The sequence below is a fragment of the Salvelinus namaycush genome, chromosome 2 (genome assembly GCF_016432855.1).
Source record: "Salvelinus namaycush isolate Seneca chromosome 2, SaNama_1.0, whole genome shotgun sequence".
Classification (NCBI taxonomy): domain Eukaryota; kingdom Metazoa; phylum Chordata; class Actinopteri; order Salmoniformes; family Salmonidae; genus Salvelinus; species Salvelinus namaycush.
The window spans coordinates 43120438-43192526 of record NC_052308.1 but is presented as its reverse complement, the minus strand read 5'-3'; the positions used below and the strand labels follow the sequence as shown (position 1 = coordinate 43192526).

Sequence of the window (72089 nt, the reverse complement as noted above, 5' to 3'; positions counted from 1 at the left end):
TACTGCCCCTAAATATTGTCACGTGTAAGTAGTGTCCCTAAATATTGTCACGTGTAAGTACTCTCCCTAAATATTGTCACGTGTAAGTACTCTCCCTAAATATTGTCACGTGTAAGTACTGTCCCTAAATATTGTCACGTGTAAGTACTGTCCCTAAATATTGTCACGTGTAAGTACTGTCCCTAAATATTGTCACGTGTAAGTACTCTCCCTAAATATTGTCACGTGTAAGTACTGTCCCTAAATATTGTCACGTGTAAGTACTCTCCCTAAATATTGTCACGTGTAAGTACTGTCCCTAAATATTGTCACATGTAAGTACTGCCCCTAAATATTATCACGTGTAAGTACTGCCCCTAAATATTATCACGTGTAAGTACTGCCCCTAAATATTATCATGTGTAAGTACTGCCCCTAAATATTATCACGTGTAAGTACTGCCCCTAAATATTGTCACGTGTAAGTACTGCCCCTAAATATTGTCACGTGTAAGTACTGCCCCTAAATATTGTCACGTGTAAGTACTGCCCCTAAATATTATCACGTGTAAGTACTGCCCCTAAATATTGTCACGTGTAAGTACTGCCCCTAAATATTGTCACGTGTAAGTACTGCCCCTAAATATTGTCACGTGTAAGTACTGCCCCTAAATATTGTCACGTGTAAGTAGTGTCGCTAAATATTGTCACGTGTAAGTACTCTCCCTAAATATTGTCACGTGTAAGTACTCTCCCTAACTATTGTCACATGTAAGTACTGCCCCTAAATATTGTCACATGTAAGTACTGCCCCTAACTATTGTCACATGTAAGTACTGTCCCTAACTATTGTGACATGTAAGTACTGTCCCTAAATATTATCACATGTAAGTACTCTCCCTAAATATTATCACATGTAAGTACTGTCCCTAAATATTATCACATGTAAGTACTGCCCCTAAATATTATCACATGTAAGTACTGCCCCTAAATATTATCACGTGTAAGTACTGCCCCTAAATATTGTCATGTGTAAGTACTGTCCCTAAATATTGTCACGTGTAAGTACTGCCCCTAAATATTGTCACGTGTAAGTAGTGTCCCTAAATATTGTCACGTGTAAGTACTCTCCCTAAATATTGTCACGTGTAAGTACTCTCCCTAAATATTGTCACGTGTAAGTACTGTCCCTAAATATTGTCACGTGTAAGTACTGTCCCTAAATATTATCACGTGTAAGTACTGCCCCTAAATATTATCACGTGTAAGTACTGCCCCTAAATATTATCACGTGTAAGTACTGCCCCTAAATATTATCACGTGTAAGTACTGCCCCTAAATATTGTCACGTGTAAGTACTGCCCCTAAATATTGTCACGTGTAAGTACTGCCCCTAAATATTATCACGTGTAAGTACTGCCCCTAAATATTGTCACGTGTAAGTACTGCCCCTAAATATTGTCACGTGTAAGTACTGCCCCTAAATATTGTCACGTGTAAGTACTGCCCCTAAATATTGTCACGTGTAAGTAGTGTCCCTAAATATTGTCACGTGTAAGTACTCTCCCTAAATATTGTCACGTGTAAGTACTCTCCCTAAATATTGTCACGTGTAAGTACTGTCCCTAAATATTGTCACGTGTAAGTACTGTCCCTAAATATTGTCACGTGTAAGTACTGTCCCTAAATATTGTCACGTGTAAGTACTCTCCCTAAATATTGTCACGTGTAAGTACTGTCCCTAAATATTGTCACGTGTAAGTACTCTCCCTAAATATTGTCACGTGTAAGTACTGTCCCTAAATATTGTCACATGTAAGTACTGCCCCTAAATATTATCACGTGTAAGTACTGCCCCTAAATATTATCACGTGTAAGTACTGCCCCTAAATATTATCATGTGTAAGTACTGCCCCTAAATATTATCACGTGTAAGTACTGCCCCTAAATATTGTCACGTGTAAGTACTGCCCCTAAATATTGTCACGTGTAAGTACTGCCCCTAAATATTGTCACGTGTAAGTACTGCCCCTAAATATTATCACGTGTAAGTACTGCCCCTAAATATTGTCACGTGTAAGTACTGCCCCTAAATATTGTCACGTGTAAGTACTGCCCCTAAATATTGTCACGTGTAAGTACTGCCCCTAAATATTGTCACGTGTAAGTAGTGTCGCTAAATATTGTCACGTGTAAGTACTCTCCCTAAATATTGTCACGTGTAAGTACTCTCCCTAAATATTGTCACGTGTAAGTACTGTCCCTAAATATTGTCACGTGTAAGTACTGTCCCTAAATATTGTCACGTGTAAGTACTGTCCCTAAATATTGTCACGTGTAAGTACTCTCCCTAAATATTGTCACGTGTAAGTACTGTCCCTAAATATTGTCACGTGTAAGTACTCTCCCTAAATATTGTCACGTGTAAGTACTGTCCCTAAATATTATCACATGTAAGTACTGCCCCTAAATATTATCACATGTAAGTACTGCCCCTAAATATTATCACATGTAAGTACTGCCCCTAAATATTATCACATGTAAGTACTGCCCCTAAATATTATCACATGTAAGTACTCACCCTAAATATTGTCACATGTAAGTACTGCCCCTAACTATTGTCACATGTAAGTACTGCCCTTAAATATTGTCACGTGTAAGTAGTGTCCCTAAATATTGTCACGTGTAAGTACTGTCCCTAAATATTGTCACGTGTAAGTACTGTCCCTAAATATTGTCACGTGTAAGTACTCTCCCTAAATATTGTCACGTGTAAGTAGTGTCCCTAAATATTGTCACGTGTAAGTAGTGTCCCTAAATATTGTCACGTGTAAGTACTCTCCCTAAATATTGTCACGTGTAAGTACTGTCCCTAAATATTGTCACGTGTAAGTACTGCCCCTAAATATTATCACGTGTAAGTACTGTCCCTAAATATTATCACGTGTAAGTACTGCCCCTAAATATTATCACATGTAAGTACTGCCCCTAAATATTATCACATGTAAGTACTCCCCCTAAATATTATCACGTGTAAGTACTCACCCTAAATATTGTCACGTGTAAGTACTGCCCCTAAATATTGTCACGTGTAAGTACTGCCCCTAACTATTGTCACGTGTAAGTACTGCCCCTAACTATTGTCACGTGTAAGTACTGTCCCTAAATATTATCACATGTAAGTACTGTCCCTAAATATTATCACATGTAAGTACTGCCCCTAAATATTATCACATGTAAGTACTGCCCCTTAGTATTATCACATGTAAGTACTGCCCCTAAATATTGTCACATGTAAGTACTGTCCCTAAATATTGTCACATGTAAGTACTGTCCCTAAATATTGTCACTTGTAGTACCGTCCCTAAATATTATCACATGTACATACTGTCCCTAAACTACTCATCAGACTTACATACATCCAGTCAATGCTAATTATTTAATTTCTTCTCTCCCAGCCCTTCTCCATCGTGAAATGGCTCCTGACCAAACTTGTCATGTGAGAACAATAAAATAATCACCTTGATACGATAAAATAATGAGATGCATTGATTATCAACCACAGTACATATTATTGTATTATTATATCAATGTATGTTTGTTTTCCTCATCAGTTTCCTGCTGGAGTTCAACCTTTACAGCTGGTGGCATGTTGATCTCTCAGTCAAAGGTCAGTGTGTGTAAGAATATACCTTGAGGTGTGTGTGTGTGTAAGGGTGCTTGCACACATGAGTGTGTGTGAGTCTTTCGTGTTTTTATTATGTTAAGATTTACATGTCCCATTTCCAGCCCAAAGGTCGAGGGGAAAGACCATGATGGTGCCATGTGACACGGAGTACCCTGCCTTCGTTTTTGAGCGTACCATCAAAGAGACCATGGGAAACATCGACTGTGAGGGGTGTGTCAGGTACTTGTAACACAATTACCTCACCTGTGTATTAGGCACCGATAAACTCACTTAACCTTTGTGTTGATGGTGTTTACACAATACAGGGTAATTTCATGCGTTAGTTCTGGGAAAGGCGTCCCGCTAGCGGGACAACTTCCGGTGAAACTGGAGGACTCGCAATTCAAGTAAATAATCATAAAAATTATGGATATTAAACATTTAGGTACATACAAGCGTCTTATATCGGTTGAAAGGTTAAATACTTGTTAATCTAACTGCAGTGTTTGATTTACAGTAGGCTTTTCAGCGAAGCATGCCATATGATTGTTTGAGGACGGCGCCCCACATCAAAATATTTCTCCACCGGCACAGGTTTCACAAATAGCGATTAAATAATCACGTGCTTTTTGAAAATCTTCCTCTAATTTGTCATCCAAAAGGTCCCAGCTATAACATGTAGTGTCGTTTTGTTAGATTAAAATCCTTCTTTATATCCCAAAAAGTATTTTGTTGGCGCCATCGATTTGAGTAATCCACTCGTTCAACATGCCAAGATAAGAATCCGAAAATCTACCCCTAAACTTTGTTTCATCAAGTCAAAATATGTTTCTTAATAATCCTAAGATACCGTAAAATGTAATTAAACTATAATATTTAACCTGTTGAGGATGGGGGCGCTGTTGAGACTATTTATGCTAATCGTGTAATTTTTGAAACGGCTTCCCACAAAATCCTTGATCGTACAATATGCATATTATTATTATTATTGGATAGAAAACAGTCTATAGTTTCTATAGGAGTTGAAATTTTGTCTCTAAGTGGAACAGAGCCCATTCTACAGCAATTTCCCTGACATGGAGTCAGATTTCAGAAATTTTGGCCACTGTTCTGGAGTCAGTTAAAAGGGCACTGTTATTGCTATGACTATACGGACACTGCTTACGTCTTCCCCTGGATGCCTTTACGTGATGACGATTTGAATGGGGTCGATTGCGCGTTCACAGGCCCTATAAATAAAAAAACCCTGTAGGTAGGAGCTCCTTTCCAGCTGCGTCATGCGCGTGGAGGACATCGACCTGCTATTTTTCCAAGCGTTAGTTTAGCCTGTTATATTTCTCCGGTCATGTTTTTACTCGTTATAGGAGTTAAAAACATCATAAGGTAGTTAATTTAAAGCGTTTTATAGCAATTTATATCCGTTTAGTGCGATTTTGGGACATTTATTTCTTTAACGCTGTGAATAGCTGGGCACGCTTTCAGTTCATCCCGAACGCAGTTGGCATTTCCACATGGCAAGAGGACAGCTTTCCACCAAAAGACGATTACTCCCAAGAAAGGATCCTTTGCCCAAGATACTGATGGAAGAACAGCTCAAAGTAGGACATTTTTATTATGATAAATCGTGTTTCTGTCGAAACATTTTAGTGGCTTAGGACGCCATGTTTTTTGACGTAGCTTCGCTTGGCGCAAACTGTATTGAAAAGTAAGGATAAATTAAAAAATGTAATTCCGCAATTGTATTAAGAATTAAATTGTCTATCAATCCCTGTCCACCCTATATTTTTTAGTCACGTTTATGAGTATTTATGTATAAGAGTAGATCACTGTCTAAGTGGCGCAAGGACATTTTCTGACCAGCTGAGCTACATTTCACATTGTCTAACCATGATTTTGGTGGCTAAATATAAACATTTTCGATCAAACTCTATATGGATTGTGTAATATGATGTTACAGGAGTGTCATCTGAAGAATTCTGAGAAGGTTAGTGAAAAAATTAATATATTTTGGCGATGTTGACTTTTATCGCTCACTTTGGCTAGAATCAATGCTGGGCTGCTATGTGCTATGTGCTATGCTAATATAACGATTTATTGTGTTTTCGCTGTAAGACACTTAGAAAATCTGAAATATTGTCTGTATTCACAGGATCTGTGTCTTTCGATTCGTGTATGCTGTGTATTTTTACGAAATGTTTGATGATTAGTAAGTAGGTAAACACGTTGCTCTAAGTAGTTTTTCTATTCCATTTGTGACGGTGGGTGCAATTGTAACCTATGCCATCTACCTGAAAAATGCACTTTTTTCTAACAAAACCTATCCCATACCATAAATATGTTATCAGACTGTCATCTAATGAGTTTTTTTCTTGGTTAGGGGCTATAAATATCTTAGTTTAGCCGAATTGGTGATGGCTACTGGTGTTGGTGGACAAATAAAAGATGGTGGATTATGCTAATGTGTTTTTAGGTAATAGATGTACATCTTTACATATTGTGTCTTCCCTGTAAAACATTTTAAAAATCGGACATGTTGACTGGATTCACAAGATCTGTGTCTTTCATTAGCTGTATTGGACTTTAATGTGTGAAAGTTAAATATTTAAAAAATATATTTTTTTTGAATTTCGCGGCACTGGTTTTTCAGTGGGGGTGGGGGGGGAGTGCCGCTAGCGGCACACTCATCCTAGACAGGTTAATACGGAAAGAATTATGTTCAATAGGAAAACGATATTAGCAGGTGCATGTCCTCGTCATCGCGCACATACACAAATCTGTGTCCCTGTAGTAAAACAAATTTTTCTTACTCGTTTTGGAAGAAACAAGCCTGAAACCTTGAACAAAGACTACTGACACCCAGTGGAAGCCATAGGAATTGCATACTGGGAGCTAGATTTAATTATTTCTCTATACGTTCCATTGTAAATAGCATGTGCTCTCCCCAAAAAAACATTTCCGGTTGGTTTTACTTTGGATTTTCTCTGACCATGTCTATTGTGTTATAGTCTCCTACATTATTTTAACATTTCTACAAACTTCAAAGTGTCTTCTTTCCAATGGTACAATTATATGCATATTCTGGCTTCAGGGCCTGAACAACAGGCAGTTTACTTTGGGCACGTCAATCAGACAGGAAGTGGAGAAAATAGGGACCTAGCCTTATGTTAAAAGCATCAACTGAATCACCTCAACTCGCTTTCTCATTCTCTCTTTCTCTCTCTCTCTCCCTCCTCAGATCTTTTGTAATTCAGCAGATTCCCAGCAGTAATCTCTTCATGGTTGTCGTGGACAACAAGTGTGACTGCAGCTCTGCCCCCCTGGTTTCCATGGATCCCATCGAGATTATGTATATCCTTTACTAACCCTCAATAAGTTTGAGGTGTTTGAGTGTATTGTTAGTACAAAGCTTTTGAATGTTTTTTAGTATAAATGTTTTGTAAGTAGATGGGTTTTGTAAGTTAACTGTAAGTGAACTCTGAACTTAGACTTTAGTCTTCTGTGAATGTGAATAGCTTCTTCATTGTCAGAGGTATTAATCCATATCTCATACATGTAGCTATTTATGAAGCATGCATTACGGTTTGGTTTTCTCATCATGCTAGAATGATGTTGCAGAAACGGTCACCACAGTATCAGTTAAAGGTATCTGAGGTGTGGTTCATCAGTATTTCTATCCTTAACCCCTCTGCACACAATGAGTCTCTGAAATGTGATAGGCTGAAGTTTCAGAAAGACAGAAAGCGGCCAGAATCGTGTCATCCTTTTCACCCCGAGGTACGCAGTATGTAGATATGTGTGTGCGTCTCCGTCACCATTCTGTGATTACACAGAAAGTACATGAACGTCTGTTTATGAGTGTTTAATAACATGACATTAATCATATATGTGACCATCTGTATATTGTCTTAACCATATAGATATATAGTGTATGTATTAATTCATTTCTATGGTCTGAAACTCCTGTGATGCCCCCTGTGTCTGATGCAGGAGAATGCCATGGAGTGTGGAGGAGCAGCAGGCCTCTCTGCCCCCCTTACAGCAGCACTGCTCCCCCTACTGGCCACTCTCATTAGCAGGTGACCACACCGCCCTCGAGGCCCACCGTCCTGGACCCAACACTGGACCTAACACTGGAGGGATTGATAGACTGGCGCACCATCAAATGCTGACAACGCACAGGGAGCCTCGCCAACAAGAAGAACTTGCTCATAACTAACTGAGTTGCGTATTACCAACAGAGAGACGGACCAATTGTAAAGCATCTCCCTGACCAGCAGAGAAATAACAAATTAGACGACATTGTTCAAGAGAAACAGAACAATATTCCAAGGGGAAAACGATATGGACATTAGACAGAAAAAATACACCTGGGAGCAGCAATGAACGGGTTTCACAGGATGACAGAAAGGACACAAGATCAATTGGATAACAAAGCCAGCACTCTGTGATGTAGGAACTATCTTCCTTTATGTGCAGTCAGTGAAAGCATTACCATGTTGATTTAAATCTCAGTTGGTTCACTCCACATTAGCGTTCCAAAATACTTCAATACACTCTCACAGCTGTAATACGCTGACTGTGCAAGCGGCAGGACAGGATTTTACAGAATAAAAGATCCACTTTTCCCTACGTTCAGACAACATAACACAGGCAACGATATATGATTATACAGATATACAAATCACAATATTTGACATAATTTATTTGCATGAGACAAAGTCCACTTGATCGATAGTTATTGCTCTGGTATCATATGGTGGCACTGGTGATGATGAGATCTATAGTGCCACCACTTGGTCTGGTGCAGCCATCTAAGGTTGCAGTGACTTTATATTCACACAGCTTCTAAGGACATACATAAGGTTTACATACCACATTTCATTGCCCCTTGTCCATCGGCTCAGTTCTTGTAGCCAGTTGCCCATGGTGGAATTATCTGCAGGGCTTGACATTAACTTTTTCTGCCACTTGTCCTTCAGACAAGTAAGACAGATTTTTTACTTGTCTGAGCGGTTAAGGAGAACTGGCCAAAACCTCCCTCTGTTAAGGTGAGTGCAATGCAGATACTTGCAAAGGCTATAAGCCCAGCGTTCATCAAAGCACAGCTCCTCTGCCAAGATCTGCCTGCAATCTCGGCTCTGCCTTATATCAGTTTCTCAGAATTTTGGTCAGAGTCTTGTAAGTAGGCACAGATGTGAGCAATTAGTTCATGATTTAGTAATATCTTCCCTTACAGGCTGTCCAGCTTCACCACACTATCCCCATCCTAGGTGGAAAAGACCGTCCCTGAGTTGTTCCAAAGCCATGTGGTAACTTTGGACTACGCTGGTGGCTGCCAGACTTGCACTGGTCATGCTCCCCGAGACCGTTGGGCTCCCGTTGACCTTCCTCCCACTGAAAGAGATGCTGCTTCCCGTTGCTGAAGAATGCCGGAAGTACCCTCTCGTAGAAGCTGGAGGTCAGATGACCACTCTCGTGTGCTATATGCAGCTGGCAACAACAGCCCTGGATGCAGAACAGCCTCTCTCCGGGAAAATCCACAGCAGACTGGAACCCCGGTCGGTGATAACCCAACTGGGTTGACCTCCAGTCGGCGGGAAGGCCTGCGAGGTTGGGCAGGAAATCTCTCTCTCTCTCCCACCCAGCCGGGTCGTACCGGAGTCTCTGCAAATAAACAAGGAACAAAGGGTTTGAGTTGTTTGAAATGCACCACAGTTTCAGGACCTCTCTCCGCCAGTTCTATGCGGCACAGGACCTCTAAAACCTGCTCTAGCACTTGGAAAGGGTGTTTGTAGCACCTCTGTAACTTAGGACATAATCCCCGCTTCTTAGCCTTATTTCGAACCCAAACCAATTCACCCACAGATTAATATAGAAAATTGGCCCGAAAATCAAAGTTAGCTTTCTGCTGACTGGAGGCACTAGCTTGGTGTCTTTTCACTGACCACTAATGTAGACAAAGTGTCATCCAGCCACAATACATATTCACTGACAGATGTAATTTTTTCCCTGTGATCTATGTCAAGCATCACATCGACTAGAAGAACAATTTCTTAACCAAACAGCACTTTGTATGGGTTGAACCCGGTACATGCATGAACACTACTACGATAGACCATCATGACATACGGTAGAAGAACATCCCAGTTCAACACACTGTCCCCCATCCTGGATGGAAAAGACCGTCCCTGAGTCACTCCGAAGCCATGTGGTCTCTTTGGACCACGCTAGTTGCTTCTGGTCTCGCACTGCTCATGCTCCCCGAGAAAGTTGGGCTCCCGTTGACCTCCCTCCCATTGAAGGAGACGCTGCTGGCGCCTCCCATTGCTGAACAAGACCGGAAGACCCCTCTCGTGGATGCTGAAGGTCAGATGACCTCTCTCGTGTGCTAGATGCGCGCGAGCAACCCATCTGACTGGGGATGATAAGCAGAGGTTCGAGATTTGTGGAAGAGATGTTCTTGAACGGTAGGACCGGACACAATAATGTCATCCAAATCAACTAAATGGGTGGTCTACTGTGAATCTGCTAGGACTACATCCATCAACCTCTAGAAGGTACTTGGTGCGTTGCATAAACCAAAACGTAAAACGTTGAATTCAAACAAGCCCCGTCTGGTAGAAAACACCGTTTTTGATCTGTCTTTGGGGTCCAACCCGACTGTCTCAAGGGTGGAGAACCAGCGAGCCTTGTTCAAACTGTGAAGAGCATCGTCAATTCTCCGGAGCAGGTAAGCATCTTTCTCAGTGACATCATCGAGTCTCTTTTTTTTACCAGAACGACAGGGGCTGTCCAGGGGCTACATGAGGGGCGGATGATGCCATGCTTTAGCATTTGCTAAATGTGGTCTACGGCTTCCTGTTGCAGTTGGAGGGGGATCCTGCGCGGGGCCATTTTAATGGGTTTTGCATTACCGGTATCTATCTGATGCATCGTAAGGTGAGTTTGCCCTAGATCCGTATCTCCTGTACTAAAAACAGAAGTGTGCCGATGGAGCAGTTCACGAATGGAATGAAGTTCGGCGCGTTCAAAACCTCTCTTTTCCAAACCAAATTGCGCCACAATGGTGTTTACAGACCAGGAAGGGGTGATGCCCTCTTCACTCCGCTTTTTGAATTCCACTGTTTCACTATCTACCTCCACCTCGGTGAATAGAGTGGCAATTTCCATGCCCCGTTTTAGAATCTGGTTCTCATCAGTCATATTAATTACACATACTGGCATAACCCCCTGGTCAACTGTACACACGACATGAGCCACCAGGACATCACAATGGTTGAGCAGAGAGGAAGAGAGTTCCAGCATACCTTTGGTGTACTTGTTGGGAAGACCTTCAACTGCCCAACTGGGTTAATTACTTTGCAGTGGGGTGAGACTACTGTATCATAGTGAACAGTAACAGGTTTGGGTTGGTTAGCATCATACAACAGCAAGAGAGGTAGCTTCTTTCCCATTAGTCGGTATCATCTTCCCCCATATCAATCACATCACCAAATGTAGCTAGATTGTCAGTGCCAAGCTAAATGTCTTCGGGCAGGATATCCACCATAAGAATTCAGTAACTACGACTAAAGACTCAAATTGACAACTGGTCTGCCAACGGTCCAGGATCTACATTTCCCGCCCATTCGCTACAGCTACTTAGCCCTGGTAACCCATCAACTCAATGTCTCCATTAGTTATTTTTAGCTATGGAAACAACTGAAGCTTGAGCACCGGTATCAACTGGACGATAGTCCCACCCACTTAGTTTAGCATTGAGGTACACCCCGGAAGTGTTCTTGTCACATGGAGAGGCCAGTCTACAAGGAGGAGGAAGGGGGGGGCGAGCATTTGGCCTGCCGTACACACCCCCTCTAGTTTCCCGGCAGGTAGGGGCAGTTTCTTCTCGTATGACGGTTACATCCACATTCCTAGCAGAATTCGCTTCGGCCTCTGTTCCCTCAGTCATAAGCAAACCCGCTTTGTTCCTTAGTAGCGGGCCTAGCAGACCGAAGACTGACTCGCCAGTCCCCACTACATACATAATCAATAAAATGATCACGTGTAAACATATCCAGAGTAGTGGCATCTGCAGTTGGGTACTCTTTCTCCATTAACCGACGTAGAGCATTACCAAATTCACGGGCTATTTCATTATGCAGCCTCCTCCTAGCCAGGAAGTTAGCACAGTTCCCATTGTGACTGTCACAAGGGTCTAAACATTTCCCCATAGCATTTTTCAACTGTGTGTAGTCACTTCTATGTTCAACGGAAAGACCGCTATAAATGTCTCGAGCCCGCCCCGATAGAAACAAAGACATATATTTTAACTTGAGCCCAACATTCTAATTGTTTACCTTGGCAGCCATTTCCAACTGTCCAGCCCAAACAGACCATTCCAGCCCCATACCGGTAAATGTTTCTGGCATAAAGACAGGGCGCACCGACTGCATGTTGCGGGGAAGTGGCTGACCATTATGTGGGACGGGGGCTGCCATCTGGGCCGCACCTGACCCTAAGTTTGGTGTGTCCTCATGGTCTGACATATATATCCCACTGGTGCCACCAGTGTAATAAAGCTTGCTAGACCACCTGATAGGTGGGGCAAGTACTGGATTGAGCAGAGCAGTGTGATGCAGCCACCATCTTTGTTTGACCGGTATGGTCCAGCGAGGATTGGACACGAAAACTCAACACAGATATAGAAAACAATGATCTTTATTAACAACACCATTTCATAAGACAGGGTGCCTGTAATGCTAGGTGACCTTCTAAATTCATAGAACCCACTACTTTGAACTACGCAGTCTGGAATCCCCTTTCTGTTCGCCCCACATACCCCATGTTATATTTAAAAAATATTTAACCAGACTAGGCCAACGAAAGAGGACATCTGACATGATATTGAACGTTTAAATGTAATATTTATACTCAGCGAAAGCTGAGACTCCCCTCTCTTTAAAAACAGTAACAGTAGTTGTTTTAAAATTGTGTTTTAGCTGCGATTACATTTTGAAATCTTGCTCAACTGTCATGTGCTTTCACATTCAGAATGAGTTTTTCCCTTCACTCCGCGCACAAAGTAGGGAGAGAGAGTGAGAGCATACAGCGAAACAGGGACAGAACATAGGACATGACAATAACACATGCTGCTAACGGCTAAATATACTGAACAAAAATGAACGCAACATGCAACAATTTCAAAGATTTTACTGAGTTACAGTTCATATAAAGAAATCAATCAATCATTGCTATGCAGACGACACACAATTAATCTTCTCCTTTCCCCCTTCTGATGACCAGGTGGCGAATCGCATCTCTGCATGTCTGGCAGACATATCAGTGTGGATGACGGATCACCACCTCAAGCTGAACCTCGGCAAGACGGAGCTGCTCTTCCTCCCGGGGAAGGACTGCCCGTTCCATGATCTCGCCATCACGGTTGACAACTCCATTGTGTCCTCCTCCCAGAGCGCTAAGAACCTTGGCGTGATCCTGGACAACACCCTGTCGTTCTCAACTAACATCAAGGCGGTGGCCCGTTCCTTTAGGTTCATGCTCTACAACATCCGCAGAGTACGACCCTGCCTCACACAGGAAGCGGCGCAGGTCCTAATCCAGGCACTTGTCATCTCCCGTCTGGATTACTGCAACTCGCTGTTGGCTGGGCTCCCTGCCTGTGCCATTAAACCCCTACAACTCATCCAGAACGCCGCAGCCCGTCTGGTGTTCAACCTTCCCAAGTTCTCTCACGTCACCCCTCTCCTCCGCTCTCTCCACTGGCTTCCAGTTGAAGCTCGCATCCGCTACAAGACCATGGTGCTTGCCTACGGAGCTGTGAGGGGAACGGCACCTCAGTACCTTCAGGCTCTGATCAGGCCCTACACCCAAACAAGGGCACTGCGTTCATCCACCTCTGGCCTGCTCGCCTCCCTACCACTGAGGAAGTACAGTTCCCGCTCAGCCCAGTCAAAACTGTTCGCTGCTCTGGCACCCCAATGGTGGAACAAACTCCCTCACGACGCCAGGACAGCGGAGTCAATCACCACCTTCCGGAGACACCTGAAACCCCACCTCTTTAAGGAATACCTAGGATAGGATAAAGTAATCCTTCTGACCCCCCCCCCCCCCCCCTTAAAAGATTTAGATGCACTATTGTAAAGTGGCTGTTCCACTGGATGTCATAAGGTGAATGCACCAATTTGTAAGTCGCTCTGGATAAGAGCGTCTGCTAAATGACTTAAATGTAAATGTAAATCAATCAACTGAAATATATTCATTAAGCCCGAATCTATGGATTTCACATGACTGGGAATACAGATATGCATATGTTGGTCACAGATACCTTAAAAAAGGTAGTGGCATGGATCAGAAAACCCGTCACTATGTGGTGCAACCACAATTTCCCTCATGCAGCGCAACACATCTCCTTCGCATAGAGGTGATCAGGCTGTTGATTGTGGCCTGTGGAATATTGTCCCAGTCCTCTTCAATGGCTGTGCGAAGTTGCTGGATATTGGTGGGAACTGGAACACGCTGTCGTACACATTGATCCAGAGCATCCCAAACATGCTCAGTGGGTGACATGTCTGATGAGTATGCAGGCCATGGAAGAACAGGGACATTTTCAGCTTCAAGGAATTGTGTACAGATCCTTGCGACAAGTGGCCGTGCATTATGATGCTGAAACATGAAGGCGGCGTATGAATGGGTATGACAATGGGCCTCAGGATCTCGCCATAGTATCTCTGTGCATTCAAATTGCCATCGATAAAAATGCAATTGTGTTCGTTGTCCGTAGCTTATGCCTGCCCATACCATAACCCCAGCACCACCATGGTCACTCTGTTCACAACGCTGACATCAGCAGACCGCTCGCCCACACAATGCAATACATGTGGTCTGTGTTGTTAAAGGCCGGTTGGACATACTGCTAAATTCTCTAAAACAGAGAAATTAACATTCAATTCTCTGTAAACAGCTTGGGTGGACAGACCATCTTGCAGGCAGCCTGTCAATTGCACACTCCTTCAAAACTTTAGACATCTGTGGCATTGTGTTGTGTGACAAAACTGCCCATTTTAGAGTGACCTTTTATTGCCCCAGCACAAGGTGCATCTCTGTAATGATCATACTGTTTAATCAACTTCTTGATACACCACACCTGTCAGGTGTATGGATTATATTGTCAAAGAAGAAATGCTCACTAACAGGGATTTAAACCAATTTGTGCACAAAAATTGAGAGAAATAAGCTTTTTGTGTGTATGGATCATAGGATTTTTTTTATTTCAGCTCAAGAAGCATGGGACCAACACTTTACATGCTGCCTTTATGTTTTTGTTCAGTGTAGTTAAACACTGACGTAAGTAGCCAGACTAGGCTACATGATATGTTTTGAATTGGCTATCTATTATTATTTATTCTATAGGCTAGCCTACCTGCTGCTGCAATGTCTCTCTCTCCTTGAGCAACAGCCCCCTCGACCTTTCCTGACCAAACAAACCCTGTTAGATGACCAACAATCTGCTATAACTGGGCAAATAACTGACTAACTAGCAAGGAATAGCAACAAATGTGCACAGGTGTCTAAACACGGCTCTAGTTTAAAATTCAAACCTGCTGGCTCCTGAAGCCCCCATGAGATCCCAAATCTAGAAGCAGTTTAGCTAATGCATTAGCTAGCAAGCAAAATGCTAATTCTGTTTTACAAGAAAACGGCTGAGATTACGCAAACACTGTAGCTAGCTAGCTAGGCCTCCTCAGCAGCAATGTTATTTAAATGTCATTGAAGTTGGTGGTCACTAGTGGTTTCAGATGACGAGTAAAACTCTCCGCCATGTTTGGTGTTTTGGTAAGGGCTCAGAGTGATGTCACGCACCGAAGGAGCCTCAAAACCAATCACGACAGATAAGGAACAGGGAATTGTTAATTGTTTCCTTGTTTTTTATTTTTTTTTATTTTACCACGTTTTCTCCCCAATTTCGTGCTATCCAATTGCTAGTAATTACTATCTTGTCTCATCGCTACAACTCCCGTACGGGCTCGGGAGAGACGAAGGTCGAAAGCCATGCGTCCTCCGAAACACAACCCAACCAAGCCGCACTGATGCAGTGCCCTAAACCACTGCACCACCCGGGAGGCCTCTTGTTTTTTTAATCAAATGAATACATTTTCTGATGCTCCTGGACACATAATTTGTGATGTAACCTGGAGTCATAGGGTGTTTCGGGTCAACATCACACACCCTCGCACAGGCGACCCAACCAAGGTTGATCAGATCCTGACATGTCTCTAGGTAGCATTACGCTGCTCCCAATGGATTTCCTCTCTTGATCCAGAGACATTGTGCTGCTTATGGCTCTTCTCCTCTTCACTCCCTTGATGCCAAGTGCGCTGCAGGCTCTGTAGAGGGATTGCCCAGCAAGACCCTTGGAGCCTACCTCGATAGGCATGCACCTAGCCTTCCAACCCTGCTTCTGACAGTTGATGACCTGTCCCTCATACTTTGCCCTCTTCCTCTTGTATGCCTCCTGAAGACGATCTTCCCAAGGGACTGACAGCTCAAAAAGAATGATGGTCTTTGTGGACTCTGAGACCAGGGTTATGTCTGGTCTCATGGTTGTCTTGACAATGTGCTACAGGAACTTAACATGGCTCATCACAGTAATGTCTTTGATGACCCTAAAACGTTTGACGTTGATCGGCCATTGTGAAGTGAATTTACAAAGGATTTAAATGGACACGTACAATCTGATTTCAAGATTTATCAGTAACCCTAAATTTAACAATGTTCCATGGGCCTACACACTGAATTTGGTTTTATTTGGACCTATGGTTCATGAGAATACCTTTTTCAAAGATTTTCCAAATGTCCAAGATGGAGGAAAATCTATCCTAACAGACCTTATGAGTCCTTGAGGAAAATGTGTGCAGCATGAGGAAAGACACCTACATACAAAGTTTCCTGTCTCTAGGTGAAACGGGGCAGCAGATATGAAGGTTTAAGTTAGACTGCTTTTAACAGCGCCACCTATAGGCCAATCAGTGGCATTCTTTTTTACCAAGTTACTCTAGTTTCTGTGTGCAAAATTAGAAAAAAGTTATCAATCTATGCTTGAGTTATTTGACCATGTCAAGGTGTAAAACATGTAAGAATAACAAAAGGTTTCACAGCTTCGCTCTGGATCACTAATAAAGGATGAGAAAGCACTGTGACAGCAATGATGAGATCCTGAGCGCATTACAGACCCCTCTGTGGATGCCAGAGCAAAGAAACCAATATCCCTGTGTACTGTACATGCACTGTAGAAAATAACAAGAGTTATGTAAAGGTAGTCATATGAATTAAAAGAACAAAAATAATCCACCTTTTAATAAAAGAGTACTATACAATTGAAAAGAAACTGTAAAAAAGATGGTATAGAGACGCGATTGTACGATTTTAGAGGTAAATATTTGTAGCTTTATTTTGAAGAATATAATTCTGTCTTTTGGGATATGGAAGGGATCATGTAAAATAACAGTGACGAGAGGATGGTTGAAGTCAATGTATTCTGCCTGCTTTAAATTTTACAGCTGAGAACATCTTCACCAGATTAAAAAGATGCATGTGAAGGATAAAAAAAATACATTTAAGTTACGGGAAAGGAATAAAGTTGAGAGCTCTGGCTGTAAACTGGAAATATGAACATTTGCATGTTTACATTTTTTATTGTAACCTATAACCTTTAATGCTTACCCCGATCCCAAACCCCTTCGTTTGAGGACGCTGCTACTATCTAAATAAACACAAATCAATATTTTCTATCTGTCTTTCAGCTCCAAATCTTTACTTAACTTCAACAGTTGCATTTATGTGGGTGTTGATTTACACTTACCCTAATGGAATTAGCTAAACAAATGAATAAAAAGCTACTGTATTTAGCCCGTACGGTTTATCATAATGATCTTACACAAAAACATGACAACTAGTAAAACATAAGATAAGTACAAATACAATCACTGAGCCAGGTGATAATAGAGAGCAGTGATAATACTGTAGCCATTCTCTACATACAACATCCTGTAAGAGGCTCAAAGGGTGTAGTGCAGACATAGGACATTTTGCGATCAGTAGCTACAGTGCTGTGAAAAAGTATTTGCCCCTTTCAAATGTTCTCTACTTTTGCATATTTTTGATACTGAATGTTATCGGATCTTCAACAAAAACCTCATAGTAGATAAAGGGGACCTGAGTGAACAAATAACACAACAATTACATACTGATTTAATTTATTTCAGAAACAAAGTTATGTAGCACCCAATGCCCCTGTGGGAAAAAGTAATTGCCCCCTTTCACTCAATAACTGGTTGTGCCACCTTTAGCTGCAATGACTGCAACCAAATGCTTCCTGTAGTTGTTGTCTCTCACGTCGCTGTGGAGGAATTTTGGCCCACTCTTCCATGCAGAACTGCTTTAACACAGTGACATTTGTGGGTTTTCAAGCATGAACTGATCGTTTCAAGTCCTGCTACAACATCTCAATTGGAATTAGGTCTGGACTTTGACTAGGCCATTCCAAAACTTCCCATTTGTGGCTTTTTAGCCATTTTCACTTGATTGTGTGTTTTGGATCATTGTCTTGCTGCATGACCCAGCTGCGCTTTAGCTTCAGCTCACAGACATATGAGCTGACGTTTTCCTGTAGAATTCTCTGACACAGAGCAGAATTCATGGTTCCTTCTATTAAGGCAAGTCGTCCAGGTCCTGAGGCAGCAAAGCATTCCAAACCATCACACTACCACCACCATGCTTGACCGTTGTTATAAGGTTCTTACTGTGGAATGCAGTGTTTGGTTTTCACCAGGCATAATGGGACCCATGTCATCCAAAACGTTATACTTAAACTTGTCTGTCCATAGAACATTCTTCCAAGAGTCTTGATGATCATCCAGGTACTTCCAGGTGCTTTTTGGCAAACTTGAGTCAAACCAAGGAAGCGTTTGGTTGCAGGCATTGCAGTTTAAGGTGGCACAACCAGTTATTGAGTGTAAGGGGGCAATATTTTTCACACAGGGAATTGGGTGTTGCATAACTTTGTTTAATGAAATAAATATATAAGTATATTTATTTTTTTGTTATTTGTAAACTCAGGTTCCCTTTATCTAATATTAGGTTTTGGTTGAAGATCTGATAACATTCAGTATCAACAATATACAAAAATAGAGAGAATCCGAAAGGGGGCAAATACTTTTCACGGCAGTGTAGAGGAAGTCAGTAGGCTGTCCTGCTGGGCTGAGGTTGCTGGTGTGTCGGGGATTGAGCTGTATACGTGGTACATATCAGACTAGATAAAAGAAACAGACCGTTTCACTTGAGACATTTGAAAATACACATTGTACATACTGTATTTAGACACGAAGCGCGAAAAATGCTAAAGTTTGTATCATTGATTTGCATTGGATTTGTACTACAAATTGTAAAAAGTTAGCATTTGGAAACAGTGGCCAGGTAAATAAAAGCAAAGCATGGATTGTTGTCATACCTTGTCAAAAGGATGCTTACAGGGTAAGGAAACCAGTGTGTAAATGTGTAATTATGTTTAACTATCCCTCTAACTGAAGTTCCTACAATGCATTTGATGTGATATCAATATACTTTTTATTTGAAAGAAAACTATGATTTTGTCATCTCTTAATATGTCTGGGGGCAGTATTGAGTAGCTTGGATGAATAAGGTGCCCAGAGGTGCCCGGAGTAAACGGCCTGCTCCTCAGTCCCAGTTGCGAATATATGCATATTATTAGTATATTTGGATAGAAAACACTCTGACGTTTCTAAAACTGTTTGAATTATGTCTGTGAGTATAACAGAACTCATATGGCAGGCAAAAACCTGAGAAAAAATCCAACCAGGAAGTGGGAAATCTGAGGTTGGTCGATTTTCAACTCAGCCCCTATTGAGGATACAGTGGGATATTGGTCATGTTGCACTTCCTAAGGCTTCCACTAGATGTCAACCGTCTTTAGAAACTTGTTTGAGGCTTCTACTGTGAAGTGGGGCCGAATGAGAGGGGAATGAGTCAGAGGTCTGGCAGAATGCTTTGAGCTCGTGACGCTCGTTCATGTGAGAGCGAGCTCTGTTCCATTTGCTTTTCTGAAGACAAAGGAATTCTCCGGTTGGAACATTATTGAAGAGATATGTTTAAAACATCCTAAAGATGGATTCTTTACATCGTTTGACATGTTTCTACGGACTTTAAGGGAACTTTTTGACATTTCGTCTGCTCCTAGGGAACGGGCTTCGTGACTTTGGATTTGATTACAACAAAAGCTAACAAAAGTAGCTATTTGGACATAAATGATGGACATCATCGAACAAAACAAACATTTATTGTGGAACTGCGATTCCTGGGAGTGCATTCTGATGAAGATCATCAAAGGTAAGTGAATGTTTATAATGTTATTTCTTACTTCTGTTGACTGCACAATATGGCGGATATCTTTTTGTTTTGATTGGGCTCTGAGCGCCGTACTCAGATTATTGCATGGTTTGCTTTTTCCATAAAGTTTTTTATTTTTTAATCTGACACAGTGGTTGCATTAAGGAGAAGTGGATCTAGAATTCCATGTATAACACTTGTATCTTTGATCAACATTTATTATGAGTATTTCTGGAAATTGATGTGGCTCTCTGCAAAATCACCGGATGTTTTTGGAACTACTGAACACAACGCGCCAATGTATACTGAGATTTTTTGATATAAATATGACTTTTACCGAACAAAACATACATGTATTGTGTAACATAAAGTCCTATGAGTGTCATCTGATGAAGATCATCAAAGGTTAGTGATTCATTTTATCTCTATTTCTGCTTTTTGTGACTCCTGTCTATGGCTGGAAAAATGGCTGTGTTTTTCTGTGACTTGGCGGTGACCTAACATAATCGTTTGTGGTGCTTTCGTTGTAAAGCCTTTTTGAAATCGGACACTGTGGTGGGATTAACAACAAGATAACCTTTTAAAATGGTATAAGATACCAAGGAATTTTAATTATGAGATTTCTGTTGTTTGAATTGGGCGCCCTGCACTTTCACTGGCTGTTGTCATATCGATCCCGTTAACGGGATCGCAGCCATAAGAAGTTATTAAGAAACAGCTTGGGCAGCAACATCTGGGGCCTGCTTGAAGACTGAGATTTAAACCAGTTTGGTCCCAGGTGGACAGCCCATTTGAAACCAACATTTACAGCCTACTTATTGCCCTAGTGGGAAAATTGAGGACTTGGGTCCCAGGTTTTACCAAAACGGGTTACATCTGGGTAACACCTGGGACCCATGCAGGTAAGTCCTCAATTTGCCCGTTAGGAGAACTTATGAAGCCCAACATGGCAACCACATGTGGGGGCCAACGTGGTTATTGAGGACAAAACTTTGTGGGCCCCTTGTGGTTATTCTTTATGAAGGATCAAGTGTTAACCCTTCCTTAACCCACTTGGGTTCAAATCTGGGGCCCACATGGGTTATCATACATTTGCCCACTGGGGTCCCTCAATAAGACCAACATGAACCGACATAAAGACCAACATGGCAACCACATGTGGGGCCAACGTGGATACTGAGGACAAAACTTAGTGGGCCCACTGTTGGGTTTCTCTAATGGGGCCCGTGGAACAGCCCTTCATTAACCGATTTGGGTCCCACATGGAAATGTTGACTGAAAAGGTGAAGTGAGATGGATTTTTGTCCGTTATTCTACAAATCTCTACCATCGATAAAACATTTGATCTCAAATACAGTTTTGTGTTCCCAAAACGAAAATCTGTTACAAACAGAGTGGACTAAGTTTTGCAGACTACCCTTTGGCAAAGGTGTTGTTCAGAAGGAGTGCAAGGGCAAATTGAGTTATTGCACACGTGCACTTCACAGAGTAGGTGTTCCCTAACAGAAATATGCAAATCCATGCTAGAAAGTGCCAATAGGATCTCGCTAGTTTGTGCTTGGCTCTGCCCAACTCCTTGCTTGTTCTGCCCAACTATGATCCACTAGGATTATTTTGCTCCCACTGGAAACGACAGGCTGTGGTCTATCTTGGTTTAGTTATACAAATCTTTGCCTACATCTCCCAGAAAAGGATGTCAAGGGGACATTTTTGTATCTAAGAAATATATTTTTTAAATGTAATGTCTTTGATTACCCTAAAACGTTTCAAGTTGATAGGTCATTGTGAAGTGAATTTCCAAAGTATTTAAAATAAAAAATCTGATTCCCTGATTTATCAATAGCCATCTCTGAACCAATCACGTAGCTTAGCTAAATTAAGAGATGTACCATGGGCCTACATACCGAATAAGGTGTTATTTTGACCATTCCTGAGAATACGTTTTTCAAATGTTTGAAAAGATTTCCAAGATGGAGGAAAATCTACCCTGTCCTCGAGGCAAATATGTTCTGCATGAGGAAAGAACCTACATACAAAGTTTCAGGTATCTAGGTCAGGGGTATTAAACAAATGTTTCCCCGGGGGCTGCATTCGGTCATAAACGAGGTCCGGAGGACAGCGCTGACAATTATTTATATTTCCTTGCCGTGAAAAATGTCCCTAAATAGTCCTCTATCCATCGTTTAAAAATGTTTAAGCTCCCTGACTGTCGAGCTTTCATTTCGGTGATTATAAGCAATCTAGACAGTCAAGAAACAACGTGAATGTAGGTCTATTACTGTTTCTAAAGTTTCGATTTGGTTTTAGTCATTTTAAAGTACAATGAAATCGGAAAGTATTCAGATCCCTTTACTTTTTCCACGTTTTGTTACGTTACAGCCTTATTCTAAAATTGATTAAAATGTTTTTCCCCCTCACCAATCTACACACAATACCACATAATGACAAAGCAAAAACAGGTTTTTAGAAATGTTAGCAAATGTATAAAGAAAAAAACTGAAATATCACATTTACATAAGTATTCAGACCCTTTACTCAGTACTTTGTTGAAGTACCTTTGGCAGCAATTACAGCCTCGACTCTTCTTGGGTATGATGGTACAAGCTTGGCACACCTGTATTTGGGGAGTTTCTCCCATTCTTCTCTGCAGATCCTCTCAAGATCTGTCAAGTTGGATGGGGAGCGTCACTGCACAGCTATTTTCATGTCTCTCCAGAGATGTTCAATCGGTTTCAAGTCCGGGTTCTGGCTGGGCTACTCAAGGACATTCAGAGACTCGTCCCGAAGCCACTTCTGCGTTGTCTTAGCTGTGTGCTTAGGGTCGTTGTCCTGTTGGAAGGTGAACCTTTGCCCCAGTTTGAGGTCCTGAGCGCTCTGGAGCAGGTTTTCATCAAGGATCTCTCTGTACTTTGCTCTGTTCATCTTTCCCTCGATCCTGACTTGTCTCCCAGTCCCTGCCACTGAAAAACATCCCCACAGCATGATGCTGCCACCACCGTGCTTCACTGTAGGGATGGTGCCAGGTTTACTCCAGACATGACGCTTGACATTCAGACCATAAAGTTCAATCTTGGTTTCATCAGACCAGAGAATCTTGTTTCTTATAGTCTGAGAGTCTTTAGATGCCTTTTGGCAAACTCCAAGCGGGCTGTCATGTGCCTTTTACTGAGGAGTGGCTTCCGTCTGGCCACTCTACCATAAAGGCCTGATTGGTGGAGTGCTGCAGAGATGGTTGTCCTTCTGGATGGTTCTCCCATTTCCAGAGGGACTCTGGAGCTTCGTCTTATTGACCATCAGGTTCTTGGTCACCTCCCTGACCAAGACCCTTCTCCCCCGATTGCTCAGTTTGGCCGGGCGGACAGATTTAGGAAGGGTCTTGGTGGTTCCAAACTTCTTCCTTTTAAGAATGATGGAGGTCACTGTGTTCTTGGGGCCCTTCAATGCTGTAGACAGTTTTTGGTACCCTTCCCAAGATCTGTGCCTCGACACAGATCTGTCTCGGAGCCCTACGGACACTTCCTTCAACCTCATGGTTTGGTTTTTGCTCTGACATGCACTGTCAACTGAGGGACCTTATATAGAAAGGTGTGTCTCTTTCCAAGTCATACACAGTCAATTGAATTTTCCACAGATGGACTCCAATCACGTTGTAGAAACATCTCAAGGATGATCAATGGAAACAGGATGCACCTGAGCTCAATTCCGAGTTTCATAGCAAAGGGTCTGAATACTTATGTAAATAAGGTGTTTCTGTTTTTTATACATTTGCAAAATTTTCTAAAAACCTGTTTTAGCTTTGTCTTTATGGAGTATTGTGTGTAGATTGATGAGGACAAACATTATTTCATCCATTTTAGAATTAGGCTGTAATGTAACAAATGTGGAAAAAGTCAAGGTGTCTGAATACTTTCCGAATGCACTGTATGTTGAGTTCGTTTTTTCCCCACTCAAACCAGCCGTATGTTTGAAACTCCTGCTCGAGGTCAAACGGGGCAGCGGATATGAGGGTCTAAGTTAGTCTTCTTATAAGAGCTCCACCTATAGGCCACTTGGTGCCATTCTTTTTGACCAATTACTCATGCCCTCTCATTTCTGTGTGCCAAATTAGAAAAGGAGTTACCAATCTATGCTTGAGTTATTTGACCATGTGAAGTTATTTGACCATGATGATACTGACCTTGTGCTTTGATGAATTGGAAGGTATCTAGAAATAACAAAAAAGGGTCACTATGCAAATTAGCCATTCTAAGAAAATTCTTGAGACACATTTTTTCAAAACCAGTATTGATTGGCATGAGTCACAGTTCTATAGTAACATAATGTTAGTAACTATTCACACAAGATCATGACATTATTACTCCAGATCAGACATCTTATTGAGTTCACGTTATTTAGGCAAAAAATTACATATTCAAATCAAAGTAGAATGGACTGATAAATTGAGACATCAACTTACAACAGTTATAGCTGTAGACTACTACAATAACTTGGAATGGAGGAATAACTCACAGACAAGGAGGATGACCAAAAACAGATGACCAGCCATATCAGGGGTGAACAACACCATTTTCACAGATCCTCCGACTCTCACAAACTACTAGGAGTATGGTGTCTGTGACTGAGAGAACGGTTTGAATAGAGAGATAGATGAGAAACTTCCTCGCAGGAAAACCACAAACAAAGTCCATTAACTATCAAGTAGTGTCTCACATCATGAGGTTGGGGGAAGGTATATTAGCCAAAGTTCTGTAGTTATATTTTGATCCTAAAATATAAAATGAACCTAAAAGCATTAGCTTCACTGTCAGAGTAAATTCATATGTTTTATTTGAGGCCTTTTTGACTGTGACAACTTTAATAAAAAGAAGTAAGGTTCATGTACAGCATTGGCAACACCCAACAGTTAATATTTTGGCTGTGACTCCATGTCTGGCTCTGTAACTCAACAACACTACATTTCAGTTGACATCTTGAGGTGCTTACAGTAATTGTCAAAAGCATTCATTGGTTTCTCATGTTGGTATTTTTAGAGGCTGTATGTAGTTTGGGTTTTCATATCTAAAATAATCTGGTAAAGATGTTAAATGTAACCATAGTGTCTGTTGAATGTATCTGAGGTATCTGAGGTTTGGTTCAACTTCAACAGTTGCTTTTATGTGTAAGGTGGATGTTGGTGTTGTTTTACAGTTTGCTTAACTGACACCTAATGGAATTAGCTAAACAGATTAATAAAAAGCCAATATACTTATCAAGCCACCTCAGTTTATCAGAATAAAAACATGAGACATAGAAATACCAAAAATACAATCACAGAGACAGGCGTAAGAGATAGGTAGGTGTTTAACAGAAATACTTATTGTCTGACCATTAACCTCAAGACATGCTCTATATACAGCATCCTGTGAGAGACGAGCATTTAACTTGTTGAGCGGAACAGACATATGACATTATATGAGAGGGGTATTCTGGGATCTGTAGCTAGAGAAAGTGACAGTTGTGGTTTCACTATGAGTTTGCTGGTCTGTCGGGGATTGAGCTGTACACGTATCAGACTACAAGACAGAAACAGACAATTTGACAGTTTGGCTTACAGTATTTTGCATATAAATGATATGGTAAGAACATTTTAAAGAAGTGCAGAACACAATCACATGGGTGATGGTGAATGAGACAAACTGTGGCTATCATTTTTATTTGTGCTGTACTTTTTGAGATGCCTGCGTATCGACTCCAACAGTGGGCATTAATGTGGATGGTACAGAAGTGATCAGACTGTAGTTTCCTGTATCCCCTGAATCCACCTGGAAGAGAGAGAGAGAAAAATAGATCTTAGTTATTCTGTCTGTCTTTCTGTAACAGCAGTCAACCACCTGTTGGTTTGACACTGAATGTTCAAGGGTCATTCTTGAGTTGTGATGGCATTGGGGCATTAATACATTTTTGTTCATTTTTTATTAATTTAAATGTATTTGGGTACATCTTCCCATTATAAATCAACTGATATGGCAGCTTAAAGACTTTAAATCATGGTTACCATTATGGTAACGTTGTGCCACCAATGACAATGTTTTGGTCGTTTTAGTTAATTACCCTTTCAAAATAATTGACTAAATCGATATGATTAATCGTTTTGCTCACAATTAAATTGAGTTACACCAAAGGCACTTCGTATTTAGACACACCAAATGATCAATGGAATCCTCAAGTGTACGGCATACTAAAAGGGAGGGATTATTTTAGAATGTTCTTTAATGGCCTCCTGAGTGGTGCAGCGGTCTAAGGCACCGCATTGCAGTGCGGGGTCACTACAGCCTGGGGTTTGATCCCAGGCTATGTCACAACCGGCTGTGACCGGGCAGTGCTCTAATCGTGCACAATTGGCTCAGCGTTGTCTGGGATTGGCTAGGTGGTTTGGCTGGGGGGGCTTTACTTGGCTCATCACGCTATAGCGACTCCTTGTGGTGGGCCGGGCACCTGCAGGCTGACTCCGGTCGTCAGTTGAATGGTGTTTCCTCTGACATATTGGTGGAACTGGGTTCCAGTTTAAGCAAGCGGGTGTTAAGAAGCACGGCTTGGTGGGTCATGTTTTGAAAGACGCATGACTTGACCTTCGCCTCTCCTGAGCCAGTTGGGGAGTTGCAGCGATGAGAAAAGCTCGTATTCACGAAATTGGGGATAAATACAAATTCATTCTTTAATATTGACCCCTCCCCCGCAGGGCCGTAAAAACAGAGGAGGACACCAAGGTCTGGACCTCTGTAATTTCCTCTAATATTAAAACATATGTATTACTAAAAATATATATTTTGTACACAGTAAAGAAAATCAATTATGGGTCAACATCTATATATTGCTCCCAGCGGTGATCAAAGCTCAGAACGCTTATATTTTTGATCTGTCTCAGCTCTAATCGTGCATGTCTCTGTGAACGAGTGGAATTATTAACAGTGATTTGTTCATTAGCAGCACATTCACCACTCTCCATAGCCGCTGGAAGTAGTTAGCCGCGTTGAAGACATCTATATCAGTCCGCTAATACAGGACTAGTAATGGCCCAGTGCACTACTTTTGTGAGAATCTTTTTTACTTAAAGTATTTGTGTGTTTACAGCATTTTTTTACTTGAGTCTGATAATTATCTGAAGAAAAAGTGAATCTGATAATACCTGTGGAATATAAAAATACTTGCTTGATATACACTACCGTTTAAAAGTTTGGGGTCACGTAGAAATGTCCTTGTTTTTGAAAGATAAGCACATTTTTTATCTATTAAAATAACATGAAATTGATCAGACATACAGTGTAGACATTGTTAATGTTATAAATGATATTTGTAGCTGGAAATGGCTGATTCTTTATGGAATATCTACATAGGCGTTCAGAGGCCCATTATCAGCAACCATCACTCCTGTGTTCCAATGGCATGTTGTGTTAGCTAATCCAAGTTTATCATTTAAAGGGTAATTGATCATTAGAAAAACATTTTGCAATTACATTAGCACAACTAAAAACTGTTGTTCTGATTAAAGAAGCAATAAAACTGGCCTTCTATAGACTAGTTGAGTATCTGGAGCATCAGCATTTGTGGGTTCGATTACAGGCTCAAAATGGTCAGTCTATTCTTGTTCTGAGAAATGAAGGCTATTCCATGAGAGAAATTGCCAAGAAACTGAAGATCTCGTACAATGCTGTGTACTACATCCTTCACAGAACAGTGCGAACTGGCTCTAATCAGAATAGAAAGAGGAGTGGGAGGCCCCGGTGCACAACTGAGCAAGAGGACAAGTACATTAGAGTGTCTAGTTTGAGAAACAGACACCTCGCAAGTCCTCAACTGGCAGCTTCATTAAATAGTACCCGCAAAACACCAGTCTCAACGTCAACAGTGAAGAGGCGACTCTGTCCAGTGTCTGTGTTTTTTCCCCATTCTTAATCTTTCTTTTTATTGGCCAGTCTGAGATATGTTTTTTCTTTGCAACTCTAACTAGAAGGCCAGCATCCCGGAGTTGCCTCTTCACTGTTGACGTTGAGACTGGTGATTTGAGGGTACTATTTAATGAAGCTGCCAGTGGAGGACTTGCTGCCAGAGAGACTAGACGATAACAAACTGTCTCCCAACTCCCAGTGACCTCTGATTCCAAGCCACCAATAGGTTGCTAGGGAGCAGGACACCTGACAGTCCTTCTGCCTGCTCAGGTCAGAGCCTCCACAGTCTCTCTCCAAGTGGACAAGAGTGATGGAGTGCGTGGACAGAAGTGAGTGATGTTATTATTGAAAGTTGTGCATTTACTGTTGGTTGTTACTTTTGCTGGTGGTTAATAGTAGTTGATGCTGTGTCTTATACAGTCCTTTGCTTATGTCAATATCTCGTTATACAGTTAATATTATTATTGCTCATTGCTGTTACTCATTCATTCTCATGCTATGTTTATTAGTATATTCATTCATATTATTCTCTGTTCAGAACCACATCCATCTCATATGTCCTCTGGAAATTAAGTTATTTAGTGTGAGTAACGCTGTGTGGTTGCCGTAATCCTCTGACTGGGAAAGGTGGGCTTTTCATGCTCAGCAGTTTACCGTGTGTATCAATAATGATCCACCTCCAAACGGACATCTAGCCAACTTGACACAACTGTGGGAAGCATTGGAGTCAACATGGGCCAGCATCCCTGTGGAACGCTTTCGACACCTTGTGGAGTCCATGCCCCAATGAATTGAGGCTGCCCTGAAGGCAAAAGGGGATGCAACTCAATATTAGGAATGTTTTGTACACTCAGTATATGATGATACTCTTATTCATAACAAAAGAACAGGTAGCTAAATATAATGTGCCTTTAATGAGAAGAGTTCAAATCTAGGCCTATTTATTTAATCTTTGGATTCTAAAATAGTTTGAAATCGGCATCTATTTCCTATTGTTTATTTCATTTCCATGATCATTGAAGAATAAATTCCTAACCTTTACTGACTGTGATGGTTTCATACTTGCGAAATAGCTTATAGGCCCTCTACAGCAAGGCTGCCCAACCCTCTTCCTGGAGATCTACCATCCTGTGGGTTTTAAGTCCAACCCTAATTTAACACACCTGATTCTACTAATTTGCTGCTCAACAAGACGTTAACTAGCTGAATCAGATATGCTAAATTATAGTTGGACTGAAAACCTACAGGACAGTAGATCTCCAGGAAGAGGTTTGGGCAGCACGGCTCTACAGGATCGGTGTTTACAGGTCCAAAACAGCAAATGTCACTGCAAAAGAAAACATTTTGCCACTTCCAAAGACTCGGCTGGTTTAAGGAAGAAATTCAGAGTCATCATTGTCCAAGACCAAGTCAAGACCGAGTGAGAATGGATCTGAGACCGAGACACTCAATATGTGGTATCGAGACCGAACTCGAGATTAAGAAAAGGAAATTAAAAACATGGTGGGGATATTATTCTTGAGAACAAACGTTTAACATTTGTATCGATTGGCATCAGTCAAAGTGCACCAGTAACATCATGTTAGTAACTACCCACTGGGCAAAAACTGGTTGAATCAACTTTGTTTCCACATCATTTCAACCAAAAAACAATGTGATTACGTTGAATCAATGTGGAAAAATGATTGGATTTGAAAAATGTATTTGATATTTTTTCACCCAACTTTTCACCTAAATCCAATAAAATTGGTGAAAGACCATGTGTTCTTAATGTTTTGTATACTCAGTGTACAATATTCACATGAAATATGATCAAATTGATCAAATTAGACACTCAATACCAACGATATAGCTGTATACAGTGTATATATATACTAGTGCAATAGTTGGATCAGAGGAATAACTCAGAAGCAAAGGAGGATGATCAAAAACAGATAACGAGCCAGATCAGGGGTGAATAATGCCATGTTTCAGAGAAACAGACTATCACAAACTACATAATAAGTACCGTGTCTGTGACTGAGAGAATGCTTTTAATAGAGAGGAAGACGAGGAGCCTGCTCACAGGAAAACCACAATGAAAGTCCATCAACTGATGTGATTAGAGGTAAATGTCTCCTGCTCCTAACATGAGCTAAAATCATTTGCTTATCTGTCAGAGGAAATAACTATATTTTATTCAGGCTTTCTTTTTAACTACACTGCACAATAAAAAGCAGGTTTCATGTACAACTGCAGTATATATTGGCAACATCCAAAAGTAAGAAACAAGAAACAGTCTTGCTGTGTCTCCATATGACTCTCCACAGTGTGCATTAGAGGCAATATTTCTCCTATCTACTGTAGTTATTAGCTTAATAATAGAGGTGCAGATACATAAGCAGTAAACAACGACACTGAACATTTCCATGGAAATATAGCATGAGAAGTGGGGTTTCATCACTCGTGAGATGCTTGTTGTAATGGTCAGAAGCATTAATACATTTCTCATATTGGTGTTTTTGGGGGGTGAATTTAGATTTGTTTTTTTATATCTTGCTAAAATTGTCTGGTAAAGTAGTTGAATAGTTTTAGTTAGATGTATCTGAGGTTTGGTTCAACAGTACTTCTGTCAATCTCCTCAACACAACTAGTCTCTGAAATATGATTGGCTGAAGTTTCAGAAGGACAGGATGCGGCAAGAGTCTCGTCTAACTTTCCACCCGACTGTGGTGTGTGTGTGGGTGCGTGTGTATGTGTGCACTCGGGCACCTGTTTGCAGGTGTGGATATGTGACAGCATACATGTACTGGTTGGTATGCGATCTGTAGACTGTCTGTGACTGCTGCAGGAGAATGTAGGCCACTTTGCCTCCCTCACAGTAGAACCAACCACAATACAGATAATATGTAAATTCTCCTTTGAATAATATTTTTAGTCCAGGAGTAAGCATTATCTGTCTCTGGGAAAATCAGGGGAGAAGGGCCTTCGTCCGGGAGGTTACCAAGAACCCGATGGTCACTCTGACAGAGCACCTGAGTTCCTCTGTGGAGATGGGAGAACCATCCAGAAGGACAACCATCTCTGCAGTACTCCACCAATCAGGCTTTTATGGTAGAGTGGCCAGACGGAAGCCACACCTCAGTAAAATGCACATGACAGCCCGCTTAGAGTTTGCCAAACGGCACCTTAAGGACTCTCAGACCATGAGAAACAATATTCTCTGGTCTGATGAAACCAAGATTGAAGTCTTTGGCCTGAATGCCAAGCATCAAGTCTGGAGGAAACCTTGCACAATCCCTATGGTGAAGCATGGTGGTGGCAACATCATGCTGTGGGGATGTTTTCAGCAGCAGTGACTGGGAGACATGTCAGGATCGAGAGAAAGAACAAAAGAGCAAAGTACAGAGAGATCCTTGATGACAACCTGCTACAGAGCACTCAGGACCTCAGACTGGGGCGAAGGTTTACCTTCCAATAGGATAATGGCACTAAGCACACAGCGAAGACAACGCAGGAGTGGATTTGGGACAAGTCTCTGAATGTCCTTGAGTGGCCCTGCCAGAACCCGGACTTGAACCCGATCAAACATCTCTGGAGAGACCTGAAAATAGCTGTGCAGCAACGCTCCACATCCAACCTGACAGAGCTTGAGAGGTTCTGCAGAGAAGAATGGGAGAAACTCCCCAAATACAGGTGTGCCAAGCTTGTAGCATCATACCCAAGAAGACTTGAGGCTGTAATTGCTGCCAAAGGTGCTTCAGCAAAGTACTGAGTAATGGGTCTGAATACTTATTTAAATATCATTTTCAGTGTTTATGTCTAAAAACCTATGTCTAAAAATCTGTTTTTGCTTTATCATTATGGGGCAATGTGTGTAGATTAAATGGGGGGGACTATTTAATCCATTTTAGAGAGGCTTTAACGTAACAAAATGTGGAAAAGTCAAGGTATCCGAATGCGCTGTATATGGACTGAAAGAAACATTTAAGGAAATGTAGCACCTTGATCTTCACCAATGGCCGGAAAAAGGTGACATAGACAACAGTACATAGTTTTTGCATGATCTTGAATAATCAAGATCAAATCATGTAAAATACTAACAAAGATGAGGGAATGGTCAAAGTCAATTTATTCTGCTTACTTTTTTGTTTTACAGAAGAGAGCATTTCAAACGGAGAAAAAAAACATAGGATTTGTATTTGCTGTACCTTAATGCTTCTCTAGGATAGGGGGCAGCATTTTCACTTTTGGATAAATAGCGTGCCCAATTTCAACTTCGTTCTACTCATCCCCAGAATATAAGATATGCATATTATTAGTAGATTCGGATAGAAAACACTCTGAAGTTTCTAAAACTGTTTGAATCATGTCTGTAAGTATAACAGAACTTATGTAGCAGGCAAAACCCAGAGGACTAACCATTATTTTTTTATTTTTTTTAGGTCACTGTCTGTTCAATGAGATTTCATTGGAATACTAGATTTATAATCATCCTGTTTTCAGTTCCTACCGCTTCCACTGGATGTCACCAGTCTTTGAAAATAGGTTGAGGTTATTCCTTTGTGCAATGAAGAAGGCCACCTGGAAACAGTGTAACGTCATGTGTACTGTTTGAGAGTTGCGCAAGACTAGAAACGTAGCGTTAGTTTGTTGATCTCCTGTATTGAAAACAGATAGACCCGTCTTCAATTTGATCGATTATTAACGTTTACAAATACCTTAAGTTCCCAGAGAGGATCCCAGAGAGGATAAAGGTCTTATAGAAGAGGTATTTATTTTTTATTTTATTTTATTTCACATTTATTTAACCAGGTAGGCCAGTTGAGAACAAGTTCTCATTTACAACTGCGACCTGGCCAAGATAAAGCAAAGCAGTGTGACAAAAACAACAACACAGAGTTACACATAAACCAACGTACAGTTAATAACACAATAGAAAGATATATGTACAGTTTGTAGAGTGTATATGGGAGGTGAGGGGAGAGCCACCCCTTTTCAACAAACAAAGCCATCCCCCATAGCATAATCGACCATCCTGACCGCTGGGCTCAAGTGTGCATCGAAACAGAATGTAAGCTCATATTATAACTGGACAAACATGTAATGAAGTTGTGTTCTCACACCATTTACATCTAAACCACTCCGCAGTCATTGGACTTCAAGGCTAGAATGTGTCTACAACACTGCCCATTGAAGGAGCGACTGAGGTGCTGAGTAAGTTGAAATTCAACTGGGAACTTAGAAAATAACAAGTTAACAAGTAAACATGGAGAAATTGGGAGATTTGAATAGCATTTAGGAAATCTACATTTTTCAGTTTTGATTATCTGATGTTGCCAACCATGTCAAAAAATGTAAAACCGAAATGTTATATTTTGTAGCTTGTAACAAAGTATGTGGGCAATATCAAGATCAATACTTTTGCTGTAAGATCAGGCTTTTGGGGTTTGCTAACTTTTGCCGCAAAAATTGTTAAAATAAAATTATACTTTTTCCCCAGATTTTTTGGGTGCATCTGGATTATATTATAAGCATATTTCAACGCAAGATGAATTTCACCAAGAAAAATGTCTTTGCAATACCACTTTGGATCTTAATGACTTAATTTATCTTAATTTCCTAATTTACCTGTTTTTTGCATTATGTGTGAATATGTTACATATTTATTTATTTTAAAATGTCTGTATCTATGGATTTTGATCACAAATATATTTTATTTAGTAAACTGTATCAAACCGTTATGGAAGGAGACACCACACACATGACAGAATAGATATAAATACACTATATATTTACTTGGGAATTTACTTAAAAAATGTTTAAAGGGGAGTATGCCCCGGACCCCTCCAAAATCCCCAAATAAAAATACTAACACATTAACAGATATTATGGATAGGCATGTAACACAAGCCAGGTGTCTATTTGTGATACAGTGAATTACGGCAGTTCCAAGCATTTTGGGCGCCCTAAGCGAGATTTGCCCACCTCGCCGACAAAACATTTTAGTGGCCCCGCTCATGACGGCGGAGAGAAACATTTGGAGCTTTAAAGTTAATGTCCTGCAATTCTACTCATTTTGCCATGGGGCAGAGAGAACTTTGCAGTTATTAAGCAAATTTCCTGAAATTCAACACGTGGTGCCATTGTCGTTGAAATAATTAAAATTCCGTTTTAAAGCTAATTTACTGCAATTCTAAACATTTTGCCATGACTTATGCCATGTTCATTTGATATCTGAGTGAGAGTGACTAACAAAATCATTGGGGGCCCCCTGGAGGTCAGGGCCCCTGGGCAGTAATTTGGCCATTACTACAAGACTTAGATAGCTGGCGAGACTAACTGGGCCTAGCAATCTATAACATCTTAGCTGACATGGGATAATTGAGTGACTGTCAGTGACTGACATAACAAGAAAAAAAATGCTGATGCAGAACCACATTTCGAAACTGCACGTTGTGTATTCTACTATCCTACGTTTTCTTCTGGAGGGGCCTCTAGTGGCTGCTTACTGTATGTCGCTTATAAATAGAAACGGCACCGCAGTAGATGTATTAGATACTTATTTACAGTAGCATGATGTATGATAAATAAAGGACATCCTGAAATAAAGAGTATTTCTGTGAGACATACAGAGAGCCAGTGGTGTAGTTTCAGTGTGTCTGCAGAAGACTGTACAACCCATCCGGCTGGGCTGAGGTTGCTGGTCTGTCGGAGATTGAGCTGTATACGTGGTACGTATCAGACTAGAGAAAAGAAACAGACAGTTTAAGGACAGACAGTCCTTTAATTCTACAGTAATGTAAATGTAATGTAACTTAAAAGTATGTAACATCAATCTGAAACGGAGAGTCGTTCACAATCATCAAACACAGTGGGTGATTCTGAACTTACATTGTTGTTTTCAGATGACTTTCCATTTTCTTCAACAGGGCCTGTACAACACAGAGGGAGCCTGAGTGAGTGTGTGTGTGTGTGTGTGTGTGTGTGTGTGTGTGTGTGTGTGTGTGTGTGTGTGTGTGTGTGTGTGTGTGTGTGTGTGTGTGTGTGTGTGTGTGTGTGTGTGTGTGTGTGTGTGTGTGTGTGTGTGGTTGTTTGTCAATTTGCTGTACTTAATGTCCCTTCACACTTCTCCTCCTGACTCAAACCATCCTGTAGAAGTACTATTCTCTATTCTCATGCTCTAACACATTATCTTATGTATAACTTATATACATACATGATTACTGATATGACTACATCAGACCAACATACACGCCTAAACAACTTTGAGTCCTATAAAAAGCCCTACATGTTATGAATCATTGGGATTGAATTAAATAGACAAACCTAATGGTATAGATGTGGATGGTACAGAAGTGATCAGGCTGTAGACCCCTGCATTCTCTGAATCAGCCTGGAGGAAAGAGAGAGAGAAAGATCCTTATTTTCCCTCAGACTGTCTGTCTGTCCGTCTGAAAACCAGTATGTATCTATATCCAAGGTAATTAATTTTGCTGTACTTACATCTTCATTTGCAGATTGCTTCACAGGACCTGCACCTCACAGAGAGACAAAGACACAAGTAAGAGGTAGTTTTTTTCTTGGGGGGGGGGGGGGGGGGGTCAGGAGAAGTGAAAATAACAGGGTTTGATGTCCCTTCACACTTCCCCTCCTGACTCAAACCACCCTGGAGACTTACAGCTCTGTTCTCACGCTTTCAAGATGCTCTGACTAAAAAATGTAAGTTAGTTTGGTTGGCATTGAGTGATTAAGTGTTATTGTGCTGAGTGTCCCAAATTCACGTCCCAGGTCAGGAAGACAGGGACAGAAGACCTTCTGTTACAAACTCACCTGAGGGCAAAAATGTGGACGGTACATAGGCGATGAGAGAATAGATCCCAGCATCCCTTGAATCCAACATGCCTGCACTGCTCATAGCTCCCATCACCAAATCATCTACAACAGAAACAAAATTAAAATGAAATTAGAATATGTGTTTGTACATGCATGTGTGTAGTTGTGTTAGTAGTGTGTACAGTGTTTGATGTATTTTGTTTGGAACATACATTGCCTGTGATCATCCTGTCTGGCTGTAGGTCTGTACAACATAAAAGTATAAGAAGGTTGTGGTAAGAACATCTCATCATGGACAATACAGAACTAAAGGTTGATACAATCTGCATCATATTCACAAGGAGAATTCTTACCTCTGAGAATTGGTTTTCTCTGAAAAACAAATTAGACTAAATGAATGATATTGAATATAGCCTACACTACACAATATCACCAAAAGGAGTTGAAAGATTAACCCATGTCAAAGGCACTTATATTAATATGAGAAAGGAAAATGTTTGCAAATTATTTGTTATGCAGAATCGGAAAGTACTCACTGGTCCTCCTGCAGAGATAGACAGCTGTCAATCCCATCAGGAACACGCCCACTCCAGAAGACATACCCACTGCTGCCTGCCATAATTGCACCGCTGTTTGGTGACATGATGTCATCAGAAGAGGTCATTAGCTCTTAATCCAAATGTAAATACTTCAATGGTAGACAGGTGTTAGAATAACACTTTATTATTAGTCTTTGTAAATGTTTCTGTTTTCATATATGTGAGAAAAGACAGCAAGTCAGCTAAGCGTTTTACATTTGAGTCTGTGAAGGAAAATGTAATGTTTGTGCTTTTCTAATAACCAATTGGACTGGGTTCATGCAAGTGACTGATTGATCGTGACTGGGAGGAATCCTCACTATCAGCATAAGCAATTTGGCAGTGCGCCAAGAACATTGTTTTGAAAACCGAAAGGGGTGTCTCAGTTGGTCACATGCATGAACCAAACGTTAATGATGAATGAATTATGAATAATGAATAAGCTAAATCTTGCAAATATAACTTGTCTGTTTAAGCAGTATATAAGACAACTAATGGGACTTCCCCGGCGGAGCTCCCGACCAACGTGTACTATGGTACATTAAGTTTGTTGGAACCTCTCCAACTTGTTGATAATAAAGAATTATTCATTTAATATTGACTTCAGGTGTCCCTGATGGTAATTTCCGCGACAAGTAATTTAGCAGAGTCTCTTATCCAGAGTGACTTACATTAGTGCATTCATCTTAAGATAGCTAGGTGAGGCAATAACATATCACAACCACAACAAGTACATTTTCCATCAACAAAGTAGTTATCAGCAAAGTCAGTGCTAGCAGGAAAAGACAAGTGCATTTTTGCTGTGGGATTACTAAATAAGGATACTTACCCCAAACTCCTTTTTTAATGTTTGAATTCATAACGCTGTCTGTGGAGCTTTGACTTCCTGTGCACATGCAAGATAGAGACGGTTTGTTAACAGTTAACACACATCACAACTTAGTAAACACCAATAAACCAAAACCGTGTGGCCATACTCACTTTCAGTTGGACTCTTTGGTGTGTCCGTTGTCAAAGTAGGACTAACAGTCAAATCTGGTGCAAAGCAAAGTCATTGAATCTGGTTATACAATAAGGTATCTTAATGGGATGATTTAATTAATCCAATATCAACCTCTTTTCTAGTAATTAGGCACATTTGTGATGAAAAAAGAATACAAAGACCTGGGTTTGACAAAATATGTCATTATTTTTCAGTTTTACTAACTAAAGATGACCAACACACCTGATGTAGGATTCACTGCTGTGCTAGGGGCCAAATGAGAGGTCAAACCTGGTGAGAAGAGAAATGTACATTTGTTTCATATCAAATAAAATAAAATGTTTTACAACAGGTGTTACAATACAGCCTTACCATGAAACACTTACTTTCAACAATTACATTTTTTTAAGTAAGAAAATATTAGATGTAAAAAAATATATAAATAATTAAATAAATTAAAAATTAAAACAATTAAAAGTAACACAATAAAATAACAATAACGAGGCTATATACAGGAGGGAATTCAGGTAATATGTATATGTAGGAAGGTGTAAAGTGACTATGCATAGTAAATAAACAACGAGTAGCAGCAACGTAAAAAGTAGGTGAATGCAAATAGTCTGGTTAGACATTTGATGAACTCTTTAGCAGTCTTATGGCTTGGGGGTAGAAGCTGTTAAGGAGCCTTTTGGACCTAGAATTGGCGATCCGGTACCACTTGCCATGCGGTAGCATAGAGAAAAGTTTATGACTTGGGTGACTGGAGTCTTTGACAATTTTTAGGGCCTTCCTCTGACCCCGCCTGGTATAGATGTCCTGGATGGCAGGAAGCTTGTCCCCAGTGATGTACACTAACCTCTGCGGTCGGATGCCGAGCAGTTGCCATACCAAGCGGTGATGCAATCAGTCAGGATGCTCTCGATGGTGCAGCTGTATAACTTTTTGAGAATCCCATGACAAATATTTTCAGTCTCCTGAGAGGGGATAGGCATTGTCATGCCTTCTTCACGACTGCCTTGGTGTGTTTGGACAATGATAGTTTGTTAGTGATGTGGACACCAAGGAAGTTAAAGCTCTCGAACCCGCTCCACTACAGCCCCGTCAATGTGAATGGGGGCGTGCTTGTTGTCTTGGCATCACACTGACAGGTCTCTGACCTCCTCCCTATAGGCTGTCTCATCATTGTCGGTGATCAGGCCTACCACCATTGTGTCGTAGGCAAACTTAATGATGGTGTTGGAGACGTGCATGACCAAGCACCTGTGGATGAACAGGTAGTACACGAGGGGAGTCAACACACACCTTTGACAGGCCCCTGTGTTGAGGATCAATGAGGCAGATTTTGTTGTTGCCTACCGTTACAACCTGGGGGCGGCCCATCAGGAAGTCCAGGATCCAGTTGCAGAGGGAGGATTTAAGGCCCTGGGTACTTAGCTTAGTGATGAGCTTTAAGGGGAAATATAGTGTTGAACGCTGAGCTTTAGTCAGCAAACAGCATTCTCACGTAGGTGTTCCTTTTGTCCAGGTGGGAAAAGGCAATGTTGAGACCAATAGCGATTGCGTCATTTGTGGATCTGTTGGGGCGGTATGTGAATTGTAGTGGGTTTTGGTTAATACATCCCATGCCTCAATGCCATCGGATGAATCCCAAAACATATTCCAGTCTGTGCTAGAAAAACTGTCCTGTAGCTTAGCATGCGTGTCATCTGACCACTTCCGTTATGAGCAAATCAATGGTAAGTCCTGCTTGAGTCTTTGCTTGTTAGCAGGAATCAGGAGGATAGAATTATGGTCAGATTTGCCAAATGGAGGGTGAGGGAGAGATTTGTACGCATCTCTGTGTGTGGAGTAAAGGTGGTCTAGAGATTTTTTTTCCTCTGGTTGCACATTTGACATGCTGGTAGAAATTACGTAAAATGGATTTAGGTTTTCCCGCATTAAAGTCCCCAGCTACTAGGAGCGCCGCTTCTGGATGAGCATTCTCTTGTTTGCTTATGGCCTTATACAGCTCATTGAGTGCAGTCTTCGTGCCTGCATCGGTTTATGGTGGTAAATAGACAGCTACGAAAAATATAGATAAACTCTCTTGGTAAATAGTGTGGTCTACAGCTTATCATGAGATATTCTACCTCAGGCGAGCAAGACCTCTAGACTTCCAGTTGTTTTTGACAAATAGACACAGACCACCACCCCTCGTCTTACTGGAGGTTTATTGTTCTGTCTTGCCGATGCACGGAAAACCCAGCCAACTGTATATGATCCATGTTCTCGTTCAGTCATGACTTGGTGAAACGTAAGATACGGATGGTAAACCAGGATTATCCACTTGCAGACGAATTCTCACCAAACATCATGATCTGCGGCCCCTGTATCGGAATCTCCTCTTCATGCGAATGACGGGGCTTTGGGCCTGGTCTGTGAAGAGACGTAAATCTTTCTCCTTCAATTCATTAAGAAAAAATCTTCGCCCAGCGAGTAATCGCTGTTCTGATGTCCAGAAGCTCTTTTCGGTCATAAGAGACGGTGGCAGAAACATTATGCACAAAACAAGTCACAAACAACGCAAAAAAAACACCCAGAATGGCACAATTGGTTAGGAACCCGTAAAACGGCAGCCATCCCCTCCGGGGGCCATTCATATCTAAGAAAAGTACAACAAAGTACAGTGACCGTACAAGCAGCCATGAATAAGTCTATGAGTAAACCTGTTGGAGCTTTAGTGAATTAGAGTGAACTAAACATGTCATTGTAAAGTAAGGGATACTTACTAGTTGGTCTCACTGTGATGTCAGGGGTCAAAGTAGAAGTAACAGTCGAAACTGCTGGAAAGTAATACAAGTCAATTCTGTATCTGATTACACAAATAGAAAGGTGTTCATTATTTCTGTTAGAGAACAACACAACTCAGTCAGTAGAAAGATTAAATGCTCACAATTACATAATTTAGCATATTACTGTTAAAACCCAGAACCTTAAAAGCTTATGGTGTACCATGGGATGCCCTGTTAACATCCCACATAATGCTTACATGGATATTCCCTTCATTAACTTCTAGAATGGTCTCTGCCACTTATGATTGCCTGCTGTCTGTTAAATGCTCTACATTGGGTGTCACTCTAGTATGGAACCGTGAAATGCAGGGATTGGGGCCTGACCTGAACTGGGATACCATTTGGGGAAATGTATTTGTTACCTCTAAAAACCCAGCACACCAGCTTATACATTATAAGCTTATACATAGAAGTTATGCAACACCATTAAATGTTTTAAGATGAAGCTGATTCCTACTCCAATATGTGAGAGATGCTGTATGAATACTGTTGTAACACTAATGTTTTGGGAATGTCCTGTGGTGTCCCAGTTCTGTTCACATGTTCCAAATGTCCTTACAAAAATGTGTTTCCCTGTGACGATCCACCTTTATTTTTGTTGAATGATAACTGGTTCAGAAAATAATCATTAATCCTGGGTTAACATCAGCAAAAAAGGTTATCCTTAGTGGATTACCCCTACAATCCTCTTGCCTCAAACACGGTTATTATATTTTCAAGATATTGTTCGTATAGAGCGATCAGTGGCCATGATAAACAAAGCTCGGGCAAATACAATTGAGGCATGGGATGTATTAACCAAAACTCTATCAGATATCAACACCTCTTGAACAAGCAATGGACCTACATGGTAAGGGAGTTGGAGATAGACATTTTATTTTCTGAGAATAATATAGAATATTTTTTATTGTAAACTTCACTTCCTTCCTGTAAATGTCTAATTTGTCTGAGAAAAGACAGGTAGTCAGCTAGAGATGGATGCTTACCCAGAATGCTTTCTGTGGAGCTTTGACCTCCTGGGCACATGCAAGAGAGAGACTGTTTAATAACAGGTAACACACAACACAACTTATTAAGCCACTAAACTAAAATCATGTGGACTCTTTGGTGTGTCAGTTGTCAAAGTAGAACTAGCGGTCGAACCTGGTGCAAAGCAAAGTCATTGGATCTGATTATACAAAAATTAAGGTATGAGTTGATTTAATTAATGAGATATAAACCTATTTTTTTTTAAATCAGGGGAAATTAGGAGTAAAAACCTGAGTAAAATAAATCTAGCCTATTTGTTTAGGTCCTTTCTGCTAACTAGAGAAAGATGACCAACACACCTGATGTAGGATTTACTGCAGTGCTGGGGGTCAAAGGAGAGGTCAAACCTAGTGAGAAGAGATTACACAAGAACACACGTAAATTAATTTAATATCTAAGGTCATTCAATAAGCATAAAGAGAGAAGTACACTACACATTACCTACAAATCAGATGGACTAAAAGTACACAAATCTGGACTGAAATTACAAGCAGCTATGAGTGGGTCAATTCATAAATCGGATGGAGCTTTAGTGAATTAATGGTAACAAAAATATACATGTAAATTAAAATTAGTGGGCCTACTTACTGGTAGTTGATCTCACTGGGGTGTCTGGGGTCAAAGTAGAAGTAACAGTCGAAACTAGTGGGAAGCAATATAATTACACAAGAATAAGGTATTACATAATGTTGGTCTCTTAATTTTACAGGACCGTAATCTAAACCATTGACTGTATAATTGGTATTTGCAGAGATGGTCATTTAGAGGCCCAACACACCTTCTGTAGGACTCACTGTCGTGAGTAGTAGATCTAGGACCTAAAATTAGCATTTTATTAATGATCGTATTATTGATCATCATGGTGTTGTTGGCCTTTTGAAATACCTTCATGACTTATCTATTCAAAGTGGGCAATGTAGGACTATCACATTTACTATGGACAGATTGCTTCTAGCCCTGGTAGATGATATTTCTCCTCATTATAGAGATGATAAGACCAATTCATAAGGTGATAAAGTCTTTCAGGACAGATACGGTGTTGATTGTTGTTATCAGCTTCCTAGAATAAGGTCACCATGTATCTAACAGCAGAAGCCTAACAGTGCATAGATACACTCTAAACACTGAACCAGTTCAACAAAGAATTTAAACTACACAACCTGGGACTCAACACCAGATCAGCCTGGGACCTGGCCCAGAATAAGACAGTGTGGAGATCCATATGTCAAGGTGCTGTGCTCCAAGGAGCGAGCGAAGATGAGTGAGTGATTGAGTTAGTGGGTGGGGGGGGTCAGAATGAATATAGTCATATTAAACAAATCAAGAGTAGTCAGATCATGAAGACCTGCAGCACTGATAGATTCTTACTGTATAGATAATGACTCACCTGTAAAGCTGTACCCATCACTGCGTGGTGAGAGAGAGTTTGGTCCTGAGCTCACGCTGTAGTCACAGCTCACCTCCTTACGCCTCACTAACTGTAGACTTCTAATAAGATCATTCTCGTCCACAGAGAATTGACAGAACCAGCATTTGGAATCGTTGTGTTTCTTCTTCCTGACGTGTGCTCTAAAAAGACTCTTACTCTGCTCTCCAACATACAGGTTACAGGTGGTGTCATTACTGACAGAGCCAGGAATTAAACAGGTGATGAGGTTCTCTTTCAGACTAACTGTAATATTTGGTTTCTGACCTGTTGGGAGAGGACAACGACTTAATGAACTACAAGGCACACTATTCTGCACATAACAATATATTGTAGAGCCTGCAGTCTTTCACTATGCAAGTTCAAATCATGATGGTCATAAACATGACATGGACTTATGATTTGTATAACTATTTTGAATTAACTTGGACTGTGATTTAAAAACATTAATTCAAATTAATTGATTTGTTCAAAATAAGTTAGCAATAAATTAAGCATTTGCCCAATGGGCACTGACGTCAGTTCTACACCTCGTTTTGATTTACATTTGATTGAGTTGTCAACTAATGTGAATTCAAAGTGAAATCAACAACATTTCATCCATGTCATTGGATTTAGGTTCAATGTTGGGTGAAAAAAAGACCAACATTCCCAAAATTATTTTGGCAAATCCAATACATTTCCCACGTTGATTTAATGCCATCAGAAGGAAAAAACTATTTTTTTGTTAAAAAGAGGTATAAACAATGTTTATTCAACAAGTTTTTGCCCATACTAATAAACCTGCACTTAAAAAATTTACATACAGTATATATGTATTTCATACATATTTCTGTAAGTATCTTACCTGTAATAATGTATTTATCACTGCGGGGAGACAGAGAGTGTGATCCTGTGTTCACTCTATAGTCACAGCTCACATCTCTCTCCAACTGCAGATGCCTGAACAGATCATTCTTAGTGACACGGAAGGTACAGAATAGTTTGGATAATGTTGCGTTAAATCTCCTGACCCAAGCCTCTTTGTAGGCCTGAGGCTGGTCTCCAGTGTACAGGTTACAGCTATGACCATCACTGACAGACTCAGGAAGTACACAAAGAATGGTGATGTCATGAGAAGATTCGTCATTGACACTAATGTCTGGTTTCTGCAGTTTACCTGTGAGGAGAAGACATCAATAACTGTCCATACTGTAGGTTAATGAGAATACACACCTCTTTCTGTACTAGATAACGAAAAGAGTAAGAACTAAATAGTCTGTATATGTTAGCATGACATTACATATTCCAATCTGATTACAGTGAGCCAATCAGATCAGTGTATTCATAATAATAATACTATTTTACCAAGAATAGTGATAGGCGCAGGATGACTGTGCGTTGATGGATAGTGAGTCTCTACTGTGTAAAAACATCTCAGTTTGACCTCAGCAGATAAACGTTCACCTGCCCACGAGAGCAGCTCAGCCCCCGTGAGTGACCTCGTACAGGGTGAGGGTTTAGGATCCCAATTTGTAAGTCGCTCTGGATAAGAGCGTCTGCTAAATGACTTAAATGTAAAAATGTAAATGTATTGTTGCTGATTGAATCTCAGAATATGGTGAGAAATAAAAGGAGGGTCATATTTACAATTATGTAAATAACCTGCTTACCTTCGACAGTGACCGAGACAGGATCACTGTGAGAGGATGGGTTATAACTCCCTACAGCGTAGTAGTAACATCTCACGTTGACCACAGCAGGTGAACGTTGATCTGACCACGAGAGGAGCTCAGTCCCTGTGAGTGTCTGCCGACAGGATGGTTTATAGTCTCGCTTCTCAGTGAAGAGATAACAGTGAGACACGGAGACGGATGGAGGAGTCACACAGCTCAGCTGAACTGAGTCTAGCTCTCTGATGACTGCAGGACTCACTGTCAACCTGGGAAGAGGAGGGCCTGTAAGATCAGAAGAGAGGAATATTTCAAATGTTTGACTTGTTTTGAGAAATTTACTGACAACCATTCAATTGGATTTAAATATGCATGTCTATTATAAACTCAAGTAAATCTATCAACATTTAATGTCTAAAAACATTTATCTTCATGTTAATTGAGACTAAAGGATTTTGATAATAAGGTCCATTCGTTCATATAATGATAGTATGTGAAATATATATTGTTTTAAGTAATGGCTTATTACAACATACATAAAAATATTCCAGACTGTGTTGAGGAAGATCTGAGAGGACAGAGAGAACTGAGCATTTTGTTACTGGTTTGGGAAATGTACTGTCAGCCGTTAAACATAAAACAATCACACTTAGTTTTTTCAGACCCTAGATCTTTGAGAATAATTCCCAGCGATAGTATGGGAAATAATGGGGATATAATATATTGCTTCATGCAACGGCTCTTTACAAAAGACAATAATAACGTATTTGTAGAGGACCAATTGAGCAGTACAGTGTTTGCAGTGTTTACAGCTATATATTTGTTTTACCCTGAATTTGGACAGAAGTAGGTTCACTGTATACGGATTTAAACTGCCAACCTTCAGCACTGTATTGTATTAATCATTTATCAGTCATTCCTGTTGAATTCATAGTGTCATATGGATTCGCTATCAGCTAATGTTACGTTTGAATGATAAGAATAAATACCATGATTATTATTATATTTTTCCAGGGTAACTAAAAACTCATAATTATGATACTGACCTTGGGCTTTGATGGATTGGAAGGTATCTAGAAATTATAAAATATGTTATCGTCTGACATTCTAAAAAAACAAATTCTACATGAGATACCTGAACACTTCACACAAGTTGGTAAAGTAGCATAATCTACTGTAATGCATTAATGGGGATCAAGCGATGGCCATTATTTTCTGAACAAAATGTAAAATAATGATAGAGAGAAATAAATAAGATGATTAATGGAATAAGATACAAGACACTCATCATAGTCAAGAGATTCAAAAATATCGAGAGTTCCTAAAGTAAAAGACTAAAAGAGGGGAGAGAAGAAGAGGAATATCCTGTAGAACAAACAGATGATGAAACTGTAGAAATGTAGAAATAACTCACCAAATAGGAGGATGACCAAGAACAGATGACCAGCCATATCAGGGATGAACAATGCCATTTGTCAGACAGCTACATACTGTTAGTCTGACTTCACAGTAAGGTGTGTGACTGAGTCAGAGGATTGTTTGAATAGAGAAGTAGATGTGGAGCATGTTCACTACAAAACCACAGAGAGCAGAAACCTAAACAACAGACTCATACAGCAAGCGTGAGCTAATGTTTCAGGGGTAAGGGTATCTGAACAATCAGAATAATTTATCGGTCATAATCTCTCCTCCATATGCATTTGGACAGTGAAGCCCAAAAAATATATATGGCTCTATACTCCAGTATTTTAGATTTAAGATAGAATGTTTATATAAGGCGACAGTACAGAATGTCCCCTTTATTTGAGGATATTTTCATAAAGTATTCATACCCCTTGACTTAATACACATTTTGTTGTGTTACAGCCTGAATTCAAAATGTATTAAAAAAGTATTACATCTCACACATCTACACACAATACCCCATTATGACAAAGTGAAAACATGTTTTTTGTAATTTTTGCTACATTTTTGAAAATGAAATACAGAAGTATCTCATTTCGATAAGTATTTACACCACTGAGTCAATACTTTGTAGAAGCACCTTTGGCCGCGATTACAGCTGTGAGTCTTTCTGGGTCTCTAAGTCTCTAAGAGCTTTCCACACCTGGATTATGCAACATTTCCCCATTATTCTTTTCACATTTCTTCAAGCTCTGTCCAATTGGTTGTTGATCAGTGCTAGACAACCATTTTCAGGTCTTGCCATAGATTTTCAAGTAGATTCAAGTCAAAACTGTAACTCTGCCACTCAGGAACATTCACTGTCTTCTTGGTAAGCAACTCCAGTGTATATTTAGCCTTGTGTTTTAGGTTATTATCCTGCTGAAATGTGAATTCATCTCCCAGCGTCTGGTGGAAAGCAGACTCGACCAGGTTTTCCTCTAGGACTTTGCCTGTGTTTAGCTCCATTACATTTATTTTCTATCCTGAAAAACTCCCCAGTCCCTTAATGATTACAAGTATACCCATAACAAGATGCAGCCACCACTGTGCATGAACATATGGAGAATGGTACTCAGTAATGTGTTGTATTCTATTTGCCCCAAACATACCATTTTGTATTCAGGACAAAAAGTGAATTGCTTTGGCACAATATTTGCAGTATTACTTTAGTGCCTTGTTGCAAACAGGTACAAGCTTCATTCTTTTCACTCCGTCATTTAGGTTAGTATGGTAGATTAACTACAATGTTGTTGATCCATCCTCAGTTTTCTCCTATCACAGCCATTAAACTCTGTAACTGTTTTAAAGTCACCATTGGCCTCATGGTGAAATCTATATGAGTGGGTTTTTTCCTCTCTGGCAACTAAGTTAGGAATGATGCCAGTATCTTTGTAGTGAGTGGGTATATTGATACACCATCCAATGTGTAAATAATAACTTCACCTTGCTCAAAGGGATATTCAATGTCTGCTTTTTTACCAATAAGTTTCCTTCTTTGTGAGGCATTAGACAACCTCCCTGTTTTTTTGGGTGAATCTGTGTTTGAAATTCACTACGCGACTGACCCGACTTTACAGATAATTGATGAGGTAGTCATTAAAAATCATGTTAAACACTATTATTGCACACAGAGTGAGTCCATGTAATGTATTATTCGACTTATTTTGGATTTACATAACAAAGGAATTGAATACTTATTGACACTTTTTTTTCTTTTCTTTTTTTTCAACATAATTCCACTTTGATATTATGCGGTATTGTGTGTAGGCCAGTAACAAAAAAATCTAAATTTCATACATTTTAAATTCAGGCTGTAACATAACAGAATTTGGAAAAAGTCAAGGGGTGTGAATACTTTCTGAAGGTATTGTATGTTTTACCATTTAGATATAAAAACACTTTATGTATATAGTCCCCCCAATTCAAGAAGTCATAAGTATTTGGACAAATTAATTTATAGTGTATTAAAGTAGTCAAACATTATGTATTTTGGTCCTAAATTCTTTAAACCCAGTTTGTATGCATTTGCAGTTTGTTTTGGTTGTGTTTTGGATGATGTTTTGCCCAATAGGAAATGAATTGTATCCAACTGTTATGGAAGGAGGTATCAAACAGTCAACATAATATACATAAATACAGTAGATTTAGCATTTACTAGGGAGAAGAAATAAGAAAAATGCTCAAAGGGGAGTATGCCCCGGACCCCTCCAAAAACCCCAAAATAAAAATATTAATACAGTAACAGATTTTATGGATAGACATGTAACAGAAGTCAGTTGTCCATGTGTAATACAGTAGATATATTACCTGTTAGGCAACTTATTTACAGGAACTGGATGTGTGATAAACAAAGGATATCATATGAGAAAGAATGTATTTGTGTGAGATGTGTGAGACATAGCTACAGAGAGCCAGTGGTGTAGTTTCAGTGTGCCTGCAGACTGTACAACCCATCCGGCTGGGCTGAGGTTGCTGGTCTGTCGGGGATTGAGCTGTATACGTGGTACGTATCAGACTAGAGGAAAGAAACAGATTTACTTTAGGGCTTTGAATCTACAGTAAGGTTTGTTTATGAGGATGTAACACCAATCTTAAACTGAAAGTCATGAAACACAGTGAGAGAAAGAGAGATACTTTTATCCTCTAGTCAGTCTGTCTGTGAAAACAATGCTACATATAATGTTAATAATATAACAATATAATATATTACAATGAATAGGACATTTGTGCTGTACTTACATGTTTATTTGCAAATGCCTGTGTATCCACATCAACGGGACCTGCACATCAGAGAGAGAGACAATTCCATGAGTAAGAGGTTGTGTATGTATGTATGAGTGTGTGTTTGAGGGGGGATCATGTGTATTTTACATGTCTAAATTGCATGTGTGTTACTTAGTCGAGTTTGCCCTATTGCGTTAGTAACAGCCAAACAGAAGAAGTGCAAGTAACAGGGCTTGATGTCATTTCACACTTCTCCTCCTGACTCAAACCACCCTGCAGATCTACAGCTTTATTCTCACGCTCCACAGATGCGCCGACACATTAATTTCTGTTTTAAGTGTCATATATGCGTTTTGATATGGTTGATAAGGTCAGGCCCAACGTTTAAGCATGTACAGTAGCTGTGCACTTGCAGATGGTCCCGAGTTCTGAGGGACAAACCTGAGGGCTTGAACGTGGACAGTACAGAATGGATCTGAGAATCGATTCCAGCACCTGAATCCACCTATAGTAGAGAGAAGAAGAGAGAGAAGAGATACTTTTTATCCTATACTCTAAAAACTGTCTGTCTATTCAACTCTCTAACTCGTGACATGAACGGCACCCTCTGTATCACAGGAAGTGTTTGTCAGTTTTGTGTCATTCTGAGGTCTACACATGTCCAATGCAAGATGTAGGTTATTTGATAAAACATTGTTTATACGACTAAACCAGGGGTGTCAAACATACGGCCCGCGGGCCGGAACCGGCCCCCAAGGAGGTTCGATCAGGCCCGCAGGATAATTTGAAAGTGGAAAAAATGCATAAAAGACATGGAATTAATATTTTTAATTCGCTGCAATTCATGGATTATCCGCTAAGGGGCGCACTCTTTCCATCAGAGTAGAAGACAAGCCGCATCACTGAGACAGACTGAAAACAGCAGACGGTATCAATGCGCCATCTGCTGCTTGTTACGACGTTGTTAATACCTTGGTCTCTACCTCTCCGCTACACCCTCATTAGCCAAAATGTCGTTATCCAAACGGAGAAAAGTAGATAAGGAGTGTAGAATTTTCAAAGAAAAATGGACCACGTCCTATTTATTTACAGAGATGCACGGAAAACCTTCGTGCTTGGTGTGTTTGCAACAAGTTTCGGTATTGAAGGAATATAATATTCGACGCCACTACGAGACTCATCACAGCGAAAAATATGACGGCTTGCAAGGACAACTGAGAAGAGATAAGATTAACGAATTGCTGGCGGGTCTGAGGAAACAGCAGTCAACTTTCATCCATTTTCAGTATGTATTGTATGTGTATGTATGTTTCATGTATGAAGTTTACAGATTTACAGGACAGGCGAACACTTTCTTCATTACACATTTAAAATCACTCTCCTTAGTTTGTAAGGTGTACGCAGGGATTACATTTAGATTTTATATGCGTATGTGTAAGTGGTTTAAAAATTCCTTTCTTTAAAAGTCTCATTTAATCTTAAAGTGCATTACTATATTTTTCAGTACCAATTAAAGTTTTGTGCCTTTGTACAATCAGTGGGATCAGTTGCAATGCATATTTGTGAATGATAAAAGTAAATTGCACATTTGTCTAAGGAAATATGAGGTGTTTCATGAAATGTTTTGTAAAAGGATAGTTCATTAAATTTCAATATTTTCCTAATGTTCTTGTGCTTCTTTACACCAAAACAAAGGAAAGACATGATATTTTGGTTATTTATAGCAGAGTATGGTATAATTTTAATGGTCCGGCCCACTTGACATCTCCCTAGGCCGTATGTGGCCCACGATGCGAAATGAGTTTGACACCCCTGGACTAAACTCTGTACCTACTTAGGAACACATTTACAAGGTTTAACATTAATTAATGTATTAAGAAATTATTTCTGGTGAAAAACATCTTATTTGGTAATAAATACAAATTACCATATACATCTGTAAATAGATACAGCTGTTGGCTTGATACTTTGAACATTCATATGTTGGAGCAATACTAATGTATTATTAAGGTATTGATCCTCAGATCAGACAGTCAGAGGGCAGAGGATGCTGGTGAGAGGAGTTATAGGAGGATGGTCTCATTGTAATCATTGAAATGGAATGAATAGAATGGAGTCGAACACGTAGTTTTGATGTGTTTGATTTGTTTGACTCCGTCCTATTAAATCCATTACAATCATTACAATGAGCCTGTCCTCCTATAACTCATCCCACCAGCCTCCTCTGTCAGAGGGGTATATGTGTACAGATACCACTGTAATGTAGAATATTCACCATGACTCCGCTGCTCACCGCTCCCATAGACACCAAATCATCTACAACAGAAACACAATGAAAATGGAAATACAGTGTTTGTACATGCGTGTATATAGTTCTGTAAGTTGTATGTGTGTCTATGTTGATGTATTTTGTTTGGAACATACATTGTCTGTGATCATCCTGTCTGGCTGTAGGTCTGTACAACATAAAAGTATAAGAAGGTTGTGGTAAGAACATCTCATCATGGACAATACAGAACTAAAGGTTGATACAATCTGCATCATATTCACAAGGGGAATTCTTACCTGTGAGAATAGTTTTTCTCTGAAAAACAAATGAGGCTAAATTAATTATATTGAATATAGTCTAACCTATACAATATGATCAAAATGAGATGATAAATTAACCCATGCCAAAGTCACTTACATTAATGTCAGCACGGTAAATTTGCAAATGATTTGTTATGCATAATCAAATGTACTCACTGATCCTCCTGCAGAGACAGACAGCTGTCAATCCTACCAGGAGCACGCCCACTCCAGAAGCCACTGCTGCCTGCCATAATCGCCCCACTATTTGGTGACATGATGACAACGGGAGAGGTCATTAGCTCTTGGACCACATTATTGTTCGTCTAAGAAAATGTGCACAGCTCTGTTTTCATATGTGTGAGAAAAGACAGCGAGAAAAGGATACTTACCCAGAATGCTTTCTTGACTGTTTGATTCCACATCACTTTCTGTGGAGCTTTGACCTCCTGGGCACATGCAAGAGAGAAGGACAGTTTAATAACAGAGTTATGTAAATATTTCTAAGAAGAAACAAATTGTTTTTATTAATCCTAAACCTTTGACTGAATTTACATTTGGCTGCTACTCAGGCCCAGAAGATAGGATATGCATATGTGCAGATGTGGATAGAAAACACTCTAAAGGTTCCAAAACTGTTAAAGTAATGTCTGTGGGTATAACAGAACTGATATGGCAGGTGAAAACCTGAGGAAAATCCAACCAGGAAGTACCATTATTTTGAAAGGCTGTTTTTCCATTGAAAGCCTATCCACCATACAAATACTTAGGACCCAGTTCATGAGCTCCGTGGCTTCCTCTACATGTGGCCAGTCTTTAGGCATTGTTTCAGGCTTTTACTCTGGAAAATTGGGAGATACAGCACTTTCAATCAGTGGCCAGTTGAAATTTCCATTCATCAGCCTTTCTTGTTTCTCCTTTCCTATTGACGAAGCTTTTGTCCGGTTGAAATATTATTGATTATTTATGACAAAAACAACCGGAGGATTGTTTTTAAACATCGTTTTGCATGTTTCTACTAACTTTTATTGTACTTTTTAAAAACTTTTCATCTGGAATTAGTGCACGCACCTTAAGCATTCGGATTATTGGACAAAACGTGTGAACAAAAAGGAGGTATTCGGTCATAAAGAGGGACATTATTGATCAAAACTAACATTTATTGTCTAACATGGAGACCTGGAAGTGCCACCAGATGAAGATCGTCAAAGGTAAGTGATTAATTTTAATGCTATTTCTGACTTTTCTGACACTCTCCATGGCTGGAAAATGGCTATATAGGTTTCTGTGGCTAGGTGCAGACCTAACATAATTGCAAAGGGTGCTTTCTCCGTAAAGCCTTTTTGAAATCTGACACAGCGGTTGCATTAAGGAGAAGTTTATCATTATTCGTATGTTTAAAACTTGTATCGTTTATCAATGTTTATGGTGAGTATTTCTGTAATTTGATGTGGCTCTCTGCACTTTCACCGGACATTTGTTTGAGACAATGCATTTCTGACCATAACGCACCAATGTAAACTGAGATTTTTGGATAGAAATAAGAACTTTATTGAACAAAACATACATGTATTGTGTAACATGAAGTCCTATGAGTGCCATCTGATGAAGATCATCAAAGGTTAGCGATTCATTTTAGCTCTATTTCTGCTTTTTGTGACTCCTCTCTTTGGCTGGAAAAATGGCTGTATGGTTTTCTGTGACTAGGTGCTGACCTAACATAATCGCATGGTATGCTTTCGCAGTAAACGCCATTTTTAAATCGGACACTGTTTTCTGTCCCCTACGACTACAGACACGGGGGACACGCCTGGCGCAGCTGAGAGGCTACATCCAACTCTACCACGCAGCCAGGCCGGTGAGGAGCGAGGGACAGAAGGCGACCTGCCTTTGCACACCAAACCAGCAATTGACTACCAGACCAGCCATCGACTAACGATCCCTGCTCGGGAGGAAGAGACGAACCCTGTTCGGGTAGAGCCGAACTAATCCTGCTCGGGTAGAACAGAACGAACAAACCCTGCTCGGAAGGACCTGAATGAACATTGGCCACCGATCGGGAATCAACTGCTGTGTTAGTTTGGCCCGTTGCTTCTAGTTAGCCTACAGCCCTAAATCCCAGCCTATTTATATATAGGGCCGTAGTGATACTGTGTATTACTGTGTCAAGCTGAGTTTATAAAGAACCTTTGATTGTACTTTGGCCTGTCTCTGTGGTTGTTTGCCGTGGGATCTTAGAACTCTACTTTTGACATGTACATTTCAAATATTTATTGTCTTCACAACAACTATTTTTAAAATGACATTGGATGAGATTGTGATTTAAACAGAATCATTCAAGACAATCTGAATATAACATTTATTTCCAAGAATAGTAAGAGAGACAGAACCACTTTGCATCGATGGATAGTGAGTTTCTACTGTGTAAAAACATCTCAGTTTGATCTCAGCAGATGAACTTTGACCTGCCCACGAGAGCAGCTCAGTCCCCGTGAGTGACCTCGTACAGGGTGAGGGTTTAGGATCTCTCTACTCTGTGTAGAAGTAACAGTGAGACACAGTGACAGATGGAGGAGTCTGACAGCTCAGCTGAACTGAGTCTCTCTCTGATGACTGTAGAGCTGACTGTCAGCCTGGGAGGAGGTGGGTCTCTTTGAACGTTGCATTTAAAAAACATTACAGGTAATCCATACATACTAACAGTATGGAAAATCCATTAATAAAATGTTAAACTATATCAGCATTTATGTTTGTACAAAGTACAGTAAATCCTGTCATTATGTGAAATGAAGATGTTTAAGAAATACGACAGAAGATCTCATTTTCAGAACGAGCATAATTAATACGGTATAACAGTGAAGTGTAGGATTGTTTGAACCACCTACTTACCCTGAACAGTGAATGAGACAGGGTCACTAAAAGGAGATGTGTGAGACTCCCATACAGTGTAGTAACATGTCACTTTGACCACAGCTGGAAATGTTGGACCAGACCTCTTCAGCAGCTCAGTTCCTGTTATTGTCTGCATACACGATGAGTCTGGAAGATTTTTTACCCCCCTCTATGTAGAAGTAACAGTGAGACACAGGGAGAGAGGGAGGAGTCTCACAACTCAGCTGAACTGATTCTGTCTCTCTGATGACTGTAGAACTCACTGTCAGCTGAGGAATGTCTGTGAGAATAGGGGAATTAAGCATTTAGCATTTTGTGGTTTTGAGAAATGTACTGATAGCCTAGTCCCTCCTTGTTACTTCAGACTTAAGGATCTTCAGTCAATTACTTTATGCGGCGACAGTATGGGAAATTAAGGAGATATAATATATTCCTTGATTGCTTCATGTAATAGCTTATGACAACACACAGTATGATAACATATCCCAAGAGGAACATGGTAATGATGGCACAACAGTACATTGTTTACAAACATTCAAACAATCTTCTTACCCTGAATTGTGACTGTTGAAGGCTCACTGTATATGGATCTAAACTGTGAACCTGTAGCACTGTACTGACATTGTATTTTGACCTCAGCTGGTGAACTCTGACCTGTCCACTTCACCAGTAGTGTTCCTGTGAGTGTCTGATGACAGGGTGATGGTAGGGTGAATTCTACTTGCCCAGACATTTTGAAGTAACACTCAGAGACAGATGGAGGAGTCTGGCAGTTCAGCTGAACTGAGTCTCTCTCTTTGATGACTGCAGGAATCACTGTTAGACTGGGCCGAGGAAGATCTGTGAGATCAGAGGGATGATGGAGTGTCTTTTTTAATTGAATTATAAATTAATTTTCAATGTTTAACTACTCATACAGATAACGTACCACTTAATATAATATGAGTTTGAAAGAGAAAAACAATTAAGACACTGTTGTCTATTTAAGCAATAAACAATGAGAACGTGCCAGGAACAGCCCTTTGGAGGGAGTTATCACACAATAATCCTCAGCTTAAACGGTTGCCAACATTTAAACAAAAGATGAAGGACATGTCTTTCATTAAAGACGTATTATTGTTCTGAGTAAATGTGTTTTATTTTCATCCTTCCACCTGGACATATGCTCATTTTGGAACGTTGCTATATGGGCGCAGCCAAACAACGGAAGTGATGGATTTTTTTCTGACCAGAACTGTTCCAGAACTTGAGGAAGTGTGTCTGTGCTTGTGCTGCAGCGGCAGGTGCACAAGACAAAACTTTACCAGCATCATACATATCAGTGAATCGCTGTGACATATGAAATACATCTGATAGTGTAATCAATCTGTAATAACTACGTAAAAAAGTAACGAACGTGTTAAATGATTATGTGACGTACAGTCATATCCAGGTCCTGATTGGTCAATAAGCTGATTTTACGCTTCAAATAGTGTTATTTGACACATCAAACAGTGTTATTTCACGTGTATCTTGTTTGAAATGCAAAGACCCAAATGGCGTTCCATACTTTCCAGTGAACGACACACTGACGTCACGTACAGATGCACGTGACTCTTGACTGCAGTAAGAAAGCCTAGATGTAGTTTTTTTTTTAACTTCTAAACAAAATAACTTTTGGGGGGCTCTCCTACGCTGACAATGATGTGTTGATTCTTGCTTGAACAGTCACTAAGATTATATTTGGTTGTGATCTTTGTAAAATAACTATTTTGGATGCAGCAAGTTGTTAGCTAGAATGCTAACGCTCACTGACATGGCCATAGGCTGTAGCAAAAGATAGCCAAATTTTACTGGATGAAGTTGAAGTAATTTAAGTATAATGTAGTTGATTTGCAATGATGACACAAACATTATATTAAGCAGGACATTCATACGAGCCTTAAACTCCAATTATAATTCAAAAGTAGTGTGAAATTCACTCATAAGCAACATGTAAATAGAGGCTTTTTTTGTTGGCGTTCTGTTCTGTCACCATAGTGGATTGAGCAGTCAAATGGAATAGTGAATAGACAATTTTTTGTGTTTGTAAACGTTGCCGCACGAAGGCGATGCGAGCAACGTTTGCAAACACAAAAAATAGTCTATGCACTATTCCATTTGACTGCTCAATCCACTATCTCATCAGCCCAGCCAGGCAATTTATAAACTTGATCTCCACTGTAAAAAGCATTTAGATATTATATTCCATTTATTTTAGACTAGCATTTGGTTTTCAACAGCAGAGATTTGTATTAATCTTGCTGTCTGTCTCATTCCACGGGGATGCTGACCCATGTTGACTCCAATCCTTTCCACAGTTGTGTCAAGTTGGCCTTAAGGTGGTGGACCATTCTTGATACACACAGGAAACTGTTGAGCGTGAAAAACCCAGCACTGTTACAGTTCTGGCACCTTCTACCATACCCCGTTCAAAGGCACTTAAATATTTTGTCTTGCCCTTTCCCCCTCTGAATGGCACACATACACAATCCATGTCTTCAACATGTCTCCTCGCCTTCATCTATTTACTGATTTAAGTGGCTTTAACAAGTGACATCAATAAGGGATCATAGCTTTCAACTGGATTTGCCTGGTCAGTCTATGTCATGTTAATGTTTTGTATACCCAGTGTATACAGCATCTCGTGGAAGGATGAAATCTTATGGATGAATTCATCGAAATAACGTTTTTATTGAAAATATGTCAATTATTATTTGAATATTTTGGTAACACGTTGTTTTGTCTGGTAGCCCAAAAAGTTACATATTGCAGCTTTAAATTCATAATAATGATACTGACCTTTGGCTTTGATGTACTGGAAGGTATCTAGACATAACAAAATGGGTCATTATCATGCTCTTTTTGCCATTATGAAAAATAAGAAAACATGAGATGGGAACACTTTACACAAGTTGGCGAAGCAGAACAGTCTGTAATGCATTCACAGTCATGTTATCAAGCAGTGGTCATTCTTATCTGAACAAAATGTAAAATAATGACAGAGAAATATAAATCAATAGGATGATCAGTGGAATAAGACACACTTATTATAACCATAACATGTTGAAATATTAAGAGTTTCTAAAGTAAAAGACTAAAAGAGGGGAAAGAAGAATGGAATATCCTGTAGCACAAACAGATGGAGCGGAAAAATAACTCACCGAAAAGGAGGATGAGCAAAAACAGATGACCAGCCATATCAGGGATGAACAATGTCATTTTTTAGAGAGCTACAAACATACTGTTAGTCTGACTTTACAGAAGATGGTGGCTGTGACTGGGACAAAGAATACATGTTTCAATAGAAATGTAGATGCGGAGATTGTTCACAGGAAAACCACAGATGTCTCATATGGCAACTGTGAGCTAATGTCATGTTGCAGAGGACAAGGAGGCTGAACATTCAGAATCATTTATCTGTAATTATTTTTAGGTTCTCAAGCTATCTGTCTTTAACAGATTTTATTTTGTATCATTACTGCCGACAATTCGATTTTTATAACCAACAACCTAACTTGTCTGTCTGAGAAAAATATTTATCTTCGACTTCTGTTTTAAGTTTTTAACTGCTGCACAAAGTTTAACTACAAAAACCTTGCATTTGTGGTTGAGAGTTTGATGGTCTCTAAAATGTAGAAGGGTTTTCATATTTCATTTATGTTTGGTGAGTCATGTTTAATAATGTGCCAGAGCAGTGAAGGTAAACTGATAAGCTCAGTAAAGGAAAGGAAAGGATGGAAGGAAGGAACGGAGGAGAGAAGAAGAAGCGAGTTCACACTACTCGGACTGATCAGTTTACCTTGAATGCTCTAACTGATACCTAAATGTCAGCGCCTGTTCAGGTAAACCGCGTCAGCCCCGGGAAGCCCCTTTGTTAATCAGGCCCTGGACGTACCCCAACAACAGAATGGTGTGGGCATATACCTGTATAAAAAAATATTAAATCAAGTATACTGCTGATTGGCCAGCTCAGCCAGTGAGCCAACACGATATAATGTTTAATGAGGAAATGGCAAGCATTATCGAAACTGTATGTTTTGTGTAACAAGTCTAGGTGTTTGTTTTTTGTTTTTTGTTATTATGCTTTGTGATTATGCTTTGCTACAAATAGGATTAGTGGTGGGGAAACAAAGCTTCCTTGAGCATTGAGATTTTCCAGCTAATTGTCTAAAATAGGTTAAATTCTCAAGGCTTTGATCAAGTGCACACTAGTGACACCTGCTGGTATAAAGAATTTAGAGCAGCCAAATTATTATAGATTATGTCCCACACCCCATAGAGTGTGTGCAGTGTAGCCTTTTTGTCTTCTACCAATCAGGTGGTTGTTCGACGAAACGAAGCTTTGGACGTCATTGATCACGTGCTTCTGATAAAGTGATACGGGCATCGGCACACTGTGATTTCAACGCATGCCTCTGAGCTCAGGCATTGAGCTCTGTGCGTTTTGTTGCTGTGCGTTTTGTTGCCAACCTTACTTTGCTAGCTGACAACTTTACGTTTTTTTTCTTTTTACTTTTTAATTACCGTTTATATTTTTAGTTTTTCCATCACAACTTTTTTCCCTCATTCAACTTTTTCACTCCGGACGCTTTATCTGGACATGGTTCGTCAGCACCTTCAACAGCCGAAGCTAAGTAGTAACATTAACATGATGTCTTTTAATTGCAGTCGCTGTACTCATAATATACAGGAGAACGATCGCCTTACTGAGAGGATAGCTGTGCTACAAGCCCAGCTTCAGACGCAATCGTTAGGCAAGGGTAATTTCAGTGTAGGAAAGGAAGAAACAGCGTCTGTGCCACCAGTAAGTACAGATACTAACGTTAGTATAAATCCCCCCGCACAGTCCCCGCAGCCAGACAACTTTCTCATGGCTTCTGAAGGGAAATGCTGTAGGAATGCTCAACTGGTGTCGCTCATTCAGCCGACAGAAACTTTCAACCGGTTTTCCCCATTAAGTAGCGAGTCGGAGTCTGAGGCCGAGTCTTGTTACGGGGTCTGAGACGCCGAAGGCTCCCACCATTAGCTCTGACAAATTGAAAACCCTAGTCATTGGCGACTCCATTACCCGCAGTATTAGACTTAAAACGAATCACCCAGCGATCATACACTGTTTACCAGGGGGCAGGTCTACTGACGTTAAGGCTAATCTGAAGATGGTGCTGGCTAAAGCTAAAAATGGCGAGTGTAGAGAGTATAGAGATATTGTTATCCACGTCGGCACCAACGATGTTAGGATGAAACAGTCAGAGGTCACCAAGCGCAACATAGCTTCAGCGTGTAAATCAGCTAGAAAGATGTGTCGGCATCGAGTAATTGTCTCTGGCCCCCTCCCAGTTAGGGGGAGTCACGAGCTCTACAGCAGAGTCTCACAACTCAATCGCTGGTTAAAAACTGTTTTCTGCCCCTCCCAAAAGATAGAATTTGTAGATAATTGGCCCTCTTTCTGGGACTAACCCACAAACAGGACCAAGCCTGACCTGCTGAGGAGTGACGGACTCCATCCTAGCTGGAGGGGTGCTCTCATCTTATCTACCAACATAGACAGGGCTCTAACTCCACAATGAAATAGGGTGCAGGCCAGGCAGCAGGCTGTTAGCCAACCTGCCAGCTTAGTGGAGTCTGCCACTAGCATAGTCAGTGTAGTCAGCTCAGCCATCCCCATTGAGACTGTGTCTGTGCCTCGACCTAGGTTGGGCAAAACTAAACATGGCGGTGTTCGCCTTAGCAATCTCATTAGGATAAAGACCTCCTCCATTCCTGCCATTATTGAAAGAGATCGTGATACCTCACATCTCAAAATAGGGTTACTTAATGTTAGATCCCTCACTTCAAAGGCAGTTATAGTCAATGAACTAATCACTGATCACAATCTTGATGTGATTGGCCTGACTGAAACATGGCTTAAGCCTGATGAATTTACTGTGTTAAATGAGGCCTCACCTCCTGGTTACACTAGTGACCAAATCCCCCGTGCATCCCGCAAAGGCGGAGGTGTTGCTAACATTTACGATAGCAAATTTCAATTTACAAAAAAGAAAATGACGTTTTCGTCTTTTGAGCTTCTAGTCATGAAATCTATGCAGCCTACTCAATCACTTTTTATAGCTACTGTTTACAGGCCTCCTGGGCCATATACAGCGTTCCTCTCTGAGTTCCCTGAATTCCTATCGGACCTTGTAGTCATAGCAGATAATATTCTAATTTTTGGTGATTTTAATATTCATATGGAAAAGTCCACAGACCCACTCCAAAAGGCTTTCGGAGCCATCATCGACTCAGTGGGTTTTGTCCAACATGTCTCTGGACCTACTCACTGCCACAGTCATACTCTGGACCTAGTTTTGTCCCATGGAATAAATGTTGTAGATCTTAATGTTTTTCCTCATAATCCTGGACTATCGGACCACTATTTTATTACGTTTGAAATCGCAACAAATAATCTGCTCAGACTCCAACCAAGGAGCATCAAAAGTCGTGCTATAAATTTTCAGACAACACAAAAATTCCTTGATGCCCTTCCAGACTCCTTCTGCCTACCCAAGGACGTCAGAGGACAAAAATCAGTTAACCACCTAACTGAGGAACTCAATTTAACCTTGCGCAATACCCTAGATGCAGTTGCACCCCTAAAAACGAAAAACATTTGTCATAAGAAACTAGCTCCCTGGTATACAGAAAATACCCGAGCTCTGAACCAAGCTTCCAGAAAATTGGAACGGAAATGACGCCACACCAAACTGGAAGTCTTCCGACTAGCTTGGAAAGACAGTACCGTGCAGTATCGAAGAGCCCTCACTGCTGCTCGATCATCCTACTTTTCCAACTTAATTGAGGAAAATAAGAACAATCCCAAATTTCTTTTTGATACTGTTGCAAAGCTAACTAAAAAGCAGCATTCCCCAAGAGAGGATGGCTTTCACTTCAGCAGTAATAAATTCATGAACTTCTTTGAGGAAAAGATCATGATCATTAGAAAGCAAATTACGGACTCCTCTTTAAATCTGCGTATTCCTCCAGGGCTTAGCTGTCCTGGATCTGCACAGCTCTGCCAGGGCCTGGGATCGGGAGAGACACTTAAGTGTTTTAGTACTATATCTCTTGACACAATGATGAAAATAATTATGGCCTCTAAACCTTCAAGCTGCATACTGGATCCTATTCCTACTAAACTACTGAAAGAGCTGCTTCCTGTGCTTGGCCCTCCTATGTTGAACATAATAAACGGCTCTCTATCCACCGGATGTGTACCAAACTCACTAAAAGTGGCAGTAATAAAGCCTCTCTTGAAAAAGCCAAACCTTGACCCGGAAAATATAAAAAAACTATCGGCCTATATCGAATCTTCCATTCCTCTCAAAAATGTTAGAAAAAGCTGTTGCGCAGCAACTCACTGCCTTCCTGAAGACAAACAATGTATACGAAATGCTTCAGTCTGGTTTTAGACCCCATCATAGCACTGAGACTGCACTTGTGAAGGTGGTAAATTACCTTTTAATGGCGTCAGACCGAGGCTCTGCATCTGTCCTCGTGCTACTAGACCTTAGTGCTGCCTTTGACACCATCGATCACCACATTCTTTTGGAGAGACTGGAAACCCAAATTGGTCTACACGGACAAGTTCTGGCCTGGTTTAGATCTTATCTGTCGGAAAGATATCAGTTTGTCTCTGTGAATGGTTTGTCCTCTGACAAATCAACTGTACATTTCGGTGTTCCTCAAGGTTCCGTTTTAGGACCACTATTGTTTTCACTATATATTTTACCTCTTGGGGATGTTATTCGAAAACATAATGTTAACTTTCACTGCTATGCGGATGACACACAGCTGTACATTTCAATGAAACATGGTGAAGCCCCAAAATTGCCCTCGCTAGAAGCCTGTGTTTCAGACATAAGGAAGTGGATGGCTGAAAACTTTCTACTTTTAAACTCGGACAAAACAGAGATGCTTGTTCTAGGTCCCAAGAAACAAAGAGATCTTCTGTTAAATCTGACAATTAATCTTGATGGTTGTAAAGTCGTCTCAAATAAAACTGTGAAGGACCTCGGCGTTACTCTTGACCCTGATCTCTCTTTTGACGAACATATCAAGACTGTTTCAAGGACAGCTTTTTTCCATCTACGTAACATTGCAAAAATCAGAAATGTTCTGTCCAAAAATGATGCAGAAAAATGTATCCATGCATTTGTTACTTCTAGGCTAGACTACTGCAATGCTCTACTTTCCGGCTACCCGGATAAAGCACTAAATAAACTTCAGTTAGTGCTAAATACGGCTGCTAGAATCCTGACTAGAACCAAGAAATTTGATCATATTACTCCAGTGCTAGCTTCCCTACACTGGCTTCCTGTTAAGGCAAGGGCTGATTTCAAGGTTTTACTGTTAACCTATAAAGCGTTACATGGGCTTGCTCCTACCTATCGTTCCGAGTTGGTCCTGCCGTACATACCTACACGTACGCTACGGTCACAAGACGCAGGCCTCCTAATTGTCCCTAGAATTTCTAAGCAAACAGCTGGAGGCAGGGCTTTCTCCTATAGATCTCCATTTTTATGGAATGGTGTGCCTACCCATGTGAGAGACGCAGACTCGGTCTCAACCTTTAAGTCTTTACTGAAGACTTATCTCTTCAGTAGGTCATATGATTGAGTGTAGTCTGGCCCAGGAGTGTGAAGGTGAACGGAAAGGCTCTGGAGCAACGAACCACCCTTGCTGTCTCTGCCTGGCCGGTTCCCCTCCACTGGGATTCTCTACCTCTAACCCTATTACAGGGGCTGAGTCACTGACTTACTGGTGCTCTTTCATGCCGTCCCTAGGAGGGGTGCGTCACTTGAGTGGGTTGAGTTACTGACGTGATCTTCCTGTCTGGGTTGGCGCCCCCCCTTGGTTTGTGCTGTGGTGGAGATCTTTGTGGGCTATACTCGGCCTTGTCTCAGGATTGTAAGTTGGTGGCTGAAGATATCCCTCTAGTGGTGCGGGGGCTGTGCTTTGGCAAAGTGGGTGGGGTTATATCCTTCCTGTTTGGCCCTGCATTTATGCTGCAGTAGTTTGTGTCGGGGGGCTAGGGCCAGTTGGTTATATCTGGAGTACTTCTCCTGTCTTATCCAGTGTCCTGTGTGAATTTAAGTATGCTCTCTCTAATTCTCTCCTTCACTCTTTCTTTCTCTCTCTCGGAGGACCTGAGCCCTAGGACCATACATCAGGACTACTGGGCATGATGACTCCTTGCTGTCCCCAGTCCACCTGGCCTTGCTGCTGTCCCAGTTTCAACTGTTCTGCCTGCAGTTATGGAACCCCTACCTGTCCCAGACCTGCTGTTTTCAACTCTTAATGATCGGCTATGAAAAGCCAACTGACATTTATTCCTGATTATTATTTGACCATGCTTGTCATTTATGAACATTTTGAACATCTTGGCTCTCTCTAATTCTCTCCTTCTCTCTTTCGTTCTCTCTCTCGGAGGAACTGAGCCCTAGGACCATACGTCAGGACTACCGGGCATGATGACTCCTTGCTGTCCCCAGTCCACCTGGCCTTGCTGCTGTCCCAGTTTCAACTGTTCTGCCTGCGGTTATGGAACCCCTACCTGTCCCAGACCTGCTGTTTTCAACTCTTAATTATCGGCTATGAAAAGCCAACTGACATTTATTCCTGATTATTATTTGACCATGCTTGTCATTTATGAACATTTTGAACATCTTGGCCATGTTCTGTTATAATCTCCACCCGGCACAGCCAGAAGAGGACTGGCCACCCCTCATAGCCTGGTTCCTCTCTAGGTTTCTTCCTAGGTTTTGGCCTTTTCTAGGGAGTTTTTCCTAGCCACCGTGCTTCTACACCTGCATTGCTTGCTGTTTGGGGTTTTAGGCTGGGTTTCTGTACAGCACTTCGAGATATTAGCTGATGTACGAAGGGCTATATAAAATAAACTTGATTGATTGATTGAATGTGTGATCACTCTCTCTTACCAGCTTGCAGTCAGGGGTAGGGTCAAGGAGCCCAAGCCAAAGGCCACTGAGAACACTGATCCCAATGTGGAGAAGGCTCCAAAGGCTGCCAAGGTTGGAGCCAAGAAGACTAAGGACAAAGAAGCCGGTGAGCTGAATCCACTGAATTGATTGTGCTCATCACTCCTAGGATTTAGACATCACCCTATAATCTGCCCAATTGTATGGGATCATTGTTATTGAGCTACACCCATTGTAATGGAGGACATTTAACATTGCTCATTCAATGACTTGTATGGGTATCTCACTTCTCCTCATTGTGTCCAGGATTGCATGCATACACACACATCACTAACTCTTGTCTCTAGAAGCTGAGAAGAAAAAGGCTACAGCCAAAAAGCAGAAGGAGAAACCTTCAGAGGCAAGTGTGGTCAGTTATGTTCTGACTATTGGCATTGTTCAAGTGGTTTTGGTGTATAGGGACTTTTTTTACACTTTTGTCATGGGTACTGTTCCCTATTTGGGCTTTACCATGTTAAATTGAATCTCAAATGGTAAATGCTACCACAAACCAGCAGCATTGCAAACCTGTCATTTTCATCTTTCAGGATGCAAAACTCAGGAAGTCCGGAAAAGCATCTGCTTCCAAGGTGTCCCCTGCTAAGAAGCCCAAGTCGAATAGGACAATGGGGAAGAGGGGACAGCTGAGGATCAACCCAAAGCACAGAAGACTACCAAGGGTGAAGTGGCAGCCAAGAAGGGTGCAAAGGCCAAAGCTTTCCAGAAGCCTGCAGAGGGTGATGAAGGGGCCACTGCTGCTCCTGAAGCTACAACCACAGGGAAACGAGGCAAGGGGGGCAGCAGCAGAGTGACTGCACTCCTTTTATCCACTTTATATGTTTTTAAATAAAGCAGTTTTTTGTACGACTTGTTTGTGGCATTTAAGTGTAGACCTAGCTGCTGTAAAATGTAATCTCCACTTTTCCTGTAGATAAGTGTTGGTGGTAGCTAGGGGTTTGTAAAGATGTTTAATGATTCACTGATGCAAGTTTATATATATATATATATAAATAAAAAGCTGTTAAGTTCTTGTTTCTTGCACCTGCTTAATCAGTACCCTCTTCTGCCAGATTAATTGCATCACTAGTACAGTGACTTCCCGGTTCCTGGAAAATATTGATGGTTAAGTTGTTTTCTACACGGTCAGGACTTTGTTGTTTATCCATCATAGGTTGATAACCATGGCACGATTCGTTGGGGAAATCTGGTACAGTGAGTGTGCAGATAGTTGAGATCCATCTGAGCCTGGAACACACTGGACATGACATCTCCTGAGGGACGGCCCTGATACTGGTCTTTCACTGTTCTCTCCACCATGGAATTTATGATGCTGCTGGTTTGTGGTAGCAGTCTTTCTATACAGTTAGAACTGACCATCTCAAAATAAACATTTCCCATAACTATGAAGCTATGGGAAATTATTCAAAACTTTTCTGTTATGGGTCAGTGCCCACAATGGTGCAATGCAACATGTTGTACCATTTCAGTTTGTCCACAAGGGGGTGCAAGAACTAATTGGGTCTTCAGTTTGATATTCAAAGGTACCCAAACCAGAACATTGCTGTCCACTGGTGCTCCTGGTTCTTTATTCCCTGGAAGTTTAACCAGCTTTTACTCAACCACCCCTAAGGAGAAAAATAAATCATTAATGCTGTGGACCTCAAGGCCTGGATTTGAAAAAGGATACACGGGAAGAAGTGAAGCAAGTTTTTACTCTGCCCAGAATCTGTCCACGACGTGAGTAATTCGTATGGAGGTCAATGAGTTGAATTTGGTGAACAAATATTTGCCAATTTTCCACGTGGGGGTTATTTGATCGAATCCAAGTTTTGTAATTGTTAGGTTGTGGACGCATGTGGCATTTCTGCAACTGAAAAAACAATTTATATTGGAGTTGTGCCTGTTGGGATACTTATGGTTAACCCATTGTAGCATTGACATTGAAATGGAGGGCTTACATTATTTTAACATAGTCAACTGGGTGGGAATTCCTACGAGTCAGGAGAAATCTGCCATTGAAGGAAATGTAATACTTTAAAATGGAGAGCATAGACAACGCCATTGAAGCTGTCACAGATGCGACCTATCTATGACACGGTCACACTTATCTGCCCTCATTGGCTAGAAAGGTCTCGCCTGCCTTCCATCTTTGAGGACATTGTTAGAGCTCGACTAGCTTGTCAATATAGGCAATATTTTCTACACATCAAAAACATGAGGTTGAAATAGAAACTGGGTGTGTTGACTCAATCCTTCATCTTCAAAACTGCATGTTTATTTGTTTTAAAAAATAAAAAGTTGACATTTCATTTCACTAATAGAAACAGTACGGAAGCACTGAAAGTCTGAGCAGTTTCACAGCTCTTCAAGTATGTTCATTCAGTTTATAGATTAGTTTATAGTCTCAGCAGGGGCAGATCCAACAGGCCAGGCCAAGAGTGCGGGGCTTCAAGCTGAGCATATTCCGACTCAGTCCTGATCCAATCAGGCCCAACGTCGCGTTTAGCTCGTCCAATAGAAACAAGTCAAGAACCCATCACTTGCTTGATCCAGTGATAAATTTGATTTTGTCCACAGCAGTGCACTGTAGCTAGTCACATCACTCCTCCCAGAAAGAAGAGCGATTTGGTGAAATGGGCAAAGACTGGGGTGATTGAGAAGAGGGGCAGAGGAAGACAAACATGGAAGAGAACATTGGGAGTAAGAAAAGGGAGAAAGGAGAGATTTTAGGGTTAAAGAGAGAAAAGGAAGAGAGATTTTGGGTGGAGAGAAAAGGAGAGCGAAAAAAGTCACTAGCCATGTGGATCCTCAACATGCCAGCTGTTTACCTTCCCAATTCTTCCACAAGAGAAAGCCTTTAAGCATCTGCATTAATGACTGCAAAAACAAGAAGAAATAAATTCAATACCACTTGAATCAATTCTAAAGCAAGAAAACGTTTCCACGTGTAAACAATTTCACTGCTTGGAGAGAGCGAGATAAACAAACATGCAGATCTCCTGGCTCCTCATCCTCCTCCTTTCCCGCTAAGCCCGCCCTTTGAGCTGGCCTGGCTCCACCACATGCATCAGAGGCAGTGTACAGGTTTGTTAGTTAGTCGCCTCCCCCCACACCAGGCCCCGCCTCCTCCAGAATGATACCAGTATATATGTTGTGACTGGGTATATTGGTACACCATCCAAAGTGTAATTAATAACTTCATCTTGCTCAAAGGGATATTCAATGTCTACTTTTTTTAACAATAATGGTACTTTGTGAGGCATTAGACAACCTCCCTGTTTTTCATGGTTGAATCTGTGTTTGAAATTCACTACGTGACTGACCATCTTTACAGATAATTGTATGTTTTGGGTACAGAGATCAGGTAGTCATAAAAAAATCATAATAAACACTATTATAAACACGTATTATGCGACTTGTTAAGCAAAATTTTACTTCTGAACTTGTTTTGGATTTCCAAAACAAAGGTGTTGAATACTCATTCACACTTTTTTTTTACGTAATTCCACTTTGATATTATTTATTTTTATTTTTACCTTTATTTAACTAGGCAAGTCAGTTAAGAACAAATTCTTATTTTCAATGACGGCCTAGGAACAGCGGTTAACTGCCTTGTTCAGGTGCAGAACAACAGATTTTTACCTTGTCAGCACGGGAATTTGATCTTGCAACCTTTCGGTTACTAGTCCAATGCTCTAACCACTGGATTACCTTCTACCCCGATATGAGGTATTGTGTGTAGGCCAGTGATAAAAAAATCTCAATTTCATACATTTTAAATTTAGGCTGTAACACAACAAAATGTGGAAAACGTCAAGGGGTGTGAAGACTTTCTGAAGGCATTGTATGTTTTACCATTTAGATATAAAAGCACTTTATCTATATAGTCCCCACATTTGAGGAAGTCACAAGTATTTGGACAAATTCATTTATAGTGTATTAAAGTAGTCACACATTTTGTATTTTGGTCCTATATTCCTCGCACCCAATAAATACATCAAGCTTGTGACTCAACAAACCTATTGGATGCATTTGCAGTTTGTTTTGGTTGTGTTTTGGATTATGTTTTGCCCAATAGGAAATGAATTGTATCCAACAGTTATGGAAGGAGGTATCACACAGTCAATATAATATACATCATTACAGTAGATTTAGCATTTACTAGGGGGAAGAAATAAGAAAAATGCTCAAAGGGGAGTATGACCCAGACCCCTCCAAAAAAATATATATATATATATATTAACACAGTAACAGATATTATGGATAGACATGTAACAGAAGTCAGTTGTCCATGTGTAATACAGTAGTAATATTACCTGTTAGGCAACTTATTTACAGTAACTGGATGTGTGATAAACAAAGGATGTCGTGTGAGAAAGAATGTATTTGTATGAGATGTGTGAGACATAGCTACAGAAAGCCAGAGGTGTAGTGTCAGTTTGTCTGCAGAAGACTGTACAACCCATCCGGCTGGGTGTCACGCCCTGGCCTTAGTATTCTTTGTTTTCTTTATTATTTTAGTTAGGTCAGGGTGTGACATGGGTATTTATGTGGGTTTTGTAGTGTCCAGGGTGATTGTAAGGTTTAGGGGGTTTATTTAGAGTAGTTGTATTTATGTTTAGTATAGTTGTCTAGCTGTGTCTATGTTGGGTATAGTTGTCTAGGAAAGTCTATGGTTGCCTGAAGGGGTTCCCAATTAGAGACAGCTGGTTTCTGTTGTCTCTGATTGGGAGCCATATTTAGGGTAGCCATAGGCTTTAGTTTGTTGTGGGGAATTGTCTATGTTGAACGTTTGTAGCCTGTGTGTGTGCGCACTACGTTTATTAGCTTCACGGTCGTTTGTTGTTTTGATAGTTTGTAAGTGTTTTGTTTCGTTTTGCCTTCGTCTATAATAAAAGAAGATGGCTTATTTTCCACGCCCTGCGTTTTGGTCCGTCTCTCCTCCACACGATCGTGACACTGGGCTGAGGTTGCTGGTCTGTCGGGGATTGAGCTGTATACGTGGTACGTATCAGACTAGAGGAAAGAAACAGATTCACTTTAGGGCGTCAAATCTACAGTACAGTAAATGTAAGGTGTATTTTATGAGGATGTAACACCAATCTTAAACTGAAAGTCATAAAACACAGTGAGAGAAAGAGATACTTTTATCCTCTAGTCAGTCTGTCTGTGAAAACAATGCCATATATAGTAATATAACAATATAATATATTACAACGAATAGGACATTTGTGCTGTACTTACATGTTCATTTGCAAATGCCTGTGTATCCACATCAACGGGACCTGCACATCACAGAGAGAGAGAATTCCATGAGTAAGAAGTTGTGTATGTATGTATGAGTGTGTGTTTGAGGGGGGTCATGTGTATTTTACATGTCTACATTGCATGTGTGTTACTTAGTCAAGTTTGCCCTATTGCGTTAGTAACAGCCAAACAGAAGAAGTGCAAGTAACAGGGCTTGATGTCATTTCACACTTCTCCTTATGACTCAAACCACCCTGCAGATCTACAGCTCTATTCTCACACTGCTGATGCTCTGACACATTCATTTCTGTTTTAAGTGTCATATATGCATTTTGATATGGTTGATAAGGTTAGGCCCAACGTTTAAGCATGTACAGTAGCTGTGCACTTGCAGATGGTCCCGAGATCTGAGGGACAAACCTGAGGGCATGAACGTGGACAGTACAGAAGGGATCTGAGAATCAATTCCAGCATCTCCTGAATCCACCTGTAGTAGAGAGAGAGGGAGAAGAAGAGAGAGAAGAGAGAGACTTTTAATCCTCCAGTCGTAACAAACTGACTGTCTATTCTACTTTCTAACTCGTGACATGAACTGCACCCTCCTTTGTATCACAGGAAGTGTTTGTGGGTTTTGTGTCATTCTGAGGTCTACACATGTCCAATGCAAGATGTAGGTTATTTGATTTTACATAAACTATGTACCTACTTATGAACACATTTACAAGGTTTAACATGATTTAATGTATTCAGAAACCGTTTTTGGTGAAAAACATCTTATTTGGTAATTTAAAAAAATGACCATATAAATCTGTAAATAAATATAGCTGTTGGTTTGATACTTTGAACATTCATATGTTGGAAGCACTACTAATGTAACATTAAGGTCTTGATCCTCAGATCAGACAGTCAGAGGGCAGAGGGCAGAGGATGCTGGTGAGAGGAGTTATAGGAGGACGGTCTCATTGTAATCGTTGAAATGGAATTAATGGAATGGAGTCAAACACATAGTTTTGTTTGACTCCGTCCTATTAAATCCATTACAATCATTACAATGAGCCTGTCCTCCTATAACTCATACCACCAGCCTCCTCTGTCAGAGGGGTATATGTGTACAGATACCACTGTAATTTAGAATATTCACCATGACTCCACTGCTCACCGCTCCCATAGACACCAAATCATCTACAACTGAAACACAATGAAAATGGAATTACAGTGTTTGTACATGCCTGTATATAGTTAGGTAAGTTGTATGTGTGTCTATGTTGATGTATTTTGTTTAGAACATACATTGGCTGTGATCATCCTGTCTGGCTGTAGGTCTGTACAACATAAAAGTATAAGAAGGTTGTGGTAAGAACATCTCATCATGGACAATACAGAACTAAAGGTTGATACAATCTACATCATATTCACAAGCGGAATTCTTACCTCTGAGAATAGTTTTTCTCTGAAAAACAAATGAGGATAAATTAATTATATTGAATATAGTCTAACCTATACAATATGATCAAAATGAGTTGATAAATTAACCCATGCCAAAGTCACTTACATTAATGTCAGCACGGTAAATTTGCAAATGATTTGTTATGCATAATCAAATGTACTCACTGGTCCTCCTGCAGAGACAGACAGCTGTCAATCCTACCAGGAGCACGCCCACTCCAGAAGCCACTGCTGCCTGCCATAATCGCCCCACTATTTGGTGACATGACGACAACGGGAGAGGTCATTAGCTCTTGGACCACATTATTGTTCTTCTAAGATAATGTGCACAGCTCTGTTTTCATATGTGTGAGAAAAGACAGCGAGAAAAGGATACTTACCCAGAATGCTTTCTTGACTGTTTGATTCCACATCACTTTCTGTGGAGCTTTGACCTCCTGGGCACATGCAAGAGAGAAGGACAGTTTAATAACAGAGTTATGTAAATATTTCTAAGAATAAACAAATTGTTTGATTAATCCTAAACCTTTGACTGAATTTACATTTGGCTATATTTGCAAAACTGGTTTATGCTTTAATAGACAAAAATATTTAGCAAACTAAATGAAACCTATTGGCTATACTTACTTTCAGTTGGACTCGCTGGGGTGTCAGTGGTCAAAGTACAGCAAACAGTCGACCCTGATGCAAAGCAAATCATTGGATCTGATTATACAAATACATTTAAATGGGTTGATTTTAATCAATCAAATATCAACCTCTTTTTGTAATGAGGCAAATTTGTGATGGAAAAAAAAACATGGAGAAGATAAGCTACTCTATTTGTTTTACTTATATTTGCTAACTAGATAAAGATGACTAAGAGACCTGATGAAGGATTCACAGCCATGCTAGGGGTCAAAGGGGAGGTCAAACCTGGTGAGAAGAGATTTCTCATATTACACAAGAACAAATGTAAATTAATATAATATCTAAGGTATTTCAATAAGCAGAAAGAGAGAAGTACAATACACATTACCTACAAATCAGATGGACTAAAAATGGTTAAAAATCTGGACTAAAATTACAAGCAGCTATGAATCTATTAGTTAACCGGTCAGAGCTTTAGTGAATGAATGTGAACAAAGATATTGTACTTGCAAACTAAGTTTAAATTGGTGGATCTACGTACTGGTAGTTGGTGTCACTGTGGTGTCTGGGGTAAAGGTACAAGTAACAGTCGAAACAAATGGGAAGCAATATGACTACACAAGAATAAGGTTTTACATTCACATTTGGGTCACTTAATTTTACAGGCCCGTAATCTTAACGCTTGACTGTATAATTGGAACTTGCAGAGATGGTAATTTAGAGGCCCAACACACCTTCTGTAGGACTCACTGTCGTGCTGGGAGGCAAAGTAGATCTAGGACCTGGAGTCAAACCCACTGAGAAAACATATATTAATG

General features: G+C 40.5%; 1 protein-coding gene and 2 long non-coding RNA genes across 3 annotated transcripts; all 3 read right to left on the bottom strand.

Moving 5' to 3' along the window:
- Window positions 1–34853: 34853 nt before the first annotated feature.
- LOC120063511 lies at window positions 34854–35861 on the bottom strand. The gene is made up of 4 exons (XR_005478518.1): window positions 35787–35861; window positions 35460–35488; window positions 35283–35349; window positions 34854–34888 (listed from the first exon to the last, which is right to left on the bottom strand). It is a non-coding gene; the product is annotated as an uncharacterized LOC120063511 (long non-coding RNA).
- A 5624-nt stretch (window positions 35862–41485) lies between these two features.
- On the bottom strand, window positions 41486–52105 carry LOC120021789. Its single transcript, XM_038965642.1, has 8 exons — window positions 52097–52105; window positions 51418–51474; window positions 48899–48962; window positions 44288–44572; window positions 43483–43794; window positions 42597–42902; window positions 41798–41851; window positions 41486–41556 (listed from the first exon to the last, which is right to left on the bottom strand). The coding sequence occupies exons 1-8, from the start codon at window positions 52103–52105 to the stop codon at window positions 41486–41488; spliced, it is 1158 nt and encodes a 385-aa protein (XP_038821570.1).
- An 18356-nt stretch (window positions 52106–70461) lies between these two features.
- Window positions 70462–70890, bottom strand: LOC120063572. The gene is made up of 3 exons (XR_005478526.1): window positions 70807–70890; window positions 70627–70645; window positions 70462–70517 (listed from the first exon to the last, which is right to left on the bottom strand). It is a non-coding gene; the product is annotated as an uncharacterized LOC120063572 (long non-coding RNA).
- Between the last annotated feature and the right edge of the window lie 1199 nt (window positions 70891–72089).

Excerpts from the sequence above, each read along its gene's own strand:
- LOC120021789 (XM_038965642.1), bottom strand. Across the intron at positions 48,963-51,417 it reads CAGTCAAGAAAGCATTCTGG|GTGGATTCAGGTGCTGGAAT; the intron begins GTAAGTATCCTT and ends TCTCTACTATAG. Across the intron at positions 43,795-44,287 it reads TGTCTCGGTCACTGTCGAAG|GTAAACTGCAGAAACCAGAC; the intron begins GTAAGCAGGTTA and ends TTCTCCTCACAG.